The 72,089-nt window shown below is 34.5% G+C and overlaps 1 protein-coding gene across 2 annotated transcripts; it reads left to right on the top strand.

The window, feature by feature from the left end:
* Window positions 1–15,466: 15,466 nt before the first annotated feature.
* LOC149376087 (uncharacterized) lies at window positions 15,467–60,454 on the top strand. Of its 2 annotated transcripts, none has more exons than XM_089591655.1 (6): window positions 15,467–15,927; window positions 16,125–16,267; window positions 57,680–57,845; window positions 58,036–58,198; window positions 58,381–58,629; window positions 60,239–60,454. In XM_089591655.1, exons 1-6 carry the CDS (start codon window positions 15,882–15,884, stop codon window positions 60,390–60,392), a joined length of 921 nt encoding a protein of 306 aa, XP_089447781.1. In that variant the 5' UTR covers window positions 15,467–15,881; the 3' UTR covers window positions 60,393–60,454. The 2 variants fall into 2 exon arrangements, with proteins under 2 accessions (XP_089447781.1, XP_089447775.1); XM_089591649.1 differs by having other exon boundaries at window positions 58,381–58,762; window positions 60,239–60,377.
* Window positions 60,455–72,089: the final 11,635 nt, after the last annotated feature.

The following is a 72,089-nucleotide window of genomic DNA, read 5'->3' as shown; positions in this document are numbered from 1 at the left end:
AAACGTTTAATTTTTTTTAATGACAATGACCAGGATGTGATTGAACATAAAACTACAAACTGAGGTCGTACCATCTAAATGAAGATTCTCACTATGAGCAAGTAAATTATATGTACCTATATATCTATTAGATTACGAATTTGAAGGTAAGTCTTCTATAATTATTGAAATTTAAAGGAAGAGAAAAAACTCTCAAAAACTATGTTCCTATCAGAGAACATTAGTGGCCCTGAAATATTAGGGCCAGGCTGGAACCTGGCGAGTTAATGTTTCTCTGATAAAAAACAAGAACTCGGTATCTTTATTTTCTATTGGAGAACATTAGTGGCCCTGAAATATCAGGGCCAGGCTGAAACTTGGCGAGTTAATGTTTCTCTGATAAAAATAAGGAATTGGGTATCGATTATTTATGTGTTTGACTGCGTAATGTTATACATCAGACCTTACTAGGACAAAAAATACGTTCTAGTTTTTTTTTATATCAGAGAACATTAGTGGCCCTGAAATATCAGGGCCAGGCTAGAACCTGGCAAGTTAATGTTTCTTTGATAAAAAACAAGAACTAGATATCTTTTTTTTCTATTAGAGAACATTAGTGGCGCTGAAATTTTGGGGTCAGGATGGAATCTGGCAAGTTAATGTTTCTCTAATGAAAAAAAAAAAAAAAACTCGGCGTCGATTATTGATGTGTTTCATTGTTATTTATGTGTTTCACTGTTAATTTTGCATGAGATTTTACAAGGGAAAAAAAATGCGTTATAGTTCTTTCTTTTATATCGGAGAACATTAGTGGCCCTGAAATATCAGGGCCAGGCCGGAACCTGGCAAGTTAATGTTTCTCTGATAAAAAAAAAAAAAAAAAAAAAGAATTTGTTGTTGACTACCAATGTGTCTCGCTGCACGACATTACATGAAAAATTACAAAGATAAAATCTTACAGCAATTATTTATGTAAAAGGACAATTAATTTATTTCTTAAATGAACTAGAATACCTCACTAGTTTTTTTACTCTAATTGAAGAGCATAACTGACCCTGAATCTCCTGCGCCAGGCAAAATACTGCGACTCCTCATGTCTCTGATGAAAAAAAAAAAAAAAAAAAAAAAAAATGGCATCAATGCATAACGTTTAATAAGACGTTACTCTAAAGTGTAACTATATTTATAAATACTTCTAAACATAATAAAGTAATAGTATTAAGTAGAAAAGAATCTTATATGTCTGACGTAATGTATCATCCCATTAAAAAAACCTTTAAATGGTAAAACCTTGACAAGTAGGAGCGCTTTGTCGTCAGCGTTTAAGTGTGTAACTGAATTATTAAAATCAATGCTTAATATTTCACTGAATATTTAATTCAAATAAGAAAATAGAAAGTTATAAAATCCACATTGACTTACTATCTAATGTTGTTTCTCCTTAAATTGTGCATCATGTGACTATTTTAAGTTTTTGTCCATTTATAAGGAAAATATTTCATTAACTAAAACTAAAAAAAAAAATATTTGTTTATTCATATACATCACCATTGTACAATAGCAAAAGTTACATTAGCATATTCTTCTTAATGAATAATTACGTGCATACTTGGAAGACCCGTTAGTAAAAAATCGTTTGTTAAAAAAAATAACTATTACCATATCTTAAATATAAAAAAAAATTTCTCAACATTTGTAAATTATAATTTTTTAATTCCCCGAAACTTAATAAAACTTTTGTTTACAGGCAATCATTTAAATGTGTTCTTTTGTCATCTGTTATAAGTTGTTATAGCGATCTCAAGAATGCACGTAATTATTATTAAGAAGAATATGCTGGTGTAACTTTTGCTATGGTACGATGGTTATTTATCTAAATAAGCAAAAAGTCTTTCTTAGCTTTAGTAAATAAATAATATACGTTCTTAATGGATAAAAATTTAAAAATATTAACATCATGCACGTTTTATAAGCAAACTACACTTGCCAGTAAATTTATATAGATTTTATAATTTTTTATTTGCCAATTTAAATTGAATGTTCAGTGGAATATTTAACATTGATTACAGTTATCCAGTTACACTTTTAATTTCTGACGATAAAACACTCCTTCTTGCCAAGGCTTTACCTTTTTAAAAGTCTTTTTTTATCGAATTTCAATAAATTTTATATAATGGAAAATATTTTCTTTAACTATTTGTTGTTCCAAAATGATAATTATACAAAATTTAAAAAAATGTATTATGTGGAATTTTAAATCCTGTTTTAAATTCATGACAACAATATTTAAATTACAAAATTAATACATATTAAAAATAAGTTAAACTATAAATTTTGAAATCAGTTGACATACAGATAGCCAGCACAAGTTATTTCAACGAACAATCTCTATCTTATATTCTGCTATAGTTAAATAAAATTAAAACTTGATACAATTACTGTATTTCATAAAGCACATTGGTTTTTAAAGGTATTTAAAAAAATGTTTAAGTTATAACATTATTTTTTCACTTACGTATTATCCACAAGCTGAAAGTCACTAAAGAAACGTTTTATCAAAAAGATTCATTAAAAACTAAGAGGAGTTAACATTTCTATTTCTGCTGACAGCTATGCAGTATAGCTATTTATATCTCTTTAACTTTTACTCAGTGAGTACGCTCATGATGCATGTGTTTGACAACATATTTACATGTGTGTGTATGTTTATAGTTTAAAAGTAAATCTGACACTAGCGCGATAAAACTAACAAGTACATTGAATGAGAAATGCTTAAATTTACTACTAGCAAGTCATGTCAATAATTTTTTACTTATATAAGAAATTAAAATATTAAAATTTGTATCAGTAATACTAACACCAATTTATATATTTAGAGTGTCAATTATACCTTCGACGTCATCAGGTTCAAAAATTGTGGCCATGTCAACATAAAATGTGTGTACCATGTGTATTCTCCAACTAAGGAAGCCTTTGTGTCCATATTGCAGACAAAAAATAGAATAATATTTACCAAAACACCTCATGCAAGAATTACAAGATAGAGAGTTAACAGATGAAGAGATGTTAATAGGGATGGATGACAACTCTGGTGACCCTGTATATCATTCAGATAATGATAGTGATGATAATATTGATTACGCTAGATTCCTGTATATGAATGAAGATTAATAAAAAGAATTAATAAAAAATTTGCAATATGTACAAAAAATTTAATGGTCAATGTGAATTAACATATGAATTATCATCGTTATTTATATAAATTATAAGGTATATAAAATACGATAGTCATGAAATAAATTCTAAGAAAATCAAATACTCGACACATATGATAAAAAAAAATGTCGATAATCATGAGATCTTAATGAATATTATAGAAAATGTAAGTAACACATAATACTTATTTGATAATTAAATAGCCTTTGAAAAGCTATACGTTTTAATATTTATAGTAATAATCTTAAAAAAATAGTAAGGCAGACAAGTCAATAGGTTAGTTTACAGTAAGCTCGTCAAAACCACGTATTAAAGAAAGATTGGATAAAACAGAAATATGTTAATCATTTGCCTGAAACTGTAGGCAAATTTTACTATAATTCTGATGGATCTAAAAAAATATTTATCTTTTATAATATTAGTTAACTGTAAATGTGCACTAACAGTTTAACTTATAACCACCTATCTACATACATTCCAATTAGTCTAGAAGATGTATCGCCTCTATTTGTCCCTAATAGTATGTTTAAAGAACGTTCAAACAATACAGAGTATACATATTAATAAAAAACATAAGAATACAAATACACTTACTTGTAGTTGTTTCTCTTTACCTTCACGAAAAGTAAAAAATCAGCTAAGTCCTGCCTTTTTTGGTCACACTAAATTACATATTCGCAACTTCCAATTACAACTGTAGACGACCATTCAACGGCTCGGCTAGCACGAAACTAAAACCAGTGTTCTACTAAGTCTTACAATATCTTGAGAGTGATAAAATGATGCACTTACGATGGGGACAAATTCGGGTAGGCACGCACAGATATATTGCAAAATGTGCACGATGATTGTACACCTTTTAGACCAAAACCATATGTACAATTATTTTACACTTATTTGTGTACAGCAAAAATATTAAATTCTATCAGTATGTGCACAATATATGTGCACTAACATGAATACGTGCACATCATTAATTAAAAAAATGTGCACAAAAAAATGGTGTACGTAAACGAGAAATAGAGAGTTTGCGTGCATAATATTTTGTTCACAGTTGTCTGCAGATGATAATTACTAATGTATGAAAAAATATATTGTGCATAAAAGATGTGCATGAAAATACTCGTACATGATTAATTAATTTTTTTTTTAAATAAAAACTATCGGTGCACAAGAATCTGCATAAAAAAAGCGTTGCGAAAAAATAAAATGAATAATAAATTGTAGTGCACAATCTTTTATTTACAATATCAGTGAAAATATGTATGGTGCATGAAAAAATGTACATGAAATGTTTGTGCATGATATATTTATTACTGTTAAGAATAAAAATTATCAGTGCATAAAAAAATGTGCGTAAAAAGAACGGTGCGCAAAATTAAAATAAATATTAAAATATAGTGCACAATATTTTGTTAACAATTGTAAGCGATAGCATTTGGTGCATAAGAAAAATTTGCATAAAGTATTTTGCGATCATTATTCAACTATTTGTGAATAATATTTTGTGTGCAATAACTTGTGCATAATTAAAATGTGCACAATCCTTATGTGCACTGGACATGGTAGTCCTCAAAACTTAATACCTTTGAAAATTATGCAACAAAAATCTGAACAGTAATGAAAAACAGATCTTATATATCAAGATTACTTCCTTGATTAGCAGATGAAGCTTTTATAAATAAAAGCTACTATTATAAATAAAAGCTACTCAGCTAAACTTCATTATTGGTCTAAATTATTATGGCAAGATATTTACATACGCTATAATTAAACGTTTGGTCAGAATCAACATTATGTAATTGACATTGAAAATACATTTTTAATAATACAATAAGTATAGCTGCTATACATAAAATTTTTTTACAACAAAAGACGGAAGATAAATGTTTAAGGAGTTTTGTGTAAGTTTTCTTGTGCCTTCAAAGATTATGATTATTACATAGATAGATAAAAATATTGATCAAAAAAGCTTAACTATATCTTAAAAAAAAAAAAAAAAAAAAAAAAAAACACTAAAAATTAATGAAAATTATGTATAAGGATTTTTTCTCTCTTACGTTGGATGTTAATAATTTCTTGGGAGTTTTAAATTTAAGAATTATACTCATATCTTAAGAAATTATTTTATTATTATGAAATTACGAAATGGCCGTGCTAACGATAAGTATTAGCTTATGAAATTATTTAATATAATTAGTATTAAAAATATATTTCGACGTATAGGGAAATAGGTGTTTGTAAACATTATTTATAAATTTTAATAAAACATAAATAAAAATAAAATAAACCAGAACGATGAATCACGTTATGAAAAAAAAATTTGCCGACAGTTGGAATCGATCCTTAGATACCAAAACAAGAACAATAGTAGCATAAGCATAGAGATATAAGGATAGAGTGCGCTAATTATACTAATGTACGTAAGAGGGAGCGATACGGTAAAAGAAAGAGATGGTCGCCGAGTGTCCTCTCCATCTGTTTTTAGCTGAGCGCTGTGATTGGCTGCTGCTCAAGGGGGTATTCTGGCCGTCAGCGGCAGTTACTGACATAGGTTATTGCCTCTTGAGCATCAGCCAATCACAGCGCTCGGGTAGAAATAGACAGAGAGGACACTCGGCAACCATCTCTTTCTTTTACCGTATCGCTGTATTCGGCCTCTAGCGCACTCTATCCTTATATTGCTATGAGTATAAGCCCTAACCATGTTAGATATCGGAAGTCCAAGAAAAGATGTTAAAGTCACATATGTTCATCGATAACCTCCGGGGCTTGTCCTACAGTACATAACAATTATGATAAGGAAAAATAATAAACCAGTGGTTATAGCTTAACTGCCATCAAAAAAAAAAAGCTGAAAACTTTTTCAAAATAATACTAGATTTCAAAATAAGTATTAACGTATGGAAAAAATAAAAAAAATGTTTTGATATCAAATTCTGTGCATATAATTATAAAATTCTAATTGGGTATATGGAGCAAGGCGCAAATCCCCACATAACTCGACACAATTTCATGCACAATAGCTTAATAAACTAATCCCAAGCTATTTAACCAAATAACCCAATAACCCAATAAGCAGCCTCATGAGTTTGAATAAATAACAAAATTTATTAATTAACAAAGCAAGTGCCAATCCTCACACAACCCGCGGTGCTTACTGGTCACTTACTTAATTTACTATAAATAAAATAACAACGCAAGCGCCTGTCCCCACACAATCTGAGGCACTTACTGAACGCTTTAATTGTTGATAAAATAAAATAATAAAGCCAGCGCCTATCCCCACACAACATAAGGCGCTTACTTGTCGCTTTGATTATTTATAATGAATAGAATAATGCGAACGCTAATCCCCACATAACCCGGGAAGCTTGCATTGTTTTATTGATTTTAGATGATTATAGTGACCAGTAATCACCCCCGGTTGTGCGGTGGTTAGCACTTGCGTTATTATTTTATTTTATAAGTAATTGAAGCAACCAGTAAGCGCCCCGGGTTGTGTGGGGATATGCGCTTACGTTATTATTTTATTTTATCAACAATTGAAGCGTTCAGTAAGTGCCCCGGGTTGTATGGGGATAGGCGCTTGCGGTATTGTTTTATTAATTATAAATAATTAAAATGACCAGTGAGTGCCCTGGGTTGTGTGGAGATTGGTGCTTGTGTTATTTTATTTTATCAATAATTAAAGCAACCAGTAAGCACCCCAGGTTGTGTGGGTACAGGCGCTTGCATTATTATCTTATTTTATCAATAATTAAAGTAGCCAGTAAGCTCCCTCGGTTGTGTGGGGATAGACCCTTGCGTTATTATTTGATTAATCATGAATAATTAAAACGACCAGAAAGGCCCCGGGTTGTGTGGGGATAGACGCTTGCGTTATTATTTTATTGATAGTAAATTAAGTAAGCAACCAGTAAGCGCTCCGGGTCGTGTGGAGATTGGCACTTGCTTTGTTAATTAATAAATTTTTTTATTCATTCCAACTCATGAGGCTGCTTATTGGCCCATTGGGTTATTGGGTTAAACAGCTTGGGATTAGTTTATTAAGCTATTGTGCATGAAATTGTATCGAGTTATGTGGGAATTTGCGTCTTGCTCCATATAGCCAATTTGAATTTCCCGCAAGTTTGCCAGTCACATTTGAGGACAACCACTGGCTTGCTCCCTCCTCCTATTCAGCTTTTGCATTTTTCTCACTAGGATCTGTAGCTACATATAGGTCCTAGTGACAAAAATGCAAAATCATATTCTCCTCACCCCACACTGCTTCTACGTGTCGCCAAAATGTGCACCTATATTCTCATTTCCACACGAATCCACTTCTCTTCTTGAAGGCGCACGCTCTTTGACTTTGACATAAGTCTCAGTCTCACACTCTCGAAAAATGTGCACCTTGGTTCGACGTCTGGCCGCGGCGGGTCGTCCCGATCAGTGGAAAAAAGTTGTCTCACACCGTAGGCCCGTAGCATTGGCGTTAGCAATCTCTCTAGTCATCTCTGCCACCTATGATCGACGTTATTTAAGTAGCTTGTGATGTAAATAACCTTTTCTTTAAGCATACGACACACTTTTACGTTCGATAATAGTAATAATAAATCGATAGTATTACGTAGTCTTTGCCGACACTAGTAGTATAACTATACGTAGTAATTAACTCTCATTCGCTATCTGCAGGATCCTACATAAAAAGCAAAAATTTTCCGCGAGCGCGGCGCGCTAGTTTAAGGGTGATATATCATAAACAAATCGTAAAAATGCCTCCTTTTTTGCTCAGCCTTTGGAAATCAACAAGTTATGACTTGGCTCACAGTCATAGACTACGGAAGATAGCGCTCTCCATCGTCCATCCTCTGATTTATTCCAGGTTGCGAGAATGTCACCTGGTTAGGCACTAACATGCCAGGTCAATGGAATCCTGGAAAGTATAAGTCCTTGGTTGCTCTAGTTTCCGGTGATTCCAATAAGTAGAGTCCCAATGGGGTAAATAACAAATTTATATCCCAGGAGGTGACATCTGGGTATCTTGAACACACTTAGGATCGCGATTACTTACTTGAAACTACCCTGATCGATCACGAAACAACTACAGATGAGATACTCACCGTAGGTTTTTGGAGGGGGGCACCAAAATAGAGCATCGCAAGCTCCACCTGGAACAGAATTTCAATTCCAACTAACTTCTGAGGGAAAGTCCAATACCTTTATACCCTGCTAGTCGTGTCAAAATTCACGTAGGCCACTTGTTTGTCCTAATTTGTCCTTGAATTTCTTTGATTGAAGCTGTTGTTTTGGAAATCCCTTCAAAGGCCGTAAACTCAAGGCCAAGCTTGTTTCGGTTGAGGTGAGTCATGCTGGTATAGTCACGCAGGCCTCTTGTTTACGTAAAAGACCTGTTATTTTTAAGATCAGGCTTATTTTCGTTTAGGATGAGTCATGCTACTTGTTTACGTGAAGGGTCGGGTATCTTGAAGGCCAAGCTTTTATGCCTGAAACAAAAGAAAATCTATTCCCGATTTCTCGGAAGGCATTTGTATAGTTGGGAAAATTCCTTCTCATTATTATTAATGACCTTTTAATCTTAATTATTGTAATAATTATAATCATTATTATTCTGAGTATTATAGTAAATTAAAAAGTTTAATTTTTCGCGTCACGCCATGAGAGTGCTAGTGTCGCTTATATCTACGGATACGATCATTTCCTAACAATATCACTTTGATGCAATGTAAGGGGTGTTTTTATAATTGTTTTATGAAATATCGCCTTAAACTAGCGTGCCACGCACGTGGAAGACTTTTTCTGTTGGAACGTTTCATAATGCGAAGTCGACCGCGCGTCCCACAAGCGTGTGTTGTGGGCTCTGTATATCTTACACTGTATTCTATGGGTGCAATTTTTTTATGGTAGTCCGTCATTCTGATTCTTCCAGCATGTATATATACATACATTAACGTAGTGAATGAGGACGAGGAATGTATGGTCAGCGTTGGCTGCGATGGTCAAAAGTTTGATGTTGACCGCAACCTTGACGGAGTACCACTTCTATGCTTTGTGTCTGGGGCGGTACTATGTAACTTTGTCGACGACTAAACACCAACTAATTTTTATCTTAAAGACATCTTACGATGTATTTAGGAGGAGAATTGGTTTGTCCAGATCCAGAGGAAAAGTTACGTGGTACCGATCCTGTTGCAATTTTGTAGCAGTATCAAAGTTGACCACTAGGAGGATCGGTATCGAAAAGGCAAAATAGCAGACAAAAAAACAATTGTAACGTAAAAGGTGCACCAAAGTGTAAATACAAACTCTAACATTTCTCACAATAATGTTCACGATAAGTTGTATTACTTATTACTTCACTGGCTTTATTTGTCAAAAACTACGAAAAAAATTTGAAAAATGCACCACATGTCAAATTACTTTAAATAGTAATCCTGGAAACTCTGTTTAACCAGAAGCATTATTAAATAACTTAAAAAATAGGGGAGGACTTATCCATGCAAATATTTTTTTTACAAACTCTTTGATAAAATAGAAAAATTTTTTAGGGGACCAGGTCGGCAACATTGTGCCTAAAACTAGGCTAATAATTTTTTGCCGTAAGGTTGTCTGGAGCTGACATTGATAACACGTAGATGTAGATCAAAACTCACATAAAAATTAGAACACTCCATGCAAACAGCCAACAGATCGCGCTACTGATACGTTTCTGACGTTATATAGAATGTCGCTCTGCGCGTACGGTGAGCACTGCGTACGCGGACACATAAAAGATACCGTCACTGTAGTCCGCATACGCGGATATATCGGACCAACTATCACTGCAGTCCGCGTACGCGGACATTCCTAAACATATCGCGACAGAGCACCACGTACGCGGACACATAAAAGATACCGTCACTGTAGTCCGCGTACGCGGATATATCGGACCAACTATAACTGCAGTCCACGTACGCGGACATTCCTAAACATATCGCGACAGAGCACCACGTACGCGGACGCATAAAAGATACCATCACTGTAGTCCGCGTATGCGGATATATCGGACCTACCATCACTGTTAGCATTAGTTGCATACCGAGGATAAACGTCTACGTATGTCAAAAAATATTCAAATCAGGAAAAGCATTTTATACAATCCGTATATAGACATGTGTGTACACAAATTTTCATCTAAAATCCACGTACGCTGTAACCTGTCATGTACGTGCGCAACTATTTGTCTACTACGGAAAGAAATATTGATCTTATAGTAATGATAACAATCACAATAATGCAATAACAGTGGAAACATAATACCTAACATCACTTACGTTGTTTCTTTGTACGTTGTCTTTTGATGATAAGAATAGCCACCAAATATTTGTGGACCATTTGTTATCTGGCCCGACATTACTTGTATATAAAATCACGAAACCAAAAAATTCGACGCAACATGTAACAAAGAGGTTTTTTCGAGTATGATGTTACTTAGAAACTGTCAAATGCAATCGTAGTAATAACACTAAGAATTTTATATGCAACAATAGCTAATATACTACAGGAATGACTAAAATATACGTAGAAGCACCTGCTAAGTTGCGCACTATACATTTTTTTATGTGGAACAAATTGAAAATCCGCGTACGCGGTATAATTACAGTTGCGTACTATACACACTTTTTGTTGTGAAGAACAAATTCAAAATCAGAGTACGCCGTACAGTTACAGAGCTAGTACATCTTTAAATTAGTATTTTTTAATTTATATCAAACGATAAACTATTGTGTACCCCAATCTTTTATATATTTGTTATTTACATCAGTATTTCGATACATAGTAGGTATTATTAATGTATTATAAACTAAAATATTTTTTATTATACAAGTACGTAGCCATACGTAATTTAATATAATATTTTGTAATATACTTATTGCTGAATTTGCGCGTTTTAGAGCAATAGGAAGAGAGATGGCATAATATATAGTACAGAACCCGGTAGTATGCCACACATACATACACATAGCACGCCGAGCACGCGTGGCACTACCTGGTTTCCGTATATACTATATATAGTACTTGCCACCGCGCGCGCGCGCGCCGCTGTTGCCGCCGCCGCCGCTGTTGCCGCCGCCGCTATTGCCGCCGCCACTATGGCACCACAAGTAGAATTGCTATATACAAGCTCATCTCTCACTTCGTTTCGATACGTTGTTCCCCTTCATTCGACGAGCTCTCATCCTAACAAGATCTGAAAGTAGGTGTCTTCAAGTAACAGTTGTGTGGCAGGTATACATTTTTTTCAATGATCGGTCGCAAGTTTGACAGTTACGCTGCGTTGAATGCAGCGATAATGGAGTACGAACAAGAAAATGATGTGAAGCTGTCAAAGTACCAATGTAAAAAAAGTAACAAGGATCCTTTAATCTACAAGTCCATGAATTATCGGTGTCATCATGCTGGTAATTACGTTTCTATTGGAAAGAGAATGAGTGTCACTCGTGGGTGCCCATTTAAAATCGTAATAGGTATAGTGCTGGAGGTGAACTACATATTTCAACGAATTCGCAGTTACGTCATTATGTTGCCTGTCAAAACATTCGGAGAGAAGGACGGAACGCCGAACGTACTATGCAAGATCCTGAAGGGAAAGAAAAAAAAACTATAAAAAAAGCTAGTAGAAAAAAAAACAAGTATAAAATCAAGTAACGAGAGGATGGCAGTAAGTAGGACTAATGGCAAGAAGAAGAAAGAACAATCCGAAAATGAAGGAAAAACTGTAGACAACAGCGTAGAAGAAAATGATCGTCGGCATGTGTTCAACGATACAGAAAAGCAAGATATAATGACTGTAGAAGAGAACCCGGAGGACAACGGTATGACTTATAATAAAGGAAAAAATATGAAGGGGGCAGTGGAAGAACAAAATAAAATAGCTATAGATGACACAGCTGAGGATGACTTAGATCTTTCTGGTAAGTTTATTAACATAAGTATTCGTGTACCTTACATTTTTCAATTATTGAGGTCGCTGCAGTATCTCGATTTTATTCCCTAAAAGATGATCAAATTCCACGGCCACGTTGTGAAGAAACAATAACTTGCCCAGCCCCGCGCGTAGCACTACCCCCGTTACTGCACACCTCCTCTTGCAGCCCACTAACTCAATATTCAGTTTACGATGAACATTAAATTTCTTAAAAATGCGCCGTAACGTCTCACGAAATTTTTCTCTTGAATCTAGAAATAATGGATTGTTAAAATATAAAAAAAAATTTGGTTATATTAATCAAAATATTAATTCACAACATTTTGATTTCAGACACAGAGGAAACCATAACATCGCCCTCACAATTAAAATCATACGTGGAGTTTGACGAAGAGCAAAAAGCGAAGTGGCTACTGTCAATCCTCGGTTTCGACACAACCATCATTAATGATGTAATGAACAAAAAAACCATTTTTACAGAGCAACAATTACATGGAATTAGACTTTCAGATACTTTTAAGGATAAGGAAATAAAAATTTCTACATTAAAACCATACTTTGACGCTGATTCATATAAGACCCTGTTGAAGTTGAGAAAGAAATTATCAAAGACACGCATGTGTCGGATATGCAGAAAACCAGCGATCCGTGGTGTTATCAGTTGTGATTTGTGTCGAAGTTGGTTGCACTTTGAATGCTGCGAAGTGCCTGAAGACATTAATGACGCACTATGGGTGTGCGATTATTGTATTAACAAAATTAAGATGTAATTATTGCAGATTATATTTATTTATATCATTTATTGGAATGTAGCATAAAGACCGTTGTTCATTATACTTGTAAAAAATTAAATTGTGAAAAAAATAAAATCGTTTTAAAAGTTATTTATTCGTAAAATTAGTTTTCCATATCCTTCCATCCACATTACAGAAAAATATGGGATTTTTTTTGAATAATTATGTTAATATTAAGTATACGTAGAATTTGCATAACAAAAGATTAAATGACAATGCACATCGTACATATGTTTGTCACAGTTCACCGAAAAGTAAATATACTGTCCGCATACGTTACTGACTGCGTACATGGTACACAGTACTATTAATTTATAATATATCCGCATTCGCGGACTACAGATAAGGTGTCTGTTATATGTCTGCGTACGCGGTGCTCCGTCCCGATATGGGCCAGATTGTCCGCGCACGCGGAGCTCAGTAATATGTACTTTTGATATCTCCAAGTACGCGACTCGCTACGTACACGAGGTACAAATACACTACATGGACACAACATATCCGCGTGCGTGGAATACAGTGACGGTATCTTTTATGTGTCCGCGTACGCGGTGCTCTGCCGCGATATGCTTAGGAATGTCCGCGTAAGCGGACTACAGTCACGGTATCTTTTGTGTCCGCGTACGCGGTGCTCTGCCGCGGTATGCTAAGGAATGTCCGCGTACGCGAACTACAGTGATAGTGGGTCCGATATATCCGCGTACGCGGACTACAGTGACGGTATCTTTTATGTGTCCGCGTACGCGGTGCTCACCGTACGCGCAGAGCGACATTCTATATAACGTCAGAAACGTATCAGTAGCGCGATCTCTTGGCTGTTTGCATGGAGTGTTCTAATTTTTATGTGAGTTTTCATCTACATCTACGTGTTATCAATGTCAGCTCCAGGCAACCTTACGGCAAAAAATTACTAGCCTAGTTTAAGGCACAATGTCGCCGACCCAGGGAACCCATAAATAATCAGCTTGTCAATGTTTACGAATATGTTGTTGAAAATCTTTTGCGCAATTATAAGTTTCAGTTCCCCTGTAAACTACATCAAGAAGATGCAACATCCAAATCTATCTATTACTACACCAGCATGAGAATGAGACAGTACGTGAACATTCAAAATGAGGATGTTTTAAAAGAATGTTGAAAGAAAAAAAAGTTATCGAAATTGGTTTCAACCTAATTTTTAATTCATTAATTTGTTGCTTTCATTGTATCTTATTCTACATTTTAGTAGTAGTTTGTAAAATTTGTAAATAAATAGAGTTACGATTATATTATATAGTTTTTATATCTATGTATTGTGCCTTTCTTACTTATACGCCATCTGACGAGTACAATCGGTACTGCTACAAACCTGCAACCCGTTGGAAGTGGTACTTCGTACCATCTGTCTCATCTTACACCGTGGCCCTAAAGGCTGCCTCCATTGACCGATTGACGTAACATAACGATGATACAAATGTAACCTTAAAAATATCTTATTCACAATTAATATTAAGTTTACAATGTGAAGATGTGATTCGTGAGTTAATTCTGAGGTAATATTAAATAATAACCAAGAAATGAATAAAAATTAAATGCTCACACTGCAGTTTACTTTTCTTTAATACAAAAACATATTGATTGAATTAAATGACAGATAAACTTAATTTGACGGCAAACATCTAATAAATAGGGTACAAGCTGTTGGGTGTTAAGTTTCATAACTTAGTATGGTTTTTAAATAGTTTTTATTGAAATTTTTTGAAACAACAAACATTATTTCTAATTCAGTACTTTGAGAAACTTTGTTTAGTTGACAACAAATTTAATGTCGATTGATTTTGTCAGTCTCATATGTATAAGAATACGCATTAATCATTTGTATAGGACTCAATGAAAGACACTTGTAACTTGTGTACCTGCGTGTATAATTTTATGCTACAGCTTACACTGCAACTGTATCTGATACAACTGTATATACTATTCGAGAAGTAAGATAAAGGTAGGTTATGTAGGCTGCCTAATGAGTACCTCATGCATGCCCCCTGACGCGCCTACGTGTGCCCTCAGTAGGCAGGCTGCCTAAGTAGAGCCTCATTAACTAGAGAGGCAACCGACTTTCATTTATGTTCGGGAACTTATATGCTTGTATATATATCCAATATCAGTGCAGACGAAAGTGGGCGATTACTGGGCGAAAGTCAGGCCAAGCTGCGCCCAAGTCAGCGCCGTATTACAAACCCATCGCCAGGTTTGGTTGCTTGATTTCTGGGCTGCCCACTTTCATTTCTACTTGGGCAGATGACCAGATAGATGTACATACATTCTCGAGGAATTGGACCGACCGACCGTCTGACCGACTACAAAAAAACATACCTATATAATTTCTTGAGAAATTGGACCGACCGATGCGATCACAAATTCACAAAAAAAATGCCCAATACCCAAAGCCCATAGGACAGTAGGACCTCGAGCAGTCTATACTTCGCATATGTCTATGGTCTATGGATACGTTATGTGGGAAAAAGGGGTGCTAAGTGTGATGCCAGGCTGCCGGTTGCCGGAGGTGCGGAGATATCAGTTAGTGTTAGTGACAAGTACATTTGAATATATCTGATTATTGGAAGTTTCGTATCTCGTAGCTGAGTAATTTAGACTAAAATTCAAATGGGCTTGAGTCGATTACAATTTCCAAATAAGTACTTGTTTTGTTATCTGGGCAGAGAGTGTGGTTGTTCTATTTGTATCTAATTGTGTACAGAGATAAAACCATAGAGATATAAGGATTATATCCTTATATCTCTATGGGTAAAACCCATTCTCTGTCCACTATGTGCTGATAGTATTTAAACAAATCGCCCTTAAACACTCGTGAACTAAATCATTCCCGAGACATTAGATTTGGTTGTTATGCAAACGTTTGAAGTCTCTCATTTTGCAAAATGAATACTGACGTGACTGATGGAGATAGTAACAGACGTGTCGACAGTGAGTATTAACTCTCTTGGTACAATAATCACATTGGAAAGGCATTTAAGTTCAAAAATTTTAATTGGTGACAAAAATAATTAAAGCTTTTTTTCAACTTGTCTTCTGTTTATTTTCATAAAACTGTTGCCTTTCGACATCTATACATTATTATGTTGACAGAAAAAAAATTAATATTAATTTAATTCTTTACACAGATCAAAGCAATGTTTTGTATTTTCGTCAAAATGAGCTTATTCAAAAGTATAGCAGATTGAAAGTCTTAAAAGATTTAATGACGACGAATGAAGTAGCCATTATTTCTAAAGAAAAAATACTCAACAAGGAAACCAATACTTTAGTAAGTACATGTCAAATATGTATTGATTTAAAAATTTCCATGAGCATCCTCATTGTGGCGGTAATAAATTTTTTTTCCGCCTTTTCCCTTTGACATTGCATAGCAAAAAGATTGTGTGAATGTATGCAGTTGCTAAAAGGTCATTTCTTTGAAAAACCTTTATTTTCCTTACTTTCTAATAGAAGTGAGCGGTTGTATTAGCATTATCTATATTCGTCCACATTGTATCTACCAGACTGAATGTGACTGGCTCAAACATAATATGTTTATATGTTTATAGAGCGTTTGGACAGGAATGGGTTAGGAATCCCAAGAGTAAATTCTGCAGCTTTCTGTATTAATATTGTAATCCATGTCATGAAGCCCACAGCGTAACATTATTAGAATAATTTGTAATTGTACAAACTTCGGTGAAATTCAATCATATTAGTTAAATGTTAAGGGTATTTATAGAATTTTTGAAAAATTACATTTATGGCTAATCTTGAAGATATCTTGTAGATATTTGAAGCTGTCTTGTAACCAGGAAACAACAAACTGTCAAATGTTAGTGAATTATATAGGCCTGCATTCCAATATACATAAAGCTGTAAGCAGTGACTCAATTAAGTAAATTTGTTTGGAGTAGATACTCAGAGATCCTCTGATGGCTTTAATTTAATTCAAAATATATGAAACAATTATTATTGTACCCTATTACTTCAAAGTGTCAAAATTACAAAAAATTATTTCATCTTATGCATATAGTTTATTAAAATGAAGGTTACTGCATTATTTGTATCAACATAGACTAATAGAGATTTTTTTTTAGTTGTGTGTGGCATTTAAAACTATTTCTTACCCTCTATTTTATAAATGAAAGTGTTTTTGTAAGACAATAAATAAATAATTCATTGAAATTATTTTTGATGAATTTTCATTGATTTATGATTAATCCAACGATCTACAGTACACTTTAGTCATTGAGAGCTTACATCTAGCATTATTTGTTACTTATGTTTGTATTTTATATAGCAATATTATCAGTGACTGTGTAAATCATTGTTGCATGTATTTGTGTTCTACTGCGATCTAAACTAGTCTTCACCATATCGGCCGTTCTATCAATGGAAACACTCAAAGTTAATTGAAAGAAGGCGTTAACTCAAATTGCCTCAGCTAATGTTATGGGAAAACGCTGGGTTGCATTTCTTATATTTTGTAGTAGAAGTAGAAGTAGTAGTTTTTTTTTTTTTTTTTTTTTTTTTTTTTTTTCTGAAGGCAGGAGAAATGCATTGATGCACACCGCAGAAACAACGGTAGTGTGGCACTTGGTGGATATTTTTTGTCAGATCACTAATACCCAGTAAACCCCCCTTCTATGCCACGCGGCTTAAGTTCTACCCCAGAACCTGGTAACATTAGAATAGAATTCATTAGTGCTTCATAGGTGATGAATGAAGTTAAACGTGTTTATTGCGCTCCTACTTACTAGCCTGTATTGACCAACGAATTTTTCTCACACTCTTTTTGTGGAACCTCCTGAAGGCATTGCGTCTGTTGCAGGTACCCTGACACTTGTTGGCTCTAGTTAGTGGAAGATAAACGACAGGCTCTCCCGTTTTGAGCCAGGGAGTTGGTAGTTATCCGCGATTAAAGTCTTTATACCATCACCGTGCCTTTGCTGTAAAGCCGGTATTGCTCCCGTACTGCCGCTCTTGTGAAGTGACTATCTGGATCTTTGCTTTCTGGTTTCGTCTCCTTATCATTGGTGAAATTTTCTGAGCGATTACCCACCCTCATCGTGTCTTAATCGCCAGCATTATCACCACTTACACTGCCAAGTGTCCAGATCTCTAAAGCGGTATTGGAGCACGTCACGAAGATTGATACTGCAGTTGCCTCCTTATCAGATTCATATACAGTCTTTGGAGTCGTCGTTTTGTTGGCATAGTGTTCGTGTTTCCAAGCAGATTGGTACTCTTCAGGAGTGCTCTCTGTCCCATGATACTGGCGAACTACTTATAACAAATATCTTCAGGACTTTTACAAAATCAAACCAAGAAGCTGTTACTTTTACTTTAACTTACATTGGCTGCCATGCCTTACTTTCATGCTCTCATCACGTGATTGGTCTCCTTAAAAAAATAATACCTCAAATTGCCAATGCATATATAAAGCTAAAACCATTATTAGTCTTTTTATGTCACTAGCTGTGCGGGATGAGATCTTTTACTCCTCTACAAAGTTATGTAAGATCCCTGCGAGTGATATCTTCAGGTATTTTTGGTGATGGCTTAATCTATTTGCACCCACTACTTCCAGTGCCACTGTATCAATTATGGCGTAAGGCCGTAAAATTACACAAAACAAGAGGCTATGCTTTCCTAGTTTTAAAAAACCTTACAGTTTACATGAGAAAAAACCAAAATTCAATATTAAGTCTCTTCACAACAATGACCCTCAAAGGGGTAACAGTGGATCTCTTAAATTAGCTTTTCCGTGAGATTAAATTAAATTGTGCGGACAAAGATTTTAACATTTTGGCTGTGATTGAGACATTCCTTAACCCTGGGAATGATGACTGTTTTTTCTCCTTTCTCTTGCAAATCAAAATTTCTTTCGCCATGATAGAGTTTGTAAGAGGAGTGGTGGAATTGGTTTTTATGTCAAAAAATCTCTCGCAGTTAGGATTCTGTGTACATCGGAACCATTATTTGATTACGAGCCTCAATGTATTATCTTAGAAATATCAATAAATAGTCATAGATTTCTTTTTGCAGTTCTATATCGCCGACCCGAAGGCATGTATCCAATAAAATTCTTTGCGGAACTCTCCATACTGTCAACCAGATACATAACACATTATTGTAACTGGTGGTTTCAATATTAATATGTCATCCAATAATCATGATGCTATATTTTGAAGAAACTGCCTACACTCACAATCGTTTCATCTTGTTCCTTCAAGTGCAACCGGCCATCACTCATTTCATACTTACCATTTCTCTTACACCTGGATTAATTATCCGTGATTATTCATCTATTACTGCTTATCATAAATCCGATTCCCTGTTTATTGCAGGCCATGATCAAGTCATGAGAAAGAAGACGAAGCCTTGGCTACACGTGTTAGAAATTTCCAACGCTACAGCCCAAAGAAATAAAGAAAAAATATTTTCGTCATTGTTGTCATAACCCAATGAAACAAAATCAAAAGGTGTATAATATTAAATACAAATAATATCAATCAGAGTGTCATACATGAGAAACTAAAATTAAGCATTGAAGCTTTCAGTAACATTCAGCAGCCAGATTGTAGGTGAGTGTCTAAATAGGTTTTTTTTTACATCTATGATCGTACAACGTCCATTCAGTAACCTCCAGCTTTAGAAAACAAAATCTCAGATAAAAATAAACTCTGAAAAATGAAAAAAAGCTAAAAAAAAGACGTTTTACTGCAAAATCAATCAATAATGTGCTGCAATTGCTATGTATCACATTAGTACATCCATCCAGTGACAGAGATTAGTAGCAGAGATGAGTAGAGAGATTGCTAACGCCAATGCTACGGCATGAGACAACTTTTTTCCACTGATCGGGGCGACCCGCCGCGGCCAGCCGTCGAACCAAGGCGCACATTTTTCGAGAGTGCGAGACTCGTATCGAAGAGCGTGCGCCTACAAGAAGAGAAGTGGATTCGCGTGGAAATGAGCATATAGGCGCACATTTTGGCGACACGTATAGAAGTAATAGAAGGGGTATACCGAATGTGTGCCTACGAGGAGAGGAGTGGAAATGTTGACTATAGCTATATATCTGAGCGCACAGCCAAAGCAAGCGACGACATGAGTTTTTCTCTTTTGACTGCAACCGAGTATATGCTATATATATTTAACTGACTCTTACTCTCTCGCTCTTGCTTGAATGATATCTATCAATCTTGCATTCGATTTAATCGTGAAACTAAATGCTCATATAATTATATGCACAGAATTTGATATCAAAACATTTTTTTTTTCCGTACGTTAATACTTAATTTGAAATCTAGTATTATTTTGAAAAAATGATCAGCTTAATTTTTTTAAGGATAACAGTTCAGCTATAACCACTGGTTAATTATTTTTCCTCATCATAATTGTTATGAACTGTAGGACAAGCCCCGGAGGTTATCGATGAACATATGTGACTTTAAGATCTCCTACCCTCGAAGTTTCGATAGCTAAGGTAGTAAGGGCTTATGCCACTACTATTCTCGTTTTGCTATCTGAGGATCGATTCCAACTGTCGGCAAATTTTTTTTTTAACGTGATTCATCATTCTAGTTTATTTTCTTTTTATTTATGTTTTATAAATAATATTAACAAACCCTTTTTTCCCTATACATCGAAATACATTTTTTTAATACTAATTATATTAAATAATTTCATAAGCTGATACTTATCGTTAGCATGGCCATTTCGGAATTTCATAATAACAAAATAATTTCTTAGGATATGAGTATAATTCTTACATTTAAAACTCCAAAGAAAGTAAGAGAGAAAAAATCCTTATACATAATTTTTATTAATTTTTCTTTTTTTTTTTTTTAAGAAATGATTAAGCTGTTCTGATCGATATTTTTATCTATCTATACAATAATCATAATCTTCGAAGGCACAAGAAAACTTACATAAAACTCCCTAAACATTTATTTTCCGTCTTTTGTTGTAAAAAAATTTTAGGTATAGCAGCTAAACTTATTGTGTTGATTAAATATGTAATTTCAATTTCAATTACATAATGTTGGTTCTAGACCAAACTTTTAATTAGCGTATGTAAGTATCAAAACTTAATACCTTTGAAAATTATGCAACAAAAATCTGAACAGTAAAGAAAAACAGATCTTGTATATCAAGTTAACTGTTACGTTACTTAAAATTTTTACCTGGTAGTTACAACCACTTGTCACTTACATTATGAATTCCAAAAAAGTAAAAGTTTAACCTTGAACATAATTTTCGATAATTTATAAGAATTTATATGAAATTCCAAAATGGCCATGCTAACGATAAGTATCAGCTTATGAAATTATTTAATATAATTAGTATTAAAAAAATGTATTTCGATGTATAGGGAAAAAAGGGTTTGTTAATATTATTTATAAAACATAAATAAAAAGAAAATAAACTAGAATGATGAATCACGTTAAAAAAAAAATTTGCCGACAGTTGGAATCGATCCTCAGATAGCAAAACGAGAATAGTAGTGGCATAAGCCCTTACTACCTTAGCTATCGAAACTTCGAGGGTAGGAGATCTTAAAGTCACATATGTTCATCGATAACCTCCGGGGCTTGTCCTACAGTTCATAACAATTATGATGAGGAAAAATAATTAACCAGTGGTTATAGCTGAACTGTTATCCTTAAAAAAATTAAGCTGATCATTTTTTCAAAATAATACTAGATTTCAAATTAAGTATTAACGTACGGAAAAAAAAAATGTTTTGATATCAAATTCTGTGCATATAATTATATGAGCATTTAGTTTCACGATTAAATCGAATGTAAGATTGATAGATATCATTCAAGCAAGAGCGAGAGAGTAAGAGTCAGTTAAATATATATAGCATATACTCGGTTGCAGTCAAAAGAGAAAAACTCATGTCGTCGCTTGCTTTGGCTGTGCGCTCAGATATATAGCTATAGTCAACATTTCCACTCCTCTCCTCGTAGGCACACATTCGGTATACCCCTTCTATTACTTCTATACGTGTCGCCAAAATGTGCGCCTATATGCTCATTTCCACGCGAATCCACTTCTCTTCTTGTAGGCGCACGCTCTTCGATACGAGTCTCGCACTCTCGAAAAATGTGCGCCTTGGTTCGACAGCTGGCCGCGGCGGGTCGCCCCGATCAGTGGAAAAAAGTTGTCTCACGCCGTAGCATTGGCGTTAGCAATCTCTCTACTCATCTCTGTTAGTAGGGAGATTGCTGACTGCCATGCTACGGAGTGTGCCCACTTTTTTCCAGTGGTTCGAGCGCCCCGCCGCGGCCAAGCGGCCGAACCAGGCGCACATTTTTTTTTTTTATTTGAGAAGCACGGTAGGGGTATGAGAAGAGTGGATTCGCGTGGAAATGTCCATGTATAGGCGCACATTTTGGAGACGCGTGGAAGGGGTTTACCGAATGTGCGCCTACGAGGAGAGGAGTGGAAATGTTGGCTGTATAGCTGTATATATCTGAGCACACAGCCAAATTAAGCGACGGCACGAGTTTTTCTCTTTTGAGAGTCTTTGACTCTGCAACCGAGTACATGCTATGTAGGTAAATCTTATTCAATTAAATCGTTGAACTAAATGCTCATTAATTATATACACAGACTATTTATTTCAATACATTATTTTTTAACTCTCCCGTACTCTTAACGTTCCTAAATCCATTTATGTTTTGAAAAAATATGTAGCTTTAACTATTTTTTAAGGTTTTCAGTACAGCTTTAACCATTAATTTATTAATTTTACACATCCTAACTGTTATAAACTGTAGGACAAGCGCCGGAGGAGATCCATGAACATATGTGACTTCGAAAGGAAAACCTCTCGTTCTTCGGATAGCTAAGATGGTTAAGGCTTATGCCCCGTCATAGATTGTTTTGCACTTAAGGGTTCAAATCCACTTCACGGTAGATATTTTTTTTTTTTTTTTTTATTCAATTTATCATTTTGTCTTCATTTCTTTTATTTATGTTTCGTTAAAAAAAAATGTGTATATATATATATATATATATATATGTATATATATATATATATATATATATATATATATATGACCTCAACATTTTTTTCTCGGATACATCAAAATAAATTAATATTGTTATTTTGATACTTCTTGTTAGCAAGGCAATTCTATAATTTTATAATACTAAAATAACTTTTAAGGATTTTAACATCATTTGTGTATTTTAAAACTTCTAAGAAATTATGAACATCCTTTTCACGACAAAAAAAAGCCGCCCGTCTACTGTTATTTACTTAATGTTGAAATTTTAATCAGTAAATAAATTTGATGAACACAATAGAAAATAGTTTTGTGAATATTTTAAAATTGTTTACAAATCTTTAACAAGGTGTGCTACTTTTTTTATTTTTAGACGGCCAGAAGTCAATAATAAATGAAACAGTTCGATGAATAAGTAATAAAATTTATTCGGCAAGATTATGAGACAAAACATTTGTAATACCGCAGTATTTTGTTAAAAAAAAAAAAAAAAAAAATGAATTACCTTTAAGGGTGATGATTGTAATAAAAATATTTTTAGGCTGTAGATTGTTAAGGAAGTTTAATCATTTATATTGAATGCAGAAAAAGCATCGTAACACTTTTAACAATGATACCATCGGGTGAGTGCAAGAAAGAGTCTTTTTAGAGTAAAAGTCAAGAAAGAGCCTTTTTAAATTTTCGGGCAGAAGAAAGTCTTCTTAAACTAAAAAAAGAAGCCTTTTTATACAGAGGTACACTCGCACTGAGGTGTATTAAGCCGGCGTCGAATGGTATAATTAAGCCCAACGAAACGTCGCTCAAGATTATTCTTCGACATTTTTGAGTTCTTATTTGCTCTCACCCACTTTTCGGTTGGTTTCGTACCTCTGTACAAATCCACACATTTATTATATACTGGACAGCAAAACGAGGAGTTTAACAAAAAGACATTAATGCCTTTTTAACTAATTTGTTTACTTCTATTTTAAGGTAGTATTGTATATGTTTTTATAGATCAATTATATATATACACACATAAATGTAGTACCAACTTAAAATCGGAGAAATAAAAATTAAAGGCTCTTTCTTATATTCAGTTTGAAAAGGCTCTTTTACGCCTATTACTCTGGAAAGACTCTTTATTATGATAACGTGATAAATTATTTAGAATCAGGAATTGTGAGAACTACAAATTTTTTAACTACAAATTTCTATATTAATAAAAACTGAGTCTGGGTCTATTTCTGCTAGCACAAACTTCGATTAAGAGTTAAATGGGATGTTGTGATATTTCATTGTTTTAAGAAATTTCTGAAAAAATTTGAATAGGTATGTTTCAGCATCATAAATAACATATTAAAATTTCAAAGAGCCTAGATTCACCGTTTTGGAGAAATAAAATCGCGAAGTTGGCCACTTATACACATACTTCTAAGAAGGACTTGTCGGAAAATGCACGTTTTTACTCATAACTCTTGAAATTTTTTTAAGAATCTTTTTAAAAATTAATATGTTAGGGTTTATTATAGTTGAAATAAGTAAACTAAAATTAGGGAAGCCTAGTCTCACCGTTTTTAAAATATAACAGTTTAGAGTCCAGTTACAACGTTACTAAAATACCTATGTAGTGGTACAGTCCGAGGCGAAAGTTAGGTTAATTTGTTGTTTTAACGTTTGTGTTTACTTTCCTGGGCATTTTTCTGTTCCACACACCTAATTTTTGAATTATTTACCTGTTTTGTTAAGAATAATCACATCAAAGACATTTCTAACACGAAAATTCAATTTTGAAATTGACTGTACCATGACAACCCCCTCAAAATAGTATCAACATACACATTTGTAGTGCAAAATCTTTAAAAAATTTACAGTTTTCTGAAAAAATCGACCAATTATTTATTCTAGTTTTCCATTTGATTCTTAAAATCGCGAAGAATTTCAAACTATTATTGTTAACTGTATTTAAGTGCATACTTCTTTATGATAAATTAATTCAGCTATGATTCTCAAAAATTAATATGTGGAGCTATGAAAAAGGCATTTTAAAGATTTTAAAGTTAAGCTACTCGTCGAGAGAGTTCAGAGAGCTTTTTAATAAAAGCAACCTATGTCGCGTGGTTGAAGATACTGATAATACGACTGTTACTATGAATACAAAAAAAAAAAAAAATTAGCTGCCTTGCGTTGCATGGCTAGAGATGTTTTTTGATGGTCTATCTTATCAACTACAAACAATCGAATAAATTTATGCGAATCATTGTGTGTTGCATACAATGTAAAATTAATTGATCGATTGCGATAATTAAAAAAGCAATTTAAATTGTGAAATTTTAATATTTTGTATAGTTATTTATCTATAAAAATACATATAGTGCCACCTTTAAAACAGAGGAAAAAAATTTTTGTTAACTGTATATGATTTACGCACTGTCAAAAAATTTTGGTAACTATTTCTGAAAAATTACAATAACAATTTATTGTCGATAAAAAGTTAATTGGTAAAAGGTTAATTGTTTATACATAATACATCTTTTTTTTTTAAATCCATACTTCGAGTTACAAGTGGTTAAAACTCATATGTCTTGAATGAAAAAAGCTTATTTCAGTTTCTGTTAGACTCTTTAATCTAAAATACGCACTATTTATAAAGACTAAAGAATCTACTTTCATGTTTGTATGTATTTATGTAGTACGAATTTTGTCAATGCAATAACCACAAGGTATTGATAAGGAATGTAAATACAAGCTAAAAAATATAATATTTGTACGTAGATAAATATTCACGTATAATTGGATGTAAGTTGTACTTTACTGGTAATGATCATATTTAATATAATCGCAGTAAAAGTATGAGTTTTCTTCTGCTTTCGGCTTTTTTTTGTCGTAAAAAGGATGTTCATAATTTCTTAGGAGTTTTACAATACACAAATTATGTTAAAATCCTTAAAAGTTATTTTAGTATTATAAAATCATAGAATTGCCTTGCTAACAAGAAGTATCAAAATAACAATATTAATTTATTTTGATGTATCCGAGAAAAAAATGTTGACGTCATATATATATATATATATATATATATATATATATATATATATATATATATATATATATATATATATATATATATATACACACACATTTTTTTTTAACGAAACATAAATAAAAGAAATGAAGACAAAATGATAAATTGAATAAAAAAAAAAAAAAAAAATATCTACCGTGAAGTGGATTTGAACCCTTAAGTGCAAAACAATCTATGACGGGGCATAAGCCTTAACCATCTTAGCTATCCGAAGAACGAGAGGTTTTCCTTTCGAAGTCACATATGTTCATGGATCTCATCCGGCGCTTGTCCTACAGTTTATAACAGTTAGGATGTGTAAAATTTATAAATTAATGGTTAAAGCTGTACTGAAAACCTTAAAAAATAGTTAAAGCTACATATTTTTTCAAAACATAAATGGATTTAGGAACGTTAAGAGTACGGGAGAGTTAAAAAATAATGTATTGAAATCAATAGTCTGTGTATATAATTAATGAGCATTTAGTTCAACGATTTAATTGAATAAGATTTACCTACATAGCATGTACTCGGTTGCAGAGTCAAAAGACTCTCAAAAGAGAAAAACTCGTGTCGTCGCTTAATTTGGCTGTGTGCTCAGATATATACAGCTATACAGCCGACATTTCCACTCCTCTCCTCGTAGGCGCACATTCGGTAAACCCCTTCCAAGCGTCTCCAAAATGTGCGCCTATACATGGACATTTCCACGCGAATCCACTCTTCTCTTACCCCTACCGTGCTTAAATAAAAAAAAAAATGTGCGCCTGGTTCGGCCGCTTGGCCGCGGCGGAGCGCTCGAACCACTGGAAAAGTGGGCACACTCCGTAGCATGGCAGTCAGCAATCTCCCTACTAATCTCTGCCAGTGATGTCTGGCTCTCGAAAACATAACCTCAATTGGTTATGTACTCTTTCAGTTAGAAAAAAGTTTAAAATAAGACGTTTTATTGGCATTATGCCTCTACCACTTGACCTCAGTATATATATGACTAATGTAGAGGGAAAATAACACAGGTCTTATGGGAGGAATCTTGTTTTTATTTTTTTTCGCACTTAAAAAGATATTGAGCTTAAAAAGATTGTTAATTCCATGTTACTAACATAATGAGAGTTACGTAGTTATTTTTTTCCTTTGGTGAATTCGTTCATGAAGGTTGAAACAGCGTTTTGAACGTATACGGAGTGCCGTTTAACCATAGAGGTATAAGAATAGAGGAAAAAAAGGGGCGTGATATGTGACAGCAGAATTCGCTACGTAACGGGGCATCTGTCTTTGTATGGCAGTTATGTTATTTGGTCGAGTCATACATGAGATTGAATCAACTGTAGGATTCAGGACGAAGAAGTAGCCAATAACGTGGCTTTGGCAACAAGGACAGATGCCCCGTTACATTTAGTTATGCTGTCGCTGCCGCTAATGGACTAGTATAGCGCTTTTCCCCTCTATTCTTATACCTCTATGCGTTTAACCCTACTGCTGCTGATGCTCAGAGATAAACAAACAGCTCAAAGTAGGGTTAACGGCACTCCGTATACGATCAAAACGCTGTTTCAACCTTCATGAACGAATTCATCAAAGGAAAAAAATAACTACGTAACACTCATTATGTCAGTAACATGAAATTAACAACCTTTTTAAGCTCAATATCTTTTTAAGTGCGAAAAAAAATAAAAACAAGATTCCTCCCATAAGACCTGTGTTATTTTCCCTCTACATTAGTCATATATATTGGGATTAAGCCTCTACCACGTGACCTCAGTATATATATGACTAATATAGAGGAGAAATAACACAGGTCTTATAGGAGGAATCTTGTTTTTATTTTTTTTCGCACTTAAAAAGATATTGAGCTTGAAAAGATTGTTAATTCCATGTTACTGACATAATGAAAGTTACGTAGTTATTTTTTTCCTTTGGTGAATTCGTTCATGAAGGTTGAAACAGCGTTTTGAACGTATACGGAGTGCCGTTTAACCCTATACTTTAAGCTGTTTATTTCAGCTGTTGCTGCTGCTGCGCTACTACTGCTGATGCTCAGAGATAAACAAACAGCTCAAAGTAGGGTTAAACGGCACTCCGTATACGTTCAAAACGCTGTTTCAACTTTCATGAACGAATTCACCAAAGGAAAAAAATAACTACGTAACACTTATTATGTCAGTAACATGGAATTCACAACCTTTTTAAGCTCAATATCTTTTTAAGTGCGAAAAAAAATAAAAACAAGATTTCTCCCATAAGACCTGTGTTATTTTTCCTCTATATTAGTCATATATATACTGAGGTCACGTGGTAGAGGCATAATCCCAATACTGAGGTCACGTAGTAGAGGCATTATGCCAATAGTAACTTGAATTTATTACGTGCTGCTATTGCTAAAAAATATGGTTTTATACATTTGAAGCTGTTAAGTATGCTAGTATATTACACTTCCTTGTCGCCTTGTCTTGTTCGAGATCACTATGTGTAGTACGATATTTCGCCGCCTAGGTGTCGCTACATTTCAGAAAAAAGGTTAAAATTTTTTTCGGCTGCCGTGGCCCTGGCGCGTTCGGCCTCCTTAGCAAGAATCTTCATTCCATTTTTGACGCCTAAAGTGTCGTTACATCGCCAACTGACAATGTGCACCGAACTCGATCTTCGCCGTCAGCAACTTCTCCGAGAGTTAGTTGAGATGGATGCTGTAGACGCGGGGACGCAAGACGATTCGGATCAGGAACTTCAATATGAGGGTGAGTAATAATCCCTCTCCTTGCTTTCTGTTACAGGTTAGAGTCCTGACAATTTGGAAATGGATAAAAAGAGAGAGGCTTAAGTCAAGGCTTAGCTTGCTATGACCTGTGACGGGCTATTAATGAATTACCCAGACCACATGCGTTGAAATTTTTCTTAGGTTAGAATTGAAACCTATTCGACTGACATGTGGCGAGAGGATATAATTTTTCCCTTGATTTATAACGTGATTATAAACTGGGTGGGATATATTTTCATGCTGGAATGATTTCTTTTGTTTAGATGTCATACGCTTGTCTGGATCGAAGCAGGGTGAGGAAAACAACTCCTCTGTCGAAGAAGAGCAAGAAAAAGTTGGAGCCTCGAACTTCTTGGGCAAAGACCCAAAGAAAGAGGCCTAGGCCTTGGAACTAGATGAGGAGATCGCGAAAAAAATATTGAGTTGGACCAAAAAGGGCCTAGACAAGGAGGCCAAGGCTTTGCTAAAAGAGATTTCACGCAAGGGGTCCGTGGACCTCGATCCCCTGGAGGTAAACCGGGAACTTATGGTAAATCTCCACCCAAAGGCTGTAGCAAAGGACGCCATTATTAAAAACCAACAATCCTTGGCTGCGAACGCTATCGCGTCGGCGGCTATGACTTTCGAGGCAGTGCTTGATGGTTTGGAGGACTCATCTGGAAGACAATTCCTGCTTACGGTTATGGCTGATGTCATGAAGGCATCTTGTGAGCTGTTCTACCAGCTGAATGTTTCGAGGAAGGCTTGTTTGGTTGGCAGGTACGACGAGAGGACGCAAAGAATCCTGAAGGAGAGTGAGTCAACAAACTTATTGTTTGGAGACGACCTCAAAACTTGGATTGATGGAGCCAACCTGGTGGAAAAATCTGCAAAGGATTTACGCTATAACGCTTGTTCAAACCCAAGGAAAATCAGCCTTTAAACAAGAAGGGCTCTTCTTTCAACAGAGAGGCAAGAAGGTGGAGCTTCAAACCTTACCATTCTACAGAGAACTCTCGCCCGTACAACAGACCCAGCAGAGCGAGCAGCCCCAGGACGCAGCCAGCGAAAAAGTTTCACGCTCAGGCTTAACCACCGAGAAGCAGGCGTTAGCCCAGGTAAATCAAGCTGCTAGGTTAAGTTTTTTCATACGATACTGGGAAAGGCTCACAGGGGACCAGTTTGTACTTAAAGCGATCTCGGGATATCATCTCGATTTTATTCAAAAACCCGTTTAACTGTACGAACCCAGAGATTTCTCTGTAGGAACGAAGGAATCGGATCGCACCAGAGCAAAGATCAAAAAGCTTCCAGAGACCAGAGCAATAGAGCGCTGTGCACAGACAGAAGATCAATTCATCTCGTCATATTTTTTAGTCCCTAAGCAGGATAACTCGTTCAGGTTTGTTTTGAATCTTAGAAGCCTAAATCTGTTTGTGGAGAGGGTCTAGTTCAAAATGGAAGACATCAAGACGGTATGAAATCTTATGATCCCTGGTGACTTTATGTGTCAGGTGGATTTGAAAGACGCATACCTAGAAATACCAATACATGTTGACCATAGGAGATATCTTCGGTTTAGGTTCTTGGATAGGCTATATCAATTTTCAGCCCTTCCATTCGGTTTGTCGTCAGCACCACTGGTTCTTACTAAAATTATAAAACCCATCTTGTCACACTTGAGGCAACAGGGCATCAGGGTGGTTGCATATCTGGATGACTTCTTGGTCTTTGGTCAATCTAGAGGGGAGTATCAAGAGAATTGTGACATATTAATATCACTCTTGGTCGAGTTGGGTTTCACTATAAATTGGGAAAAGAATGAGACGACTCCGAGCCAGCTTATTCGATTTCTAGGCGTTATAATTAATTCAACTACAATAAAAGTTTCGTTACCAGAGGATAAGAAGGCCAATTTGACCAAAAACCTTCAAGGTGTTTTAAAGACTAGGTCTCCTTCCCTGGAGCAATTGATGAGTTTGATAGGCCTTCTGGTCTCGGCCTGTCCAGTGGTAGCGTACGGTTGGTTATTCTACAAATCTCTAGAGAACCTTAAACAGGAGGCCTTACTGTCTCTAGGCTTTAACAGGAGCTCCCGAATTTCTTTGACAAGGGACGCACAGGAGGAGATTCAATGGTGGCTAGGACAAGGATTAAAGTCTGACAACAAGATTAGAGAGTTTCGGTTCCATCTGGTTGTCTTTTCGGATGCCTCCTCGTCGTGATGGGGAGCCATTTGTGGTCACCGTCAGGCTCATGGTTTTTGGTCGGAAACTGAGAGAGAGAAACATATAAATTGAATAAAGATCAAAGCAGCGTTCTTGGCCCTACACTGCTTTGCGAGCTCCTTATTTGACAAGCAGATTTTGGTAAGAGTGGACAATCTCACGGTTCTCGCGTATATCAACAAGATGGGAGGAACCAGACACCAGGATCTCCACAACCTTGCTAAGGATCTCTGGCTCTGGTGCATGATGAGAAGATGTTAGGTCTTCGCAGATTATGTGGCTTCGAAGGACAACCCAGCAGACGAGGGCTCTAGGTTAAGCAACTTGGATACTAAATGGGAACTTTCACCTCTAGCGTTCAGGGAAATTTGTATTTCGTTCGGTACTCCTTCCATTGATCTTTTTGCATCTCGTGTTAATTTTAAATTCCGGAAATACTGCTCATGGACAAGGGATCCAAGAGCATGGGCGAATAACGCCTTTACAGTTCCATGGGGTGCCGAATCATGGTACGCTTTTTCACCGTTTGCTCTAGTGACTAAGATCTTAAGAAAAGTTAGAGAGGAGAGATCTCGAGGTATTCTGGTGGTTCCCTGGTGACCTTCCCAGTCTCGGTTCCCTGAATTTAAGCGCTTTCTATGCAGCTAACTTATTCGATGGGAGTACAACGGAGCTCTGCGCTTGTGGTGGAATTTTTGCTTGGTTCGAGAACTGGATCCGTACAAGACACAGGTTAGCAAGACGCTAGACTTTCTGACCTTTCAGTTTGAGAGAGGGGCGGCATTTGGGACATTATCGGCTTATAAAGCAGCATTGCTGCTAATTAACCGGGAAGGTTGTAGGGACACAGAAGTTTTGTCTAGGGTTTTTTATAGGAGTATACAGGAACAGACCTACAGCTCCCAGATACTCATCCACATGGGATGTGGGGATTGTACTAAGGAAGCTGAAGCAATGGCATCCAGTGGAGAACCTATCCTTGCAAACTCTGACATATAAGCTGACTATGTTACTCGCTCTGGGCTCGGCATTGAGAACTCACACACTGGCCTTGGTAAAGATAGAGAATATAAGATTTTGTAGTAATCGGGTCAAGATCAGGGTGCCGGATCTGATCAAAACTTCTAAGCCTGGGGCCTGCCAGCCGTTTGCCTGTTTCGTCCCCTTTCAAAATAGGGCTCTTTGCATTTTCCATACTTTAAAGGTGTATTTGGAAAGAACCACGGAATGCAGAAACTCCGTCAATCAGCTGCTAATATCGTTTTAAGCTCCTCATAAAACGGTCACTAGAGATTCCATAGCTCGTTGGATTAAGACAGTCTTAAAGGAAGCAGGCGTGGACGAAAGCTTCACGGCTCAATCTACTCGTCATGCGTTGACGTCAAAAGCCTATGATCGGGGATTGAGTGTGAGAGCAATCAAAAATGCTGCGGGATGGTCAGAAATCTCTCAGACATTCTTTAAATTTTATAATAGACCAATTCTGGCCATGGAGAACGATTTTGCCAGTGTGGTGCTCAAAAACTAAACGGAACTTTATTGCCTTTTCTTTGATTTGTAACAATTCGGGCTTGCGTATTCTTAGATTTTTCGACTTTAATTATAGACTCATCACAAGATAGAACAGTGCCTTATAAATAAGCATAATATCATATAAACATGAGACTGATCATAGTCATTAGCCGGTAAGACTACATTTAGATTTGTGATGTTAGTTATATGGTATTTGATACTTGACTGTGTCCCTGGCTGTAAGATTTTATAAAGATTTAATGATGTGATACTATACAAATATTCATACATCTAAACATCTACACATAGTGATATCCTAGAACAAGACAAGGAAGTATAATTTTAGATTAAACGAACTTCTAGTGAAGTTCAATCTAAATTATACGACTAACTTGTTCGAGGACATCACGGTCCCACCCTTAAAATTCCTTACTCTCGTTGTATTCTCAACCCCTTTTCCACTTATGCTGCTGAAAAAATAAAGATTCTTGCTAAGGAGGCCGAGCGCGCCAGGGCCGCGGCGGCCGAAAAAAATTTTAACCTTTTTTCTAAAATGTGGCAACACCTAGGCGGCGAAATGTGGTACTACACATAGTGATATCCTCGAACAAGTTAGTCCTATAAATTAGATTGAACTTCACTAGAAGTTCGTTTAATCTACAATTACGTGTGTATTGGTGCGTGTGTCTGCTAGCACAAGTTGGAAACTGTACTAACTGTGTAGTCAGTCACACAGCGAACGTAGATCGATAAAGACGTGTTCAATAAAGTACAACTTATACGATCCAACTTTATTTATTAATAGCCTTTATTGCAACAGGTTATGGGCCCAGTATTTGAAACGCGCATCGAGTGGCCGTTTGATCTTTTTTGAAAGTTTTTTTTCTTCCTCGTGTCAACCCTGTGTGTTAGAGTTCATTTAAGTTTTAACGAGAGAAGAACGGTTACATACTTCCGCATACAATAAGATCGCTAGTGTAATAGATACCGTACTGTAAATAGTGTTTTCTTGGTTGTTTTTTTCTATGCGTGTTATTGTGTAGAGTTTTAATTAGTGAAAAGCGCGATATGGCTTTCCAAAAAGCTCCACGAATACCGCACTTGGTCATGAAGCTAAAACTAGCCGCTTCTCCCAGCCGCCTGATGGTCACAATACCGCAAAAAAAATTAAAGTGTTCAAAGGTCAACTAAAAGTTTTCTTGTTGATTAAAAATGAACTGTAACTAATAACTAATGTAAAATTAGCCTCACCAACTCTTTGTTTTGCAAAAAACAATTAGTTGAACTGCGAAATTCGGCTTTATTCGTGAAACTAACCCAGTTTTCCAAAATTTTGAGGGTTCTAAACAATATTTTACCACAAAATAGAATATTTTCTTTATTTACCATACGTACAAAAGATGCTCAAAAAACTTTTAGAAGGGTAAGCTTTCCCATTTTACCATAAATAAATAAATAACCTGCGAAATATGGCTATTCTCGTGAAAACGACAGAGTTTTCAACCTTTTCAGGTTTCCAAACAATATTTTAGCATGAAATGAAATATTTTCTTCATCTACTTCACGTACAGAAGGAGCTCCAAAAACTTTTAAAAGGATACGCTTTCCCATTGTATAATAAATAGATAAATAATCTGCGAAATACGGCAATTTCCGCAACAATCACCAAGTTTCCAAAATTCTGATGTTTCTGAACAAAATTTTAGCACGGAATGAAATGTTATCCTAATCGACTATACGTTCAAAAGAAAATCAAAAAACTTTTAGAAGGGTACACTTTTCCATTTTACAATAAATAAATAAATAATCTGCAAAATACGGCTATTCTCATGAAAATGACAGAGTTTTCTACCTTTTGAGGTTTCCAAACAATATTTTACCATGAAATGAAATATTTTCTTTATCTACTATACGTACAAAAGGAGCTCCAAAAACTTTGAGGAGGGTACACTTTCTCATTTTTCAATCAATAAATAACTAATCTGTAAAATACGGCTATTCTCGTGAAAACGGCAGTTTTCACCATTTTGAGGGTTCTAAACAACATTTTAGCACGAAATGAAATATTTTCTTCATCTACTTCACGTACAGAAGGGGCTCCAAAATTGTTTAGAACGCCGTTCAGATATAAATAGTTTCTTAGCGAAATTAAAGCGATTTTTAAAGTTTTTTTGAGTTTTCTTGCCAATAAAAACTCCAGACAATATTTTATTAATAAATAAAGTTCGCATTTTCCAAACAACGTGTACAGAAGATATTTTAAGGCTTTTCAAAAGGGTACACATCGCTGTTGAGCAATGATTGATAAGTTAATTAGCGAAATTAAAGTGATTTCTCAAGCTTTTCTAAGTTTTCTCGCTATGAAGCACCTTCAAAGAACATTGCATTTAAAAGTACAACACGCATTATCTTAAAAACGTGTACAGGTAGCATTGCTTATGTTTTTAGAAGAGTACACTTTGCTGTTTAGCAATAATTATTTAATTAAAAGGCGAAATAAAATAATATTTTTAAGTTTTCACGAAATTTTCTTGCTAATTAGGACTCTGAACAATGTTTCGTCTTTGAAAAAATTTTTAAATAGGTACTTATCTTTGTTAAGAATAAAATACTTAGTTACTGAGCAGAAAAAAATGATGCTAAATTTGTCTTCTCGAAGAACTGCAGACAATATTTTAATGATATGTACATTAGGTGTCTACTGATGGATCTGTACAGAAGAAAACTCTAATTTTTTTCAAAAGGGTACGTAACGCTGTCTTGTAGTAAATCCATACATCTGCATAACTTCATTGATTTTTGCCCACCGTTGAAAACCAATACTGGCATCACTGTTCTCCCGTACTTTTTCTATGAAATGAGTATCAAAAACACACAGGTTAAATCCATTTCGTCTAGCCAATTGCGGTAAGAGCAAGAAAAAAGAATTTATGATATTATCGTCTAAAAATTGGTCTCTATTTACATAAGGCATCAGTGTTTTAAGATCGTGATTTGTTAATACGAGTCCTCCTAGTTCTATCCGCAAATCTGGAAAGTTTTTTGGAATACAATAAACTTTGATTGAAAAAGACTTCTTGAATGCTGTAGTTTTCTGTTAAGGTCTGCATGATTTCTCTTGCTTTAGAAGTAACCGATTCATTCCTTGTAACATCAATACTATTTTTATTATTTATTTGCTTTGTAGGATAATTATTTTCTTCGACACATTGTGCGACGTTTTCTACAATACTATCTACTAAGTCTTCCTTTACTCGAGTAGTTGATGTACAGTCTGAATCTTGATCGAAATTAAAGTCTGGGGAAATTCCTTGCACATATTTTGACTGCTTAAAATGCGCGTTGACTTTAAGCTTTTTAACTTTTTTATCAACCCACACTTTCTATCTCGTCATCTACTTCTTTTTCTTCTTGTCTTTGATGTAATTCTTTTTTTTGTCTTATTTTTCCTTCTTGAGCTTGGATAGTTTTTAATATAATATTTCTTTCTGTAAGACGTGCATCTGTATATTGTTGAGATAACGTTATGAACCGTGACAACAACACGAATCTCTTTCCTTGTAGAAGTTGCCACTTGTAAATTTTAAAGTGGTTTTCCACAGGTGCATTGCTATCTCTTAATACACCAAATTGCTTTATACAGCATGCTGACCACAACGAAAAATAAGGCATAATATAATCCATCAGGTAATCAATAAATTGTTCGTCATAGAACTCATTTGTTTCATTATGCGTGACTGTCTTCTGTTCAATTTCAGTTTTGATTCCTATGAAGTGTTTATAATACAATAGACTGAATTTACCTGTCTCATCGCTTTCACTTATAACGTATCCTTGATTTTCTTCTTTATATTCTTCTTCATCACAGCTTTTAATCACTTTTTTGTTGACATTTGTATTATTTTTTCATGATCATCACACTTATCTTTAACATCATAGAGTTTAATGATGTTACAAAATTCATTCCTCATTTTACTTATACAACTTGCATGCATCATGTGAGTGACCAAAGTTTTAGCCAATGATGATTGAAGTTGCTACTTGTGATGGTCTGGAAAACAAGTTTTCTGTTTTTTGCAAACTGTTTTGATGAAGTGAGAGAAGCAGATATGAAGCACTGTCAGATTATCGATGGAAGATAAGTTATTCTCAATGTAATTATAAATAATATTAATAAATTCGTATAGGTTCATATTATTAAAAGTTTGACAAGCAGCTTGCAATAAAGCTAGACTAAAGTCAATTTCAATTTTATGTATTTTTTTTTTTTCGTCGATAACATTTTCAATGAATGATGAAAATACATAAGCGCAGTTTTTATGGAAAAAGTGTCATGCTTGCAACTAATGTATTCATACACAGCCATTGGCATTATGCCTCTACCACGTGACCTCAGTATATATATGACTAATGTAGAGGGAAAATAACACAGGTCTTATGGGAGGAATCTTGTTTTTATTTTTTTTCGCACTTAAAAAGATATTGAGCTTAAAAAGATTGTTAATTCCATGTTACTGACATAATGAGAGTTACGTAGTTATTTTTTTCCTTTGGTGAATTCGTTCATGAAGGTTGAAACAGCGTTTTGAACGTATACGGAGTGCCGTTTAACCATATACTTTGAGCTTTTTATTTCAGCTGTTGCTGCTGCTGCGCTACTACTGCTGATGCTCAGAGATAAACAAACAGCTCAAAGTAGGGTTAAACGGCACTCCGTATACGTTCAAAACGCTGTTTCAACCTTCATGAACGAATTCACCAAAGGAAAAAAATAACTACGTAACTCTCATTATGTCAGTAACATGGAATTAACAACCTTTTTAAGCTCAATATCTTTTTAAGTGCGAAAAAAAATAAAAACAAGATTCCTCCCATAAGACCTGTGTTATTTTCCCTCTACATTAGTCATATATATACTGAGGTCACATGGTAGAGGCATAATCCCAATAGGACCGGCAAACTTATTTCTTGGAATAACCAGAGCACAATAATATATTGTTAATTCATCTTCAATCTGTTTGGGTTGTGCAATGATTGAGCCTGTAGAATCAAAATATAAAAAACTTTGTTTTTGTGATAAAAACAATTTTAACTGCGCTTCGCTAAAAATTATAACTGAGAAAGGTATATAGTATAGCATACTGTTGTATCAAGCCTAGTACCTATAATCTTGTAATCTAAAAATTCGTTATAACCGATGATCAATATTCTCATAAAATTGTTAAAATCCTTATCTAAATCTTTTTTCTTTCGTTCATTGCTTAAAATTTTCTGTAAAACATTTAAAGAAGAGACGTCATTAACATTTCCTGCTTCTAAACTAACTTGATTAGCATTATTAATGAGCTTCATTCTAGTTAATAACACATTTTCCTTTTTTATTTCTTCTGCAAGCTTTTCCCTCATCTTATACTTAACAAAGCGTAAATGAATTTCATTATTAAAATAGTCGTAAACACGTTTATTACTGTGAATTTCAAGCGCGTGATCCGTATGAGGAGTCGTAAATTCATCTTTACAAAGAAACAAAAATTGACGGCATGTAGAATGCCTGCACACACCTTTTATTTCGCACTTTCTTCCTGCTCTATCTGATTTGCCACGACATTTATGATCTTTTACAATCAAAACACATTCTGGAAATAATTTGTTAAACTTAGTATTAAATTCCTCTATCCAGCCTGGTTGCAATCTACCCAAAATTTATTCCAAAATTCAGTCTGCAGTTTTATTCTTTGAGGTAACTTATGCTCTAGACGGTGTATCTCATGAAACTTTGCCTCTTTTAAAGAACTATGTAAATTTTCTACATTACTGAATATAATTTCATTAGCGTTACTTATTTCCGGTTTTTCTTTTTTTGCTTTTATTTACAAATCTGTTTCAAGTGAATGATCATCTACCAAACAACCTTTTAGTTGTGTAGCTTTTAATTCACCAATCTCTTTTTCGAAACTGTTGCTGGAAAAACTGTTACTTGTACACTCATTGTTTGAGTTACATATATTTAATTCTTCGAAACTGTTACTTGATGTTATATCATTTACAATATTACTAGTTAATTTACAAAATTTATCAAATTTTGTTGTATTTGTACATTCTTCGTCAAAGCCAATTTCACTTAAACTATTATCTAATCTAATAATACTATCATCTTTGACACTATTCTAATCATTTTCATTTTTTCACGTGCTCTTAAATTTGATGTCACAGGGGATAGTTCTTTTTTCAAACCATCATTAATTGTACATTTACCATCTGTAATTACAAAAAAGTTTACTAATGATTTTATCAAACATGCAGTGCGAATAAGTTTACGAGAATTGAAATTTTTTTATAGATAACAAAGTTGTGCATTATATATTTTACTAACAAAAAAAAATTTATTATTGTTTACCATGGCCAGTTTCGTAGTTTATATAATTAATTGTTAAAAAATTGCTAATAATTATGTACAACAGCGAGTCAGGGTGTCCGTGATACGTAATGAGATCAAAAAACCTAATAAACAAAACCTAAATTTGTTAGAATTTAAGCTCGCTCGAACGTCCACGAACAGGGAACTGTTTAAGCCTAGAGCTTCTCGATTCGTTTTTTTAAACAATACAAAAAAAAACAATCAATTAATTATTGAGTTGACCAAAATACCTAAATCGCGAAATCAACAGTAGCCAAAATTAAGGTAATGTTTGAGGACGGATAAAAAATATGCTGGTATTTTTTATTAAATATTAATGTATATATTTGTCCTAATTTTACAAAAATTGCTGCGACGATAATGCGGCTTCAATAAAATTGAGAAGTGACGCGAAAAACGTTAACAAACAATTTGTGCTTATTGACCGAAGAACGGCGGTCTCGAAAATATTCACAACAATAGAAGCCTCTGGGGCGAAACTGCTTACCCCTAGACGGCGTATGACTACCTTGCTGACGAGGTATTCGAATTGAGCCTAGACGGCCAAAGAACCAAAATCTGGACGATTGTTGAGAGGCAGTGCTGCGAGTCAGCGACTGTCTCTGGCAACATACCTGCGAGGAATCGTACGATTCCCAAAACTCGAACTAACAATTGGAAAGAATCAAAGTGATTCTGCTGAGGTCGAGGGCGGGGGTGACTCACACAAATTCATAGAGCGCACATAGAGCACTTACGCCGAGAGCAAGCGAGTCCCCACTACCGTAGCGCGCCGAAACCACTCGATTCATCTCGGATAACGATACTAACGCGAACAAAATTCTTACAATTAAGAAATCAGTCTGCAAATAATCCTGCCCGTAAAATAATTTAAAAAAAATTGTCTTTATAAATTTTTGTTCTTATTATTGGAGCTAAAATTTAATTATTTTTGGATCTAAAACTTAAAAAAACTTGTATTTAATTATTCTATAAAAATCAATTTTTTGATAACGAAATATGCACAGTAAAACATACAACAAGTTCATATACATGAAGTAAAACAAAATTTTTAATGCCCTGCGACGTTTAATATTATTAAATAAAAAGTGGATAATATTAAGGGACTCATTTTTCAAGAGGGAGAAGGAGGGATATCATATTAGAAAAATTTTTTACGTAGTTAAAACTCTCACTGACAATGTTATTTTTCTATTTGTAAAAACGTTTTTTTAATGTGATTTTATCAGTATTACAAAAGATACAACAGTATTGAGTTGCAATTGATATTGCCATAAAATAACGTAAAGAAAATCGATTGTTACGTAGTTTGAAAGTAGTACTATAGAGATTGCCAAAGCATCTATTCTTTTTTACGGGAAACTCATTTACTCACTTTTTTGGACTTTTTTTTAATTTTAATTTTTACATCTATTTATGATTTTTTCATTAAGATCAAATACATCGACATTCCGAGTGCGTACCTTTTAATTTGAAGTTGTAGTATATTTGTATAATTTTAATGTGTACCCTAGGAACTAATTATCTAACATAATTAAAGGTAATAAAATAATTTATTTTTTTGTATGCATGATAAGATAGAGTTTTTCAAATAGAGGTTTTAAAGACTAAAGTTTTCTTAAATACTCATTTCGAGTCCGAGCACTTGGCTGGTTTCTAAATTTTGATCATTCTTGCCTTCTGAACACTCAAAATTTTCATTTAACAAAAATTTATTTTTAAAAACAACCTTTAATTTTTTAACGTATTTAAACTGAGTTTTGATTACCAAAATTGTATTTTTTATATAATAAGAATTGAGATCAATATTTATATCGAATTTAGTATACATATACAAAATACGTTTGTCAGCCGAACTAGTATCTTAAAATTACATTAGATACATTCGTAAATTTATATTTTATATTCTTCCTACATCCTTTTATGAAAGTTGTAACTTAATAAACGTAATACTTTTTTTTTAATGGACGTACAATTGTACTTTCTTGCAAGTGAATTTCAGTTTTTACTTATGACTTATCCAAAATCTTACCATTTAATTGAAGTGGATTTTTCTTAAGTATTATAGTCTTGATAGCTTCGAAATTTCATTTGAAATATACCCGATACTGTAAGGAGTACTTTTCTTTTGTTTTTTTAGTAACATTTTTTTGAAAAATGGATGAAACAATACGAGTCCAAACATTTCCAGGCAATTTGTGTGACAGACCGCGTAGTGGTTTTAGTGCACTACTTGTGGTATAACCTAGTTGAGCTATAGCTGCAACTAATTTATCATTTGTAATATGCATTTTTACTCTAGCTATCATTTATAAAACTGAAAAAAAGGAATATAAATTGAAGTAGTACATCAATTTTCAGTATAATAATATATTGTAATTGTTCATGATAAGACCCCAATAGCTTTGATAAAACATGCTTGTTCAAAATCATCTGCATATTTTTGCTTTGTGTACAAGACAAGTGAATTGAGTGTTTGAGAAATACCTTACTTCAGATTTTGAGACTGTCTTACAGTGTTCTAAGAGTGCATTGACTATGATAATCGTCAAATACTAAGGTAAAATTTATAGAGTTACTGTACAATAATTTCTTTTTACATCTTAGAATTGATCTTAGAATTGGTTTACGAAACAAAACACGTGATAAGCACGTGACTTCTTTAAAATAGCTACTTTAACATAGCTCTTAAAAAAGCACCACTGTTTCTATGTATCATAAATTTATCAATTCGAATATTAATTGATAGATGACACTCACTTCATTTAATGAAGCTTACGTAATTCTGCGGAGATTTACCTTTCGAACGATATAGTCGAACAAAGTTGAACAAAAAAATTAATTTTTATACGTTTTGCTATTGTCTTTGTCAAAAGTGTTGTTGATGTGATTTACTTACTGCAGTATGTTTTGAACACCTAAATTTTTTTCACAGTGATCGTTTCAAGAAAAATTGTAGAATGTTGACAGGTATACTTGGAAAGAACATTTTCTTTGTTTATTTACTCATAAAAAATTTGAAAAATACATGTAAAACAGTTTTTATGAAGTTTGTGGTGAAAAAAAGGTCAACTATTGAGCTTCGACTATCGAAATTAGCTCATCCGTTGCGTGAAAAAAAAAGTATATTTTTCGCCATCTAGTTGCAGGGATTTCAGTCGTACGAATTATATCGAGTGAAGAAACTTTAGCTACGATTGGGCTCAACCTATTACAAAAAAATCACCTAAGTCAACCGACAGGTATAATAAAACTGTTCTCTAATTATTGTAATAAAAAACAATTTTTAAGCAGACCTTATTCTAACAAAATAGCATAGACTATAACATAAGTGGTTAAAGTAAAATTTAAATAAGCAAAAGAATATCTCCTCAATCACAGATTTAAACGAGTAAAGTAGCTAATTCTCGTCCAATTAACAGATTTTAATGGGTTCATGGCGTTATTTCAGCGTTTTAGCCGGAAGAAAATTTAACTTAAAATCGACTTAAAAAACGTGCTAACTTACATTTTATTAAAATAAATCGCTATCTCTGATGTAAGTTTAATAAAAGGTTTATTCGAGAGAAAATTTTTTTGCATTTTACTGGGGCAGCAGTATTATATGGACGCATTATTTTATGAAAAAAAGTGGTAAAGGCACCTACTTTTAAGTATGAAATAAATTGCATGGATCAACAAAAGACTGAGTCTTTTAAATGAGCAGTTATTTCGCATCCCTACATGACCGATAAAACTGCTATGAAATAAAATTTATTGGCAGCTATAAATCAGTGGTTAAGTTCAGACTTATTATATTCCACAAAAGATTTGACTTAATATGTTGTATATTTCGTACGTACGCCGGAAAAGTCAAGAAAGTCTCAGATCGTTCGACTATAGCAGCTTATCCCTCGTAACTCAACGCGCTCGTTTATCTGCACTTTTGTTTATTTACTAAATAAAAAAAAGGTAATTGTGCAGTTTAACTTACACACCTCCGAATGACTTAAAATTTTAGGATGTTTTACAGTTTTTTATTTTGAACAAGAATATGTAAATTGTTTTTGTTGAAAAGCATATTTAATACAATTTTTATTAATTTTTTTTTTTTTACTTGGACATTACTTATGTACCTTTTTTACGTATGATTTTATTAATAATGTAAAAAATTTTAAAATTAATTTGTTTATAGTCTCTGTCACTCATTTATTATTATAACTGTACTAATTTTTGTGAAAATAAAAAACAAATAGAATATACTTGTTGAGAATAAAAAACTAAACATTATACTAAAATTTCAAATCATTCGGAGGTGTGTAAGTTGAACTTCATAAATTACCAAAAAAAAATTCCAGGCAACCAATCCCCATTAATCGAATGCGCTTGCATTTAATGCTAGTGATTGTTTGATAAATTATATAAACCAAAAGCAGCTAATCTTGGATTAATAGGGATTGGCTGCCTGGGATTTTGTTTATTTAGTAAATAAACAAAACTACAGACAAGCAAGCACGTTAAGTTACTGGGGATAACATGCTTGGAATTTTAACGATTATAGGTACAATGTTATTTAAATGCCAGTAACTTTATTGGGTTCGTTGAAATTAACTACTTAGAATTATTTACGGAGCGTCTTTTATGCTTAATATGATAAAAAAACTTTTGTAGCACTGAGGTATTAGGGATTATGTATTTGGATATCGTGTTTTCGGGCTTAGCGGACTGTGTCCCCGAGTTTCGGATGTTCGAACGATGCGCAAGGGCCAGCGATGGGATATAGTTCCGGCCAGATTTGGGAATTCTCTAGGACCCAACCTCTCTGACGTGGGAAATCACTAGATCAAAAAAAAAAATAGTACCGAAGGTGACGCGCGAGATTCAAACAAGCTCCAATAAAATAAGCATCTATCACCCAATGACCCGGGAAGCTTACTGGCCACTCTGTTAAATAAATAATTAATAATAAATAACACAAGCACCTATCACCGATTGACCCAGGGCGCTTACTGGCCACTCTGTTGAATAAATAATTATTAATGACACAAGCGCCTATCACTTTATGACCTGGGGCGCTTACTAGCCACTCTTTTATATAAATAATGATTAAAAAATAACACAAGCGCCTATCAACTGATGACCCGGGGTGCTTACTGGCCACTCTGTTAAATAAATAATTAATAATAAATAACACAAGCACCTATCACCGATTGACCCAGGGCGCTTACTGGCCACTCTGTTGAATAAATAATTATTAATGACACAAGCGCCTATCACTTTATGACCTGGGGCGCTTACTGGCCACTCTGTTAAATAAATAATTATTAATAAATAACAAGCGCCTATCACCTGATGACCTGGGGCGCTTACTGGCTGCTCTGTTAAATCAACAATTATTAATAAATAACACAAGCGCCTATCATCTGATGACCCGGGGCGCTTACTGGCCACTCTGTTAGATAAATAATTATTAAAATAACACAAGCGCCTATCACTCAGTGACTTGGGGCGCTTACTGGCAACTCTTTTAAATAAATATTTATTTATAAATAACACAAGCGCCTATCACCTGATGACCCGGGGTGCTTACTGGTAACTCTGTTAGATAAATAATTATTAAAATAACACAAGCGCCTATCACTCAGTGACTTGGGGCGCTTACTGGCAACTCTTTTAAATAAATATTTATTTATAAATAACTCAAGCGCCTATCACCTGATGACCCGGGGTGCTTACTGGTAACTCTGTTGAATAAATAATTATTGCAATAACACAAGCGCCTATCACCGTATCACCTGGGGCGCTAATTGCAAATCTAGTAAATAAATAATTATTAATAAATATGTTAAGCACTTTTTTCGTGATGATCCAGGACACTTATTTGCAAAACTATTAAATAATAAAAAGTTAATCGATAACATAAGTTATTATATCGTAATTTTGATTGCTTATCTAGTACGTCAAAGATCTTTTCAATAGGTGCGCTCGTAATTACTTGATAATTTATTATTCAATAGTAGCCAGTAAGTACCCCTGGGTCATTCGGTGATAGGCGCTTGTGTTAATAACAATTATTTATTTAACAGAGTTGCCAGTAAGCGCCCTAAGTCACTGAGTGATGGGTGCTTGTGTTATTTATTAATAATTATTTATCTAACAGATCAGCCAGTAAGCGCCCCGGGTTATTGGGTGATAGGCGCTTGTGTTATTAACAATTATTTATTGAACAGAGTGGCCAGTAAGCACACTGGGTCATCAGGTGATGGATGCTCGTGTTATTGGACCTCATTTGAATCTCGCGCGTCGCCTTCGGTACTATTTTTTTTTTGATCTAGTTATTTCCCACGTCAGATAGGTCGGGTCCTAGAGAATTCGCAAGTCTGGCCGGAACTATATCCCAACACTGGCAAGGGCCAGCGATGGGATATAGTTCCGGCCAGATTTGGGAATTCTCTAGGACCCAACCTCTCTGACGTGGGAAATCACTAGATCAAAAAAAAATTAGTACCGCAGGTGACGCGCGAGATTCAAATAAGGTCCAATAACACAAGCATCCATCATCTGATGACCCGGGGCGCTTACTGGCCACTCTTTTAAATAAATAATTATTAATAAATAATACTAGCGCCTATCACCTGATGACCCGGGGCGCTTACTGGCCACTCTTTTAAATAAACAATTATTAATAAATAACACAAGTGCCTATAACCCAATGACCCGGGGCGCTTACTGGCCACTCTGTTAAATAATCAATTAATAATAACACAAGCGCCTATCACCTAATGACCCGGGGCGCTTACTAGCTACTATTGAATAATAAATTATCAAGTAATTACAAGAGCGCTAATTAAAAAGATCTTTGTCGTACTAGATAGGCAATCAAAATTGTGATATAATTAATGTTATCGATCAACTTTTTATCATTTAATAGTGTTGCAAACAAGTTTTCTGGATCCTCAGGAAGAAGGTGCTTGACATACTTATGAATAATTATTTGTTTACTAGATTTGCAATTAGCGCCCCAGGTAATACGGTGATAGGCGCTTGTGTTATTTATTAATAATTATTTATTTAACAGTTTTGCCAGGAAGCGCCCTGGGTCATCAGGTGATAGGCGCTTGTGTTATTTATTAATAATTATTTATTTAACAGAGTGGCCAGTAAGCGCCCCGGGTCAATAGGTGATAGGCGCTTGTGTTATTTATTAATAATTATTTATTTAAAAGAGTGGCCAGTAAGCGCCCCGGGTCATCAGGTGATGGATGCTTGTGTTATTGGACCTTATTTGAATCTCGCGCGTCACCTTTGGTACTAATTTTTTTTTGATCTAGTGATTTCCCACGTCAGAGAGGTTGGGTCCTAGAGAATTCCCAAATCTGGCCGGAACTATATCCCATCGCTGGCAAGGGCTCGGCCAATCAGAGGTTAGCTGCGCACAAACGTGCGCGAGTTCTCAGCACAATGACACAATCTCGGCACACTGAGCACAGTACTGTGAAATTAAGCTTCTGGCTCCATTCGCCAGGTGGCTAAGCCTCAAACTTTGCTTTCCTGCAAATACATGAAAATCAATTCATAGCGCTGTCCTATTCTAATCAAAACCAATCGCAATGCACACATAAACAAGTGATTGTATATACTCATGCAAGCTTGTGTGCTTATGTTAGTGAGAGTATGTAAAAGTTCATTCGTGGATATATAAGGTAGAAGAGTAAAAGTAAAGAAAAATGTGTGATGACATTTATGAAGTGTGAGTGGAAGATAGGAGATGCGCGCGCTTGCATACACATGTTTGCATAGAGATTCATGTACTTATGGCAAATGAGTAGAAGAGAAGGGAAAGTGAAAAAGAGAGGCCTACTAGTAGCATCAGCAGCAGCGTAGCAGCACACGTTTATCATCGCCAGAACGAAGTAGTACGTACATCGTCGTACAACGTCGTTCAACACGCCTGAACAACAAATCACTTCAAACGCACAGTTTTCTAATTAAAAATTATCTGAGACGTCACAGTCACTGCAAATTTTTATTACGTATACTTTAAAAATAACTTAATGTTTATTAGTCTTGCATGACGTACTTGCTATTGTATAATAATAATCTGAAATTTAAAAAAAAGTCAAGTAATTGTCAAATTAGTGTACTTATCCCGAGAGTGATCGAGTATACTTACAAAAAAATTTAGACATTTCGGAATGTAATCATGTATGCACTAATAATAAAGAATTGACGTTATTATTTCAGCTATTGAGGCCTTTTATAATACGAGAAAAATACTCACTTTGTGTTATTAAATACTTCATAAAATACATCACTAATTCAATTGATTCAAGCATCTTTGTAAAAATTGTTGGCTGGATTTTTCTTTCATGCTCTTGATTATAATAACATCGATCATTTCACAAACCACTTGAATAAATAATTCAGTACAACGTCAAAAAAATACCATAGCTCACCACCATCAGTTCAAAGCTACTGCAAACAGCATATATTATTACGCGAGGTCTTAACTTGTCAAGAACGTATCTTCTCACACTTGAAGTGAATGTTCGACAGTTGGTCGCGATTTGTCCTACCATGCCACTTCTTCGAATGCGCGACATATGCAAATTATACATGTGCATCTCGAACATTAATAGAGCCCGATAAAGACAAAACTTACTATGTATTTTTGATTGCATTACAATGAAAAAAAAATTGTTTTAAATTTTTTTTCATTATACGTACAATTCACTTGCTCAGCAATGAGGACCTTATTTTACATGGCTTCCAACCCATTAGACCGCGGTTGGAACTACACACATAAAAAATTGGTTTCCTAGAGGTGTGAGCCAAGTAAGTAAAGATCGAGTCTCGACCTTGAAAAGCCTATAGTACAATTGCAAACAAGGTTTTTTTGCTACGGATACAAAGTCCTACATTGCGTCATTGACTCAATTCTTTCCCTGAGGTGGGAGTGTATTTGAAGCCTATAGCAAAAAAATCATGTATTAAAATTAAATGAGTGCATCGACTGCAGCTACCCTTGCAGTCCCTGTCAGCGATACCTCTCATGTGAGAAAACAGTAGTTACTAAAATAACTATAGCGCCATTGCCAGAGTAGCTATTTTGTGGCACAAAAATCCGTAAAAACGTCCTGGTTGAATAGCCCTTATGTGTCAAACATTATTTTCCATACTAAAAGAGCAGTCAACGTGTAATGTCATAAAAAACGACTTGAGACAAGAAAAATATCATTCTTACCTTGAACATTTTTTAAAAAAGAGTGCGCCTTAAGTATTAAAAAAGAATTTAGCTTTGATAAACATAAGACTACGGAAAACCAGACAACCCAGTGATAGACAAAGGGAGTTAAACAGAGGAGATGATAATCGTTACTTTTTCCAAAGGTGCAATGTTTAGTAAAATTTGCATTCCACCCTTACGCAAAGGCGAAATTCATATTTCACTGTTTTGTGAAGAGTAATTCTTGGGATTGTATCTTATGCAATTTTATGCACTTTTATTTTTGTAGAGTATCGCAATTTGTATTTAACTATTTTGTAAAGATTTTCATTATTTGGTTCTATAATCCTCCAAACTAAAAAAAGCGAATTTTAGTTGTCTACTTTTATAAAGTAAAACATAATGTTTTACTTTTTTATAAAAATTGAATTATCAGATTTCATCGTTTGAAAGAGCGAGTTTTAATTTTCTACTTTTATAAAGTAAAAAACAGTATTTCGCTCTTTTGTATAGATTGAATTATACGTTTTTGTCTTTAAAAATAGTAAATCTCAGTTTTCTAATTAAACAATTCCATTTTTTAAAAGAGCAAAATGCTCATTTTCTACTTTTGCAAATATTTTTTTTATTGATTCGCTCTCTGAAAAGTAAGAATTAACCAAATCAATCTTTTACAAAGAGTACAACGATTAATTTAATCTTTGCAAGGCCAATTTTTATTCTTTTAGCTTTAGAGTGTATCAAGCTAGACGATTGTGACAACATGGAGGCTTATGTAGCTGAAGTATTCGCGTTACTCGATGAAATGGCAAATGCCAAGGTCACCTTGCCCGAAGAGCTGAAAGCATCGTTTTTATTGTTTGGTTTGCCAGAGCGTTTTAGTCCTATGTTAAAAGCCTTAGAATCATCTTCCGAGAAATTGACCTTTGATGACGTCAAATGGAAACTTTTACCGTAACTGCTAAAGCGAGTAACGAACATACACAGAGTTTGTTTGTCAACAAACGTAGTTATACAAACCATAAACCAACTCAGCAGGGTCAAAACACAGTTTTTCCAAAAAATTCAAAAAACGACAACAAAGGTAAACTGAGAAATATTCGCTGTTATAAATGTAACAAGTGTGGACATCTAGCAAAGCAGTCTCGAGCTCAGATAAACACTGTCGAGACTGCAGAGACCGGTGACGATCAAAATACCGATGTTTTTGCTGTTTCTTTTTTGAACTTGGCGGCAATTACAACTGTGTGTCATCAAGATTGGGTGATTGACTCTGGTGCATCTAATCATACATGTAACGATCGTGATTTAAGTAATACAATTTCCGCAAGTATAGTGAAAGCTGTAACAGTTGCAAATAACCAGAATTTACCGGTGTGTGCTCAAGGCGTCGTATGTCTCCAAGCAGACAAGTCTAATGGTGTCGTTGAAGCCACATTTAAAAATGTATTATGTGTGCCAGATTTAAATTTAAATTTGTTATCAGTGGCTAAAATAACTGATGCCGAAAATTCAGTGCTTTTTACAAAAAGGGAGTGCAAAATCTTGAATCAAAAAAATAAAGTGATTCTTACAGGAACCTCGGAACGCACTTCTTGCCTTGAGTTCTCGTTGGTTGATGCCTCTTTGCTGCTGTGGATCTACGAAATGGCGCATGTTCTGGATAGGGCGTCTGCGACGACGTTGTCGGTGCGTCGTGTGTGCTCAAACTTGGCGTTGAAACGTAGCAGGTATTCCAGCTGCCGCGCTTGTCGTGGCAATGCCTTGTCTGAGCGTTGATTCGGCGCGTGCACCAAAGGGAATGATCTGTGAACACAGTAAAAGAGTGGCCTTCGAGAAGTCTCTCAAAGTGTTTGACTGCCGAGAAGATGGCGAGCAGCTCTCTGTCGTAGGCACTGTAGTTGCATTGCGTAGCATCCAATTTCTTGGAGAAAAAACCCAACGGTTTTTAAGTGCCATCTGGTTGTTGTTGCTCCAGTGCAGCTCCCATGGCAGTTTGCAAGGCGTCAATCCAGAGGGCCAGTGGGGCACCAGACAGAGATAATGTAGTTCAGGCGGCATTAATGATGCCGTTCTTGCATTTTTCGAAAGCTTGGTTGGCTTCGGGCGTCCAAGTCAGCTTGGCTTTCTTGGATAGTCCTTTGAGTAGGTCGTGAAGTGGCGCTTGATCCTCTGCCATGTGAGAAGTACAACGCCTATAATAATTGACTACGCCTAGGAAGCGGCGAAGCTCCGTGGTAGTGCCGGGATTGGTGTACGTCTTGATGGCGTCAATTTTTGCTGGCGCCGGCTGGAGACCTTCTGCCGAGACTTGATAACCAAGGTATATGACCTTGGCCTGGCCAAAAAAGCATTTTTCTTCATGCACATGAAGGTTGTTCTCGCGAAGAGTTGCCTTAAATGGCCCAGGTGCTCCTCGTGGTTACTGGAGACGACGATAATATCATCTATGTATGCCTTCGCAAATGGAAGTTTGCGCAGCACGTAATCGATGGATCTCTGCATAGACTGTGCAGCGTTGCGTAATCCCAAGGGTGTTCCCAGGAACTTAAACAGCCCAAAAGGTGTGGTCACCGCTGTCTTCTCTACATCTTCGTCTACAATCGGTATTTGGTAGAACGCTTTGCGCAGATCTACCGTTGAGAAAACGTTGCCAAAGCTCTCCTGCAGAAGGTCCTCTATGATGGGCAGAGGGTAGCGATCCGGGGTGGTACAGGCATTTAAACGTCGATAATCACCTGTGACACGCCATGAATCCTTGTTGGGCACCATGTGTAGTAGACCCGCCCATTGGCTTTCAGAGGGTCGAACAATGCCTTTCTCCAGGAGGCTTGCAAAGGAGCTCTTTGCAGCTGACAGCTTGTCTCCCACCAGCCTGCGAAATCGTTCAAACACAGGTGGCCCAGTGGTGTTGATGGTGTGTCTCACTGGAAGTCCCAGGATCGAGGTGGGCGTGGTGTTTGTCTCGAAGATGTCTGCAAACTCCTGCTGCAAGGCTTTGTATTTATGAGCCAACACCTCGTCGGGTGTAGGCATGATTGGCGCTACTGTGGAGACTGAGTGAAGTGCTGCACGGGCAAGTGTTCCTTTAGAGGTCAGACCTGTAAGGGGATCAATGATGCAACCATTTTTCATGTCGACAAGCAAACCGTGTTTTGCCAGGAAATCTGCTCCTAGGATTGCGTGTGGAACCTCGGCGATGATGACGTCGCATGCTAGGTCCCGCTGGAGGCCGATGTTGAGCAGTAACTGTTGTTGGCCGTAGGTGTTAATTGGCGTTGCGTTGGCTGCGTAGAGCACTAGTAGTTGCGGTTGCAGGCCTGTGGCAGACCTGGAAAGTTATAGCAAAGAGACAGCTGAACCGGTGTCTGCCAGGAACCTCGTGGCCGTCTTTGTATCGCGCAGGTGTAGGCGGATTTCATGCTGCGCACTGACCTCTGCCGCCTGACACAGAGGTTGCGTCACTAGTTTCCCTGAGGCGCTGGCTTAGCATTGGGGTGCGAGCAAGGTGGAAAACAGGTACGAGCTTTATCGCCAAACCTGTCATGGTACCAGCACCACTGTTGATTTCCGCCTGCTGACTGACTGCGTCCTCTTGAAGCTGACCTGTTGCGAAAGCGGCTGTGTCCTCGTTGCTGCTTTTGCTGTTGAGAGGCCTTCTGATTTGCAGCAAGTTGGAGGATGGCGGCTTCCAAGGCAGCGAGTCTCTCCATCACTGGGTCTTTATTGAGCGCGAAAACACCTACTCCCGTTGTAGTAACGATTTCGTCTGCTGCCTGGTGCATGGCTTCAATGTTCCCGGGTTTGAAAATTTTAAGCAGGTTCTGAGCATTGACTGGAAGAAGAAAGCGTCATTTGACCTTGAGTGTCTCATCAGAGACTCGGAAACCTGCTAGGCCCTTCATCTTCCGCCACAGTTGCGAGGATTTCAAATTGTTCAGCCTCAGGTTGGTGAGCAGGCTGTGTAGCTTCTGCTCCTCTGATTCTGTTGTGCGCTTCAAGATCGTCTCCTTGAGAGTCTTGTATTTTTCTAAAGCTGGAGGGGTACTAACAATATTGGCGAGCTTGGACGTCGTTTCACTATCCAAAACGCTGAAAACGGCATAAAATTTTGCTGCGTCGTCCGTAACGGTGTGGAAGACTACCTCTGCTTGTAAAAACCATAGGTCGGGCATTGCGTGCCAAAAAGGCTGTAGCACGCTCTTGTGTGTTGACATGACGCCGTTTGCCTCTGTCGATTCCTTGGAAAGATTAGTGGGGTCAGAGAGGTTACCTTGAATGTTCCTTGTCTCCTGGTAAAAAAAAAGAGGCGTTCCTCTGAGCCCTTCCTCGGAGGTGTCGTCGATGTCGAAGAACGGGAGAGCTGCGAAACCTAGCAGCAAAGCGTCCGGGTCGTTAGGAACGGGGCCAAGATCGAAGCCACGTAGAGGGTCGTCTTGTTCGCTAATTGAGCGTTTGGATGCTGTCGCGCGACCTCTTCCTCTTTCGTGACCGGGAGACCAGCTGCGGCCGCGTGTGTCGTATTGTTGACAGGGGGCCTTGACGTGTGTTGTGTTCGAGAGAAAGGCCTCGAGCTCGCCCTCGTAGGCACACTTGGCTACGCGTCTCCGTGGTGGAAACGTCCACGTGTCACGAGTACTTCACGAGCAACTTGCACTCTCGAAAAGAGTCAAAAAAAGTCTACGCAAATATCAGCCGAACAATTTTTTTGCACTCAAGTTGTGTTAGCGAGCACAGAATCACCGCAAGCAAAAAACACTGAAGAAAGAAAAACAACAGAGACTCACGTCCTGCTTTTCTAAAGTCGGGTCACCACTTGTTGGATGCTTTGGGAGCGGGATTCTTGAATTCAAGTTAAGGCGCTACATGTCGACAGTCATACTAGCTACTCCTGCTCCAACACATATACTCCCACTCATACACATACACTCGGACGCGGCGCTGTTTACAACAATAGACGACGATGCTTTTGGTACATCTTCGCAGCACGGCAATTACAAGCATATATACATATGTGGCGAAGTACTACAAATCCTTATTTACTAAGTACATGTGTGTGTGTTTTCGTATGCCGTAACTCTTGATGCATGTGTTTCCGCAACTCTCTTGTCTTCTTTTCTCTCCTTGGCGCTACTCCTTGTATCCGATTACTCTTAAGTAGAACATAAAACATACAGACCTGGGCCTTTATTAGCTTCTTGTAAATAAAAGTAGATTCCACATTGATGACGCGTTTCGGCGCTTAATGCTGTAGGGTCAGAGAAAAATGACTCCGTCATACCCTTCATCAAAAAAAAAAATCAAACACATACAGGGAGTACCCACAATTGTAGATGCTACCGACTACCAAGCATTTCGTTCCCATACAGAATAATAATGATAAAAACCTTCAGCATATTTATGTATACTACCAAAACATCCATTCTATGTATAATAAGCTTACAACACTTGAAACTACACTACATACTCTTACAATAGTACCTGAATTAATTATTTTTACTGGAACATGGCTCAAACCACACACTCTTTCCTCTGAATTGCCACTACATAATTACTCAATTTATAGACGGGATAGGCAAAAAGTAGAGTCTTCTCATAGACGTGGTGGAGGTGTTCTTGTAGCGGTTAGCAAACGTCTTACAGTAAGTAGAGTGCCTACTGATGGTAATTTAGAATGTGTGGTTGTGCACTTCAAACTAACTGAAGTTAGCTACATACTAATAGCTGTATATTTAGCACTAAATTTGCCTTTATCTGTCTTCACTGAGTTGTGTGATCTTGTTGAGGTACTCCATGATCAACTCATCATCAGTAAGTTCATAATATGTAGTGACTTTAATTTGGCCAACTTCTCATGGACTAATTATCCACTTTAACTAGATACAATGGGATACACTACCCCAGATCGTCGTCTTGCTGCAACTCGTCTACTCCATACCTGCAACGCTATCGATCTTCAACAATTGTTCACACCTATTGCTGGATATAATTATACCTAAGATCTGCTCTTTGCCTGTTCTCAATCAATAACCATTGCTGATGCACGGGAAATGATTCTACCGACAGACCAGCACCACTCACATAGTGCCTTTTACACACATTGGCGTCAATAAACGAGTGAATAAAACTGAATACAGGGTCTTTAAGAATGTTAATTACTCTGAAACATGTAGTGCTTTAAGTGATATAGATTAGACTAACTTGTTTAGTGATAAAACTACAGAAGACTGTGCTCACTATTTTTACAATATTATTTGTAAAATTATTGATAAATTCATTTCAACACGTTATGTTTCTAGTTTTAAACCCCCTTTATGGTTTACCCAAGATTTGCTTGATATCATTCGCTTAAAGAGATTAGCACTTTATATCTGGAAATCGAGTAATTTACTAAGAGATTATATTGAACTTAAAAGGCTCAGAGCTGAAAGCGTCAATTTATCTCGTACTCTCTATCGGAACTATGTTAATTTATCTGGATTTGGACTACAAAAAGATGTACGTCGATTTTGGAGCTTTATTCGAGCCCGTTCCGACTCTAGTTAGATCCCAGACACTATTCACTTTAACCAAGAGACAGCAATATCACCTCATGACAAATGCCAACTATTTGCAAAATACTTTTCCTCATTTTTTTCAAGACCATCCACCATTTCATCTCTCACTTCACCTCGCACTTCAGTAAACATAGACATGTCTTTTTCTTCTGCCCAAATTTCCACCGCAATTACACATCTAAAACCATCAAATATTCCTGGCCCCGATTTCATCCCTGTATGATTGATCATCAATTGCCGTCATCTCTTATCTCTCCCCTTAGCCATATTTTTAACTAAATCGCTCAGTAAAGGCACTTTCCTCAGTGTTTGGAAGTCCTCATACGTATTCCCGATTTATAAGTTAGGTGACCTTTCACTTACCTCTAATTTTATGCCAATAGTTCGACCCAGTTCAATACCTAAACTTTTCGACTATCTAGTCCACCAAAGATTATTCTTTATCGTGTCACCTTCAATCCACCACCAACATCACGGGTTTGTTGAGGGTTGCTCTACTTTAACTAATTTACTTACGCTTAGTCATTTTGTGTCTTCAACGTTGGAGGAGGGATATCAGGTCGATGTCATTTTCTTAGACATGGCCAAAGCCTTTGATAGTGTTCCACATGATATTGTACTATCTAGGGCTATTGACTTTGGTCTTGGGGGCAATGTTCTAAAATGGTTAGCCTCTTTCCTCTGTGACAGAACTTTGATGGTAGCATTAACTGGATCAACATCTGATAAATTTTCTGTCTCTTCTGCTATTTCACAGGGCTCTCACATCGGTTCGCTTCTCTTTTCCATGGTTATGAATAATTTCCCGTCTTCTATTTCCACCTCATCGTGCTTAATATATGCTGATGATGTACAATAATTTGGAAAAATCAATACACCCAGTGACTCTGCTGGCCTCTAGTTGGATCTTACCAGAGCTGCCATCTAGTGTGCAAATAATGGTTTCACTGTTTACGAGAATAAATGCAAAATACTATCAGTTACCAAATCAAAATCTACAATATTCTTTCAATACACAATTACTGGCACACCTATTAATAAAGTTGAATCATTATCTGACCTAAGAGTTACTCTTGAATCTACCTGAGATATTAACGGTCATATTAACAAAATAGTTGCCAAATCACTAAAAAACCTAGGATTCATCCAAAGATGTACACGTGATTTTACCAGACATGAGTCCATAATACATTTATTCAAGTCGTTGGTTCTGCCTCAACTTACATATGCCTCAATTATTTGGACACCCTATACACAAGCTAACTTTTCACTACTTTGTTAAGTAGAGACTACAGTAACTACCTTAAAGGATTAATACATCTTTCACCCATCGTGAATAAACGATTGTTACAATCGGTTAAAGTGTCAGATTAACTTTTTCAAAACAATCAAGTACGAATGCCTTTGTACAATGGCTTATTTAAGGAATCCTGTTTTACAAATTAAGTGTGAGTTTATAATTTTGGCAAATACGCCATCTACAGCAAGTTAAATAAATTAAAATATTCAAGGCAATTATAATAAATTTAGAACTAAAATACGCTTCATGTTCAGACGGTTCTTTTAATTCTACCTGGAAATCATATAAAAAATCAAAGATTCTATTTTAATTAAACAATACTATTTTAAGTCATAACGTATAAGCATACTTCATTGTTAAATAAATAATGAAATGGTACAAAACTAATAATATTAGTTAACTTAAGCAGAGTGCACACTGTGCAAAAAAAAGTTTTCAATGTAAAAAGTCTCAGCTTTCCATCTAGCCTATCAAAAAAAATATTAAAAATGCCTTTTTCGAAACCAATAACCCAATGCTACACTTTGACCATAATTATTTGCCACTACTAATCAAATTTTCCGTAAAACCCATAGAACTCGTACATAAATACCACGACTGCTTATTCTTATTCAATCTTACACATAATCACATACACTGGCCTGATTTATCTGCTCTCTTATTACCTACAAATCTCCTCCACAACCTCAGAAATGCCCGAACTATTACTGAACAAACCCACACGAATAATTATTTATACTTCTCGCCTATACCCCGTTTAAGAAGACATTTCAATTCCACATTTCAATATTCACCCAATACAGATAATATACTGCATTTTAAATCAAACCTTCACACTCTAATTTCAACTCAACAGTGCCCTACAAACTAAACATCCTCATATTTTTACCCTTTCTCTTCAGACTTAATCCTGCTACTATGTAATATCAGTTTATTGTTTATTCAAATTATATTTGGCTTATATACATTAGTAAAAAGCTACATTGTATATTTGTTTTATATTATTTCAAATATTTTGTTATGGTACTTATTACTTAGATATATTTTTTGTTTTGCGCCCAGCGATATGCATACACCAAATTTTTAAACTTATGTAATTGGGTTACTGAACCGTTAGTTAAATGAATAAATAAATAAATAATCGTCTCATAACGTCATTTTTACTGTTAAACAAAAATCGTTGCGCATGGTTAAATATCCTCATAAGAGATATCGAATTGCAAATGTTGAGGAATTTTTATTAAAAAATGTAAGTGTGAATTATGTTGCAAAATTGAAATTTGAAATGGCAATTATCGCCCTATTTGGATCTGTAACTCCGCGAAAAAAAGTTTTTAGGTAATCTAACTAGCACTGATAGGTGGATAACTAAATAACGAAGAAATTACTATTGCTATTTGGTCGATGTTCAGGCCATGTATTCTGATCATAATCCAAAGCGATTCTAATAGTTTTTGCCGTAATCACAGGAAATTCCTTATGATACGCTTTGTCTACTCATCACATATATAAATAAAGAGAATGCCGTATCCTAATTTCTTCTTAATACTGATTAAAAGAATGAAACGAGAATCAATGACAAATTTTATAAGCACAAATAAATTTTTTTTTTATTGTTTATGGTCTGACTATCCGTTTTATAATATTTATACGCTTTTTATTTCACCACTTTATAGGACCAGTTAAATCAACAAGTTTGGATCCTTCATAGTCAAATGTGCCAGAAAGTTTGGAATTTTTCAGAAAACCATGATTTTGTGACTGCTCTTTTAATTAATTATCCCGACATTTCTACTGAATTCCGTTTTGACTGTGATTGTAAAGAAGAACACTATATTAGAGGTGTTTGCATAATCTTATTAAATTATTGCATTTTTCTTTTCTTGATCGGATTTTTTGGTGTTCCTCAACACTCAAATTAATTAATTTACTGACTTACTATGCTTTTTATTGTGCTGAGCCAAGTTATATGTCTTATTTCCCCTTAGCCAAAGATATTAATACAAAATGAAATTTCGTTATCCTGTTTCAGCTGACTCAAACCAAACCGAAATAAAAAAACTTGGTAAAGAAATTGAAGATCTTGGGTATGATTTAAAGAATGAAGAAAAATGCTACAGTATATTAAAGGAAGATTTAAAGAAGGCTGATGAACAATGGCAAGAGTGTAAAAACAACTCAACAGATCATATCAAGTGAGTTTTGTCCACAAGACTAATACAACAGTAAAGAAAAGCCATAATAATGTTAATAATATTACCTAAAAATGAGTAAAAAACTTGAATCGTTATATAAATAAATAAACACTTGATAAATACTTATTAATTAATATACAGTAAATAATTAAAATTACATCAATGCATTTATTTTTGCTCAGATTGGAAAATAAAATCAGTAATTGTCGGCGACGTGTCATTGACCTCCAAGGAAAACAAATTAGAAAGGATTCTAGTTTGAAAAACAAAGGGATATTCTCAGATAAACAATTTGATACCAATGGATCCAGCATTTTTGATCAACCAAGTTATAATAATTTCATAGTTCCATTCTTAAAAACTCAATGTTTGAACAACGAATCACAAACTTTAATACCATCTATTCAAACGGATTGTAATTTAAAGAGAAAGTTAAGTGACACTAACAGAGAATCAGTTACTAATGATCTTCACTTTATAAAAGCTAGCACCTATTTAAAAAATACAAATAGTTTGACACTTTCAAATGATTTCTCGGATTGCAAAAACGTTACAAATATTACTGTAAGTAGCAAAGTATCTTTATATTTAATGACTACTGTTGGTATTATTTGTATTATCGTGTAATAGTATTTACTATTAGATACAACTAATTTTTTATGGCTATATATTTACTGACTAGGGTGTACCGTTATGAGATGATATTCGAAAATTTTTCAGTAATACCAGTAAAAGTATAATTTTATTTATAACTTGAAAGTACGTGAAACCTGGAGACAGTCGGATAAAATAAGCAGAATTCAACGTCTAAATGCCAATTTCCCGTTCGAACTTCTGACTCCTGTTTTTTTTTAAATTGCTTTGAAATAGTGTTTTAAATGAAACATTTGTTTAGGAATTATTTTTCATTATAGCAATTCAGAATTTTTCCATGACTTAAATTTAGAGAAGTTTTAAGTTTTTTGGTATTAAATTATTATTAAGTTATAAGGTATTATATCAATTATTTCCAACAGTCTATTAATTAACATTTATTTATTTACAACCTTTTAACACAATTGCATTTATTAAACCTGTATCGTGTACTTTGTACTAACAGTCATATCTTTCCTTTTTTCTCCCTCTTAGTTAGGTTTTTCTAATAACTGTCGATCCGTGGCCAATCGTGGTCCATGGAAACACCTTTATTTATTTAATGCGTTTTGGCCCCATAAATACGGCTAGCAAAGGTGTTTGACTCAATTCTTTGCCAACTGATTGTTAATGACAATTATCATTAACAAATTTTTTTTAAACATTTATTTTGGTTCAGAATCTTTTTTTTTCATATTGCTTGGCATATTTTGAACGAAAAACTAACTAATCGACGAAATGGCATCCGTGGTAATAGTTCACGCACGATCGTTTTTAGATTCTCGTGTATCGTTGATCATCAGTTCAGGAAAATGTAGCTAAGTTACTGTAATGTAATAAGTTTAGATATTTAGTTTTTTTTTTGTAAAATATGTGGGTTCTAGAAAAATTCGTCAAAAGGACTTTTCAGCTTAAAATAACGAAAATGTGCCAAAAAAATTTTTTTCTTCAAAATATTAATATGTTATAATACACTAACTTGGTTTGATTTGCCTGAACTAATGATTGACGATACCACGCTCTGCCCTTCACACCCCACCACATCTGTAATATCACTACGCCAAATAATCTCGCATCGTGCCACCAAAGCGCGCATCTCAAGAAAAAAAATTTGGATTTTTATTGAATTTGTTTTCTTATTCTTTACCCAAGCTTAGACAGCAATTTATTTTTCTCACTTTTTCCTGACTTTCTAAACACAAATGAGTTAGGAAATAAATTATTATCAGTATTAATATTGATAAAATAGTTTTAGATTTATAACACTCTAATTATTTATTAATATTTTTAGTTTTCGTCAAGTTCTATTATTAGGTTATTATGTTCAAAAATTAAATTGTCTATTTTGATGTTTACAAAATTTGGTTCATTCAATAACAACTAAAATATATTTTTCTTTGGTTTCAGGTACCACCAAGAAAAAAATTTGTTTGCAAGACCAAAAGTATTCTTACGAGAAAATCAAAAGTTTCTAAATAAAACTAAATTGATAAAAGTTCCTTTATTAAGATATTTGAATATGCAAATTCAGAGCAAGATTCAAAAACTCGATTGTATTTAGAAATGTTCATATTCTAATACATATAGATACTTATCATTAATTTTACACTAAAATACAGTGACTACATTATATAGCATTCAATTCCATAAATTTTACTAACAAATTTACCTCTTGATGTTTATATTTAACTCTTTTTTATAATAATAAAATAAACGTGCTAACACTTATACTTTATTATTTTCTTCATAAAAAAGTGTTTAATGACTCGTTTCAGATTGCATTATGAAAGCAGTGTAAATGTTTTATTGTGGCGTGACTACCCACCACAGCATCCTTGGACTAGGCCAAAAATGTGGTGGAAAATCTGCCCTTTCAAACGCGTTCGATCTCAGTTCACTATACTTACGAACAGTTGAAGTGGTAGGACATGACTTCACAGGAAGTCTTTTTTTCGATTGTGTCATGGCGTGATGGAATTTTCCCTGCCTCACGGCATTCTTTGTCGCTAACTACCTGATTCACAGCAAAACTCCATTGATATCCCGACGTCCATTGACTAAATCGTATGATTTTTTGTTCTCCTGATTAAACAGAACTGAAGGGAAAGGACTGGGATTGAGTTGAGGACATCCAAGCTCATCTTACAAGGTTTTTAAATGATATTCCAGTCAAAGAGTTCCAGAATGCCTTCCAATGAAGGTAGAATCGTCTTTGTAAGTGTACTGATGCAGGTAGTATCACAGAATCAGCCAAAAATCATAACAATATCCCTAAAATTCTGACTAGCTAAAAAAAAAGAGTCGTAGTTTTAGTGTGTTAGCCACATTTTTCAAATCTATATTTACTTTAAAGTCTATATTTACTTTACAACTACTCATTTCAACTCATTAAAAGTATCTTAAAAATTGATTGCAAAAAACGGCTTTTTGCTCTCCGGTCAGTAGAATCGGTGACTCTACTAGCCGCCGCTGGAGGCCTTGCCCACTTTCCGCATGCATGTTTTCCTCAAACGCGTTCAAAACGAAATGCGCTTTTTTTGCAATCAATTTTTAAGATACTTCTAATTGGTAAAAATAAATGGAATTTTAGGTACTTGCAGAGTAAATATAGACAAAGAGGAATACGTTTGAAAAATGCACCTATGTTGGCTAACAACTTTCATATGGCCATTTTTTGGAAGGACCTTTTTTCGTTTTTCGCTGTGGTTAGCGAAAAGTTTAGAACCGATTAAACTGAAATTTCGTGTGTATGTTAAAGACTATAATATCTGACTAGTGACCAAATTTTAGCTCTAAATATTGTATAGAGTGCGAATCATTAGGTTTAAAAAAAATTTGAAAAAGATTTGTGAGAAAACGGCTGAACCGATCTGAACCCAATATGGCTCATTTTGTTCGTCTTAAAATTGCACATCTTTTGCTGACTCTTACTGACATTTCTACTTATTAAATTCTGTTTCAATTTGTTATAATACAGTAAAACTACTACCCTATTTTTTTCCAGCTAGTCGGAATTTTCTGGGCCGAAAAACTAATTCTACCATTCTAAGGAGGGGACTACTATAGAGAATATTAACTGTTCGTACCATTCGCATTAATAAATACATCCATCTCAGAAAATACACATTACTTTTATAATGCACTGTGTTTATTTGTCATTCTTTGGCACGACTTTTTAATTAACTGTTCTATGAAGTAGAAATAGATTAACAGCACACAATAATAAATGAATAACGTTGCAAATAATTGCACATTTTCTTGAAAAAGTTATACCTGTGGATTCTTATTAACGAGTAACTAATATATTTCCAGTGTAATAAATGCTATTTGTACACAGAACTTTTAAAAATAATTTGGGATTTATTTTATATCAATTGAAATGATGAAACAGACAGAAGGTTTAATCGTTTGGGTCTTATGTTACGAGATCATCTTAACTTTAAAAAAATGTAATTGTAATTTGGTAATAGAACACATTTTATGTACTGTTTTTTAAATAATAACAGTGAAAAAGACATTTCAGAACCTATCACGTAAATTTGGTCTGGTTAGATTTATGTTGTATCATTTCTTCGCATTCAATGTTAAGTTGATATTTTTTTCATTATAATTTGCTAACCCAATTTTTATCAAATATTTTGAGAGTCAGTTAAAAACATAAGATGAAAAATAAAATGTTTATTATTATGGTTATTATTATCATTATTATTATCATTATTATTATTATTGTTATTATTATTATTATTATTATTATTATTATTATTATTATTATTATTTAGAAGTCTGTACTAAAATAATATATAAAGAGGTAACTTTTAATTGTAAATATCCTAGATCATATTATACTACTAATTCCTTTACGTGGACCAACTGCTTTAAATTTTACTTCAGCTATAATTATGTGAAGGTATGCTTAGATATAGCAAAAATTAATTTACATTTGATTTTCCTCATAATTTCCTCAACTGATCAAATGGCTTTATATTTACGATTTCATATTCAATTAATAATACTTTCTAATGATGTGTGTGTTTGATCGTTAATTTTTTTCTACTTTGTAGTACGTCTATTGATATCTTGTTAAAAAAGGCCTACAACGTACTTGACCTATATATTATGCCGTCATATAATTTCACATTTTACTTTCTGTCCAAACTAAGGGTAATTTAATAAAATTGGCACTTTAATAACATTTTGTAAAATCAAAAAATGATTAGAGTGATGATTCCCTAACTGTTTATTTTAACAATTCGCGAATGTCATTTAAATGGTAACCACGTGATAAGTATCAGCTCAAATCAATATTTTTCATTGTAGAGCATCTGCATTCCAATTTAGATTGAAATTTTTAACACCAAAAAAGTGTATTTTAACGAAACCTTCAACTCTGTCTTTAATCGTGGACGTGTAAAATTTTAGGGAAATAAGTTATTGTTGAGAAACTGGTTTTTTTGTTTAAGAGCATTGCACTAAAATCAGTAATTATGTACGGTTCATCACTAATGAAAACGCGAAAATGTTTGATTTGGAAAAACACTCTATATTTTTGTATAAGGAAGCAGAAATAAATTTAGAAGCGGGTGTAATATAGGTGCTTTCAAGTGACCAAACGCGGGAATTAGTGGGACGATCCACGCGGAAGAGCTCCGTTCTTGCAACTAACGTCAATGCTGTAAATGATTTAGGTCTAATTAAAAAGAATAATTCAAAAAAATAGTAACGCTTACTGCGGTCGTGATAATCATCCGATACAAGATTATAAAGACCTAGCAAAATTTTCTTCCTCCCAGCGTTGGAGAGTCATTCGAAAGCTGCTATAATGTTATAATTGCGTTAAATAAGATCATTGTCGAGAAAAATGCAAAGGAGATAAAGGTAAAATTTTTAAGAGGCATCATCATACGCTGCTGCATCCCGAGGCGAAAATTTTCAAAAAGTGACTCCTACCAAAAACGTGAACACGTCTAGTTAACTGATGTCAAGTTCAATTTTGAAAATTGTTCTGATAATGTTGATTAATTCAAAATCATCTAAATTAATCTATGCACAATGGGGGCTCTACTGTCACTGTTATTAACGCTCGTATTATACATGAATTGAAAGTTTATTGTTCGAAAACGGAAATATTAAAAAAAAAAAAAAAAAAAAAAAAAAATAGGAGAAGCAATGCTTTATTTGTATTAAATACAAAAACTAATTTGAAAATAGAGATTGACTGTGAAACGTATATTGTTAAGTATGTTTTAATTGTTAAAAACCTTGCACTGCCCACTGGATACCTAAGCTTGGAATCGTCAAAAATTTGTAAAGAGAAAACTGGTATATTTGTTCGTTCTTTTGGAGGTGAGCTAGATATAATAATTACTACAAGTTTAAAAACGGTTGTTGAATTTTTAAGATTTTCTTCTTGGAATAAACTTATCTTGACGGTGACACACGTTTTTAGTTTTATAGATCGTTTAAAAAAGTTAAATAATCCGCCCTCAGAGCTGTACAAAAAGGCAAAAATGTATTGTAACGAGATAAGTCAAATTAATTAATTTTCTGAAGAAATCGGTGTTTTAAAAGCGTCAAAAGTATGTTAAAAAGAAGCCACATCTTAAATCTAAGTTCCTACACAGATGAGTCCGGTATTTTGTGAGCCTAAGGTCGTTTACAAAATTTCACCGAAAGTGACCACTTAACTAAGTTAATTATTTTAAACGCAAAATACTACTTAACTCTATTATTAGTAAAACATTATCATGAGAAATTCTATCACATAAATCGCGAGAGCGTAATTAATGAAATTAGGAAAAAATATTGGATAATCGGTCTAAGACAATATTTGTGCCGAGTAGCGAATAATTGTGCAAAATGTTGGCTAGATCGTGCAGAGCCTGCAAACCCAAAAATCTACTGTCAGCAAGACTAGGACACCGACTCTGACCATTAAATTTACTTATTGCGGTCTTTGTTACTTTGGTCCAATTAAGGTAATGATTGGAAGACGGCGAGAGAAAAGGTAAGTACGGCGTTATGTTTACCTGTATGTCGACTCGGGCGGCTCACCTTGAAATATCTTACGGGTTGTCTACTGACTCAGCTATCATGAGCTTCAAAAAGTTTATTGCACGTAGAGGATGTCCAGAAAATATATACTAAGATAATGGAACTAACTCCCGCGTAATGAGTAACGAACTAAGTCAACTAATGGAAGAAACCGATTTTAAGAAAATAAGTGTATTTGCTATGAAAAAAAGAAATCTCTTGGGATTTGAACCCTCCAAGCTCATCGTATGTGGGCGGTGCATGGGAGTGATTAATTCGTTAAGTAAGATCTGTGCTGAATACGATTTTCAGGGGTCATGTTATGAAAGAAGAAAGTTTAATCGCAGCTCTTATTGAAATTGAACATTGTTTAAATTCACGACCGTTAGTTCATATTTCTATAGGTCCACAAGATCACGAAGCGCTCACTCCTAATCACTTTCTTATCGGCTCTTCATTCGAAGAAATCAGATTCGATTCGTATGAGAAACAAATGTTATATAGTAGAAAAAAATGGTATATGGCACAACAGTTGGCCGAAAAATTTTGGAAAGGATGGATGTGCGAGTATTTACCTACCTTAATTTCTCGAAAAAAGTGGCTTGAAAATGACAAAGCAATGAAAGAAGGTAACATTGTTTTAGTTATTGACAATAATCTTGATATAAATCAATGGCAAGAAGGCATAATTACTCACGTTTTGTCGAGCAAAGACAAACAGGTAAGAGTAGTGGAAGTTCGAACAGCAAATGGTTTTAGATTTAGATTATATTTAGAGTAAGGAGGTAAGAGCGCCTCAAGCTCGGTGATACTGAAAATCACCAAGTAGATTTTTCGAACTCGGCAATTAGAAAAGAAGGTATCATTTGAGGCCGCTTGTCTCCCGAAAATTGAGGAGAAGTTACGGAATAGGAGAAGAGTGATCTATCTCATGAACGGAAATCGTGAGACGCTCAGATATTTTTTGAATTAAAACGCGTTGCTATGCCACTATTCATTTTTTATAAACAGTTTTCTTTTTTAAAACCAGATGAAGAAGGAAACAAGCTTAACTTCGCTATTGTAGTTCAAAGCAACAACATCTTTTATCTAGTTGATTTATGTTCAGTTGTGCTATCATTTTAGTTAAATAAATTTTCAATTTCAATCTTAAATTTCTTAAGTTACTTTTTGTGCATTTTAACAGATATTAAAAACTTTAGAATGAAAGAGAGAAACTTTTTTTTCAATTTTGATCCTGATTTTTGATAAAATTGAATTTTGTAACATAACAAAATCGGTATAACTCTGATATATTATATTTTACCGTGTTGCAACCAATTTTTCTCGAAAGCGTATATTTTTACACAAATTTTAAAAGAAACATGATTGTAGCAATAGGTATTTAACAATAGTTATAAATTAAGTAGTGTTTATAATGATTGCGCAATTTTTAACTGCTGTTTCGGCTTGAAAAAATGTTTTTCTACACCTAATCTTATACTTCTAAGACTTTAAAGTACTATACCGTTCTCAAAACGTTGGGTCTTTTCACTACATAAGAAATTTGTGTTGTATCATACCATTTTATTTTTAGTTGATACATCTTTTAAGCAAAATTTGTTACATAGGTAGTGCGTAAATTTGAACTTAACTTGACCAAACATCTATCATATTATATAAATTACACGTCCAAATAACAAACGATATTCTACATTTTTCTTTATTTTTATATCGGCATGTAGTTACTATTACTACCATCATCTGTGCCTGCATAATTAGAATTATCTTCCATGACGTCAACGTTAACAATTTCAATTGTCTCGTGTTCTACTCTCTGAGTTTCTTCTATTACGTCTTCATCCTCATCTTCACTAACAGATATAGTTTTAGACCCAGGAAGCTTTCTCATTACATCTCTTGATAAGTCAGCGCTAAACAGATAACTTTTATCAAGTTTTTTCATTGCGTTAACTAAATCTTTCAGATTACTCGTAAATTCAATGAAGTTGGGTCTGTGAGGTATGTGGTAATTATTTTATTTGGCTAATAATTTTTTGCAATATAATCCGTGAACTTCCAAAACGCATTTCTAAAGTTTCCATTATCTCTTTAGCGCTGTTACCACTTGCAAATAATTTTTTTACCACCCTGCGAGCTTCTCCTTTTAAACAATCATAAAATCGCGCTACATTTTTACGATCGCTGAAATTACTAAGCTCGGTTAAATGCTCGAAAGCTTCTTTGAATCGGATCTAATCAATCAAATCTCCTGAAGATGACGGTAAATGTTTCATATAAAACATACGATTCAACAGTCCAGCTTCGGTTGAATTGGTAAAATGATTTTTAATTAAAGACAAAGTATTTTCCATGATATTTAAAAATCTCGTTGCAGGATCCTCACTTGACTGAATAGTTGTACGATTCTCATTCTCACCTTGATGTTTCTGAAAATGTTTGTACGTTCTAATAAATTCAGTTCGTTGTTAAATAAATTTGGATGTAAATTATCCAAGACATTAGGCATCCTAACGGATGATTGAGATGCTCCCTGAGATTGATAATACTGCGGTACTTTACCAAAATTTATCGCAAAATGATGAGATGATGAATGAGGAGGTACAAACGTTCTTAGAACCGTCGGTAACGTGTCATCAGATTCATTCACGCTAATGTTAGGAGCGAAAGTTGCAGATCGTCGGGAAAATTGTGTAATTAACAGATTATGAGGTGCAGCAGGAGTTAGAGCTGGTAGGCGATAAAACGGACGAGGATGTGTGAGTGCTGGAGCTGGGAACGGCGGCTCGTCGGCAGAACCGTCCGCGAGAACAGGAGCAGGATCCGCAGCCATTTTCTACAAATTTTGTTGAAAAAAGAATATGTTGAAGTTAATTATGATGAAGATCATTGTGCCAAATTTTAGCAAGCCTAGCGTCATCGTTTTGAATATCTATTGACTGAAAGTAATGCTACAATGTTATTTGTATATTTATATAGATGTACCTACAGTTCCATACGAAAGCCGAAACTGGTTTGTAATTTTATCATGTTTTATTATTTGTTTTGATAATTTCGATAAATCTATGTCAGAACACAGTCTTATTTAACCTTTTTGCAAAAAGAATCTTAATAAATCTATAAGATTGATTAAATAAAAAGACTGTTATTAAATAAGTTAATCCACACGTAAGTTGATAAATACGTGATTTATTTTCTTTTTCTGTTTTGTCTTTGTTGTTTTTTATTTGTTGTACTTTTATTATATTTGAACGCAATTTGTATACTGTATTTTTTAAAATTGCTGTATTTGTTGTGATATTTTACCGATGTATGTTATAACCAAATACTTATTTTCTGTTACGGGCGAGCAAAAAATAAAATATAAAACATGAAATAGCTATAAAAAATGTTTTCCCTTCGTCCGCAACAGAAAATAAGTATTTGGTTATAACGTACACCGGTAGACTATCACAACAAATACAGCAATTTTAAAAAATACAGTATAAAAATAGCGTTCAAATCCAATAAAAGCTTACAAACAATTATTAAAAACAACAAAGACAAAACAGAAAAAGAAAATAAATCAGATGTTTATGAACTTACGTGTGGATCTTGCGATAAAAAATATAGAGTACAAACAGGTAGAGCTTTTAAATATACATTGAAAAAACACAAAAATGCGTATAAAAGTAGTTTAGATACTTCGAGTTATGCGGACCATTTAATAGAATGTTAACACATTTATAATGAAAATTTCAAAATTTTACACACATGTAATAAAAGTTAAAAATTAGATTTATTAGAAGCATAAGAGATTAATAAATTAAAAAATTCAGATATTTTATTAAATGATATGTTAAATCTCAATAGTTCACCATTACTTAATATATATTGTATGTAATTACACCTACGTTGACTATGTACGTATTCGTATGTAATTTTGCGTTGTTGTAGAACTTTGACGATAAGTATATATATTTTTTGATAATAAGTGTAGTATATCGTTTAGTATTGCTGTACACACAAAATTATTTTTTCGTTTGCAGAAAATATGGATCTGACCAAACAAGTGGCAAAATAAACATTAAATAAAGTTTTCAAGGCCCCTAGTTACTACTCAGCTCTCTTGAAAAATTTTGAATCAGCGTTCATTTTCTAATCACTTTTGGACCCAGTGAGTTGTATGAAAAAACGCAGTTTGTGTTTAACGTGTTTTTTTTGTCGCAGTAATACTTATACTCTTGTTCTTGTTGATAATACATGCATGTAACTTTTTAGGAATTGAATGTCTAAAGAAGGGGGAAATTTAATGAATACTAGTATGAAATTTTTTATTATATTTTTTATTAGATAGATTGACTTAAAGTAACAAATTCTGTGTAAGTGTATGTAGGTAATAAACTTTAATTTTTTTTTTTATAATTTGATGCTTACTGTAACGCAGCTTTTTTTGAATGATCGCATGTATGATTTTTTGATTAACAAAAATATTTTTTTTTTTGTTAAGAAAAAAAAAACAAATATTGATTCCTAAGTAGTGTAGTATTTAATTTTAAATATCTTCTTTACTAATCAGTATTTGATTAATAGTAACAAATTTTTTAAAAAAGTTTAATGTTATTCTACTTAAGTAATTAATAATAATAATTGAACTCAAGTCATCAACATCTACTGAACTTATACGTTGTAAACCGTTTATATGAGGATAAGATTTAAAATGTTTTAATCAATTTTTACATAAAAAAGTGATCTTATTTTAATTTGCGAATTTTGCACAAAAACTTTTATACTATACTTGCACAAGTAATTTCTTTCAGTCCACACATTATTAACGCTGCGACAAAAAGCTATGTAGTGCCCTACTGGGCCAGGCTTGTATTGTACTGCACCACATAGTACGTAAGCCAAACTGTTTATACGTTATGTAGTAGGAATATGTTTTAATTTACTTTTCTTTATTAAAGGTCTACTTCACCAGAGTTTGGATTAGTTTCTAAATTGAAGTCTTGATGTTCAGAGTGAGATTTTTCAACATTTTCATTGGTAAATGAGATATTTTATTACTGATCTTTGTTTTATGAAGTGCTGGATGTGTCTTGTATGAAAAATCAATGTAAGCATCATCTGTATCGATACAAAGAAATGGACCTAAATTGTACTGTGTTACAGAAGAATGTAAGCTTTCGCATGATTTTCAATGTATAAATTTTGTTGAAAAATAATCCTCTAGCATTTTTTCGAAATTACTGAATTTGTTTCTGACAATGCTTGTGCCTGATACAATTACAGTAAATTTCCCGACGTTGATCTGTTCTTGGCATTCGTTGCACTCTGAAATTTCAATAAAACTATAACACTGGTTCATTAATCTTTCAAATAAACTATGAATATTTTATTCACAGTTAATTTCAGTATTTTTAATGGGTAGTAAGGATTTCAGAATATGAGCCTGGAAAGTATATGCAGTATTATAAGGTCCTGAGATGCTGTAATCTAAAGCAGTAGTAAAAAAGCACAAATAACGACTAGCTAAAGGTATATTTTTTGAATTTTTAATCAAATCCTTAAAAGCTCTTGTATTACAACAAGTGTTGCTCAATATTTCTAATAACGCGTCGTATGCACAAAAGTGTTCCTGAAACTTATCCTTAAACCATCAACCAATTTTGATTGTAAATGGTTTCCATTCTGGAGAACAGCTTTATTCTTAGCTTTCTTACTGTTCAAAGGTTTTTGTAGTTTTAAGTGCAATTCTGGATCTGGTGTTAGATATTTTCCTCGGGGTTTTTTGCTTTCTAAGGTGGTTAACGCATTTGTTACTAGAATGTCAGCAAAATACGTTTTTGATGATTCAACAATTGTTTGTTTTTTCAGATTGTCTACATTTGGGCTTTCATAACAAGACGAAGAAAGTGGAATGTTGTTTACAAAATGCAGAAAATCTTTTTCCCTTGCTCGATCTTCAATACAATTGTTGTCAATCAGTTGAGTATCATGTAATGTGAGGATTGCAGGATTTTTTACGTCAGTAGTCTACTTTGTAAGATTCGCTACACCTTCATCAATGGGCTCTTGGTAAAAATCACCCATGTCAATTGGAATTTCATCGAAATATATTTGATCTTCATTTTGTTAACATTTATTTCTCCAATTTTCAATCTCAAATAAATGGTCATTGGCATGTGTTTTTTTTGTTTCAACTCTGGTTTTCTGAATTTTTTTTATCTCCTCTATTGTTTTAAATTTATTTTTAGATTGACATTTGTTAATGCTCCTCTAGCAAATTTAATATCATTATCGATTTGACGGCAATGCATGGCTACTAGCAAGTCTTGTCTCAAAGGTGTTCCTTTGGTAATTAAATTTTTGAAATCACTACAGTAAGATTCGACTCTAGCTGATGATGCTATATTATTTGAATTAAAATAGGAATTCATTGTGTTTGTCCAGCATGGAAATTCAAGGCATGGATCTGCAAATCTTCGTCCAAAGTCTACCAAATAGAAGTCATTGCTTTGGATACTACAATCAAAGTCTTGGATTGAACTTTGCGATTCCGCTTCTTCGATCAACTCATCTATGCAATTCTTAATATTACTATTTTCAAAGGCAGATAAATCGTCTTGTCCATCAGAGCTATCCATCGTTTCCGGGATTTCAGGAAGATCGTACGTGGCTAGTACACCTGTTAAGAATTTAACTGATTCTTTACAATTTTTTGTGTAATTTTTGCTATTGCAAACAATGAAAACATGTTTTACTACGGTGCCAAAATCATTAAAATCAGACACTGTAGTTAAATAGCCAACAGCACGTTTGAAAAGTTCTTTAACTTTATAGCTTGCCTTTTTAAAGCAATCCCATCAAATGACTGCATTTATTAAATGTGCAACATCAGTCCTAATGTAAGTATTTAAAGTAATGTAATACTCTTTTTTTTAATATTCTTAAACATTGTTCAAGATACATTGTAAATGTCAGTTGGTTACACCCTAGACTTACAGAATTTTGTAAAGCCTTGCCCATGCCAGAACGTACTTCTTGAGGAGGAATCGCTCCAGCTTTCAACCATTGACAGTAAAAGTTACACAAAGTACTAGTATCATTTTTTTCTGATAGCATCTGTGCCACAGGAATAATCACATTGTCAACGCAAGTGACTATCACTGTAAATAATATGTGACTGGAATCAGAATTTGGTCTGATAACATTTTTAGTTACAGATCCAGTTGAATCGATACAAACA

This window comes from Copidosoma floridanum, unplaced genomic scaffold, assembly GCF_036245765.1.
Source record: "Copidosoma floridanum isolate Cflo_tuat_1 unplaced genomic scaffold, Cflo_Japanese_pri ptg000001l, whole genome shotgun sequence".
NCBI classification, from domain to species: domain Eukaryota; kingdom Metazoa; phylum Arthropoda; class Insecta; order Hymenoptera; family Encyrtidae; genus Copidosoma; species Copidosoma floridanum.
This window is presented reverse-complemented; position numbering and strand designations above follow the sequence as displayed.

Coding starts and splice junctions, on each gene's coding strand:
- LOC149376087 (XM_089591649.1), top strand. CDS start 15,882: ATGAATACTGACGTGACTGATGGAGATAGTAACAGACGTGTCGACA. Junction 57,846..58,035: donor AGAAGAACACTATATTAGAG/GTGTTTGCATAA, acceptor ATCCTGTTTCAG/CTGACTCAAACCAAACCGAA. Junction 58,763..60,238: donor AAAACGTTACAAATATTACT/GTAAGTAGCAAA, acceptor CTTTGGTTTCAG/GTACCACCAAGAAAAAAATT.